General features: G+C 39.6%; 3 protein-coding genes and 1 non-coding gene across 4 annotated transcripts; 1 reads left to right on the top strand and 3 right to left on the bottom strand.

Moving 5' to 3' along the window:
• Positions 1 to 10,640: 10,640 nt before the first annotated feature.
• LOC134881763 (protein tyrosine phosphatase type IVA 2-like) lies at positions 10,641 to 18,200 on the bottom strand. The gene is made up of 8 exons (XM_063909304.1): positions 18,088 to 18,200; positions 16,892 to 17,027; positions 16,688 to 16,811; positions 15,204 to 15,776; positions 15,014 to 15,106; positions 13,518 to 13,648; positions 12,680 to 12,754; positions 10,641 to 12,574 (listed from the first exon to the last, which is right to left on the bottom strand). Exons 4-8 carry the CDS (start codon positions 15,297 to 15,299, stop codon positions 12,463 to 12,465), a joined length of 507 nt encoding a protein of 168 aa, XP_063765374.1. The 5' UTR covers positions 15,300 to 15,776; positions 16,688 to 16,811; positions 16,892 to 17,027; positions 18,088 to 18,200; the 3' UTR covers positions 10,641 to 12,462.
• A 6,610-nt stretch (positions 18,201 to 24,810) lies between these two features.
• gjb9a (gap junction protein beta 9a) lies at positions 24,811 to 31,436 on the top strand. Its single transcript, XM_063909323.1, has 4 exons — positions 24,811 to 25,064; positions 28,435 to 28,626; positions 29,649 to 29,950; positions 30,061 to 31,436. Exons 2-4 carry the CDS (start codon positions 28,456 to 28,458, stop codon positions 30,401 to 30,403), a joined length of 816 nt encoding a protein of 271 aa, XP_063765393.1. The 5' UTR covers positions 24,811 to 25,064; positions 28,435 to 28,455; the 3' UTR covers positions 30,404 to 31,436.
• Positions 31,437 to 32,293: 857 nt separating this feature from the next.
• trnas-gcu (transfer RNA serine (anticodon GCU)) lies at positions 32,294 to 32,375 on the bottom strand. The gene has a single exon. It is a non-coding gene; the product is annotated as a tRNA-Ser (tRNA).
• A 15,902-nt stretch (positions 32,376 to 48,277) lies between these two features.
• LOC134881668 (uncharacterized) lies at positions 48,278 to 61,331 on the bottom strand. Its single transcript, XM_063909179.1, has 4 exons — positions 57,914 to 61,331; positions 56,771 to 56,891; positions 54,363 to 55,256; positions 48,278 to 53,519 (listed from the first exon to the last, which is right to left on the bottom strand). The coding sequence occupies exons 1-4, from the start codon at positions 61,329 to 61,331 to the stop codon at positions 52,940 to 52,942; spliced, it is 5,013 nt and encodes a 1,670-aa protein (XP_063765249.1). The 3' UTR covers positions 48,278 to 52,939.
• Positions 61,332 to 62,976: the final 1,645 nt, after the last annotated feature.

The following is a 62,976-nucleotide window of genomic DNA, read 5'->3' as shown; positions in this document are numbered from 1 at the left end:
AACTGAAGCAGAACATTTAACTTCACTTTAATTGTATCATTTTACAATAGCTTAGGATATAGTTCTATAAAAGCAATAATAATGTGTCTTACTATTCGGACATTACACGCCATAACAATAATAACATAAACATTGCAACATTATATTATTCATCTTTTCTCCGTTTTGAAATAAATGTACTTTAATGCTTGATCCTCATTTACTAAAGACATAATAATGGTAATATCTTTCATTTCCATGATCAGTATTAATATTACGTTACCTAAAAATATATTGGTGTGGATTGAAGCTGTCCAGAAGCAGCAGTGAAGCTAGAGGGAGAGATTAGAGAGGCTACACTGATATACTGCAGCATGACTGCACACACACACACACACACACACACACACACACACACACACACACACACACACACACACACACACACACACACACACACACACACACACACACACAGAAAGGACACAGAAGGTTTATTGGCAGAAGAGCTGCCTCGCACACACAAACACACACGATCACATGATTGCTGCATGTGCTCTAAACAGACTATTCATCTATTGGAATTGACAAAAAGTCAGTGGACAGTGCAGAGGAAACAGGACGTACAGGAGAGGTGAGGCAGAAGACACACAGTATTATTACGATGAACAACCGTCTATCATTACATTAAAATGTCCTGTATACTTACAGATAAGTACCTTAACACACCACCAATAAAAACAAATGCATACCAGTTACAGATCACTTGTCCTGTGGATATAACTTATATTTATGTTCCACAATCGTTTGAAAACAGCTGACTTCAATCATATCACCACTCGATAATTAATGTCATTAGAAACTATAGGGTGGGTTCACAATTACCATTCAAACCATAACAGTTATTTGTATTATTTCAGAGAAACTGTGTTATGTTATAAAGGGTTGAGGTACACACTACTTGACTGCCAAATGTATTCTTACAGCACTCGGAGTACGAAGTACTGCCTTGTAAGAAAGAGTGTGTGACGGTGTGTGTGTGTGTGTGTGTGTGTGTGTGTGTGTGTGTGTGTGTGTGTGTGTGTGTGTGTGTGTGTGTGTGTGTGTGATGTCTGCATGAACTGAGATTGTTATAAAAAACATAATGTTCTTCCAAGTTCTTCAAAGGCACAGTACTGTACTTCCAGCCACTGCAGACAACACAACCACGTGTAACAGAGATAGAGATTCACGCACACACGCACGCACGCACGCACGCACGCACGCACGCACACACACACACACACACACACACACACACACACACCACACACACACACACACACACACACATTCATCAACTGCAACTGCAAAATCAGTCAAATCATAATAAGATTATATTGTTTCGCTGACCTTATTTGTACAGTGTGTGTCTTGCCAAGGCTGAGAGAGTTGAAAAGGTCACTTGGCATGAGACTTCGATCCTCAGCTGTCACCAGATGTCCACTGAAGGGACAACTGTATCAAGAGCTGTAGGATCTGGTCCAGAAGTAAAACAACCTCAATCCAAAGCCAATGTTGTACATGGGTACCAACGGTACATGAAACAGGGCAAATAACAAAAAAACCGCCTTGGAATCGAGGCTCTCAAAGGTAAGGTGTGCATTTAACTGAATATGTCTGGATAAGGATGGTGTTTTCTTTTTCAAGTAATTATCATTATTTTCTAATTCTGTTTCAAGCAACCTTTAACAAGCACCATTTTCCTTAAGTCACTGTTAAACAAGAGGGGAGTCAATAATATTAAACCTCCAGGAGATTGCTGTTAGGTTTAATTATGCTTTTATGATATTTGTATTTAGTGTCTCTACTCTGACATGTCTCCATGCTTTAATGTTCAGAAAGCTCTTTATTGTTCTCATACTGCCTGTGCTGCAGCACCTCTTTTCACCCTCTGTCTGAAACCAGAACCCAGTCTGCTCTGATTGGTTAGCTGGCCGGCTCTGTTGTGATGTCCCGCCACTTAGAGTATTACCTACAATGTGTTGGAGCGCTAGCCTATAGAAGTGTGAGTGTTGATTTCTTATGTTACGGAAGTTAACAAAGGAGTCAATGGAGGTGTCATAGAAAGTGTGTGAAAGAAATATTCTCAGGGATTTAAGTCTTTCCAGACCATTAACATGCACAAAAACCTAAAGAACACACCACAGGAAAGGTAAAACCCAAAAAAAGCAGAATAGAGACCCTTTAAGACTTAGCCAGGCTCCATGTTTTGCCAGCCACCTGCTGTAAAAACGACTCGGGGTCACGAGAGATGGTCCGATATTTTACATAATACAACTTTTAAAAAGCAATAATTGATAGGCCTAAGTATTGATTTTTGTGTAGCTCAATTTGTAACTGACTGAGATTTGTATGGGACTTTTGATAGGTTGTTCTCTAGATGAATATAGTAGAAACCGTAAAGGAACTGAAAGTCCCAGAGACATACAGTACACAGTAGGAGGTACTGCAGGTTGTTCCTTTCTCAATGAGCTTGAGCCTCGTGCTTCACCGGTCACATGCAAGTTCCTATAGAGACGGCCCTCATTGATCTCTGTTTATGGGTGAGTGTGTTTGGGTGTGTGGGTAGCAGTTGGAGCTAGGGTGTCTGAAACAAATCACCTTCAGCTGTTACTGTTCCACTGTGCCGGCACACACACACACACACACACACACACACACACACACACACACACACACACACACACACACACACACACACACACACACAGCAAGGGAAAGTTAGTGTTACTTTAGGATTTGTTTCTCTCGACTCATGCTTGCTGTCATTCATAAGATTTACTTATGGGCTTTAAACTTTATGTCCTAAAATATATCTACTTGTTTTGTCACAGACATTCTGTTGTCTCAGAGATATACCACAGTGTTCTCATTTTTTCCATAATTATAAGGATTTGATTTACTCCAGTATGTGATTAAATCTCAATCACAGGCCTGTTCGAAAAGGACCATGTAGCGCAGTAAAGACTAATCAGTCTGTCTTCAATGAGTGCTACTACATCCCTCACTCCATTTTTAGGCCTGTTAATCCCTACAGTTTATTAGCAGGTGTTACTCGAAGCTGCCTCACTGGTAAGGACAGAGCTATTTTCTCCGTAGCGTGTAATACTTTCCAAATTGTAGTTGATGCACTGGCTCAGAAAAGGATGTCTTCATGTGTGTTATTTAAAATGGCAACCGTTTCCCTTACTCCCACACTAACTGCTCTACCATCCCACGGTGCATCATTAACTAGTGAGCAAAACATGGTTCGAAATGTAATTGATTGAAGTTCTTAGAAATTAAATTAGGAATATGTGGGGGTCCACCAGTGGATCTAAATTAACATCCTGATTTAATTTGAGACTCAAAAAGGTTTGGTGTAGCCAAAGATCTTGAAAAAAGAATGTGTTTAAGGAGCTGCCTTCAAACACACAGGAAGAGGCAGGACAATGGACTGGACTTGGGAAGAGGCCGCAAAGCAGTCCTGAAAACAGTATGAAGGATGGATCAAACCAGGAGCACACGGGGGAGAAGAGCAAGTCAATAACCGTACACCCGCATGGTAAAAGGCCAAACTCTACAGCAAGAATAAACATGTTTGAAACGTGGCACACAAAAAAGGGTTCCATTGCTAATTTCCCACATAACTTTAGGTCGACCAGGTTATCTTAGATCGCACTTGGCCGCTGTTCCTGTTCAATTAACAGTTACTTCATTTTCAAGTACAGGAAAGAGGTACGTTTATTAAATAGTGAAAAGAAAATACATGTATAACTTTAATTTCTATAGTGTTGTGTTTACCAGAGCAACCGCCAACGCACCTGCCACTAAGGTCAAATAGCCAAGAGAGCGATTGATATAAGGGAGAAGTGTTCAGTGTACCATACTCAACTTCTGACCGTTCTGACAGCACTACCAGACCACTCATCGCATGAACTCAAAACAGCAAATTAAGACACAGCATTAAAGTAATGAATTAAAAGTGCTTAGACTCTTTGAGTGACAGGTGGGTGCCATCACAGGTCACTACCCACAAGCTGTCTGCATCACGTCGGCCCATCTCATCTCCATCCTTGGATAAAGGTTAGGCAGAATCGGCAGTAACAGTTTGGCAACCGCAGCCCACTATCAGCTTTACGACAGCTCTTGGAGACTATTTCAATATTTTGTACTGTGAAAATGTGGCATAGCAGGTATAAGTAACCATTTCTTGATGAACTTCTATATAAAATCTAACTGGAAAACAAGCATCAGTTGAGATATAATTCTGCCTGTACCAAAGTGATGGAAGAAGCCACAGGCAGACAGGTCAACATCCACAAAGCTGCTAGGATTTCTAATAAATAACATAAATATTTCAGCATGAAGTCATTTTTTTGGTTTTGGAGAAATAAAAGTAGTAGCAGCAACATTACCAACTCCCTACTCGGGGGAAATATGTGTGACCTTCTCAACAATTCAGAAGGGAACAACATCATGCAGTTTTTAATTGAATGTATCGATCATGTGTTTGCAGAAGGGAAGGCAAACGTGAAAAGAGAAGAGACGTATGAAAGATGCTATAATAGTCAGCCAATACAGTTTCCCAGGAGTCTGAATAATAAGTGAACTTTCTGATAGTAGCTTTAGGCAAATACTTTCACAGGGGGAAGTGAAAGTCGTAAAACTGTAAACACCATGGACAATGGTAGAACATGAAAGCCAGTACATTTTAGAAAAAAGGATAAAGTAAGGTCTGAACCAGGAAGAACATTGAGGCGGGGTTAATGGTCGAGGTAGACGTGTTCTCTGCCTGTCTCTCTCTACTTCCTCCAGTAAACACACCCTTATATCTTCAGTGCATTGTCTGAAGCTGACAGCAGCCACAAAGCAGTGTAGTGTTTTCACTGTGTATGTGGGAGCGATGAAGAGAGTGGAAGATTGAGAGAGGAAGGACAGGAAGGATGGAAACAGGAATACTGATTTTGCTGTTGGATTGTAGGTAGAAACTGTCTCACTGTCATGGGGATAAGATGACCTGTTTACAATAAAGTTTCTGTACTATCTTTGAACATTTTAAAAACTGCATGCTGATGCAATTTTTTAACATTATGCAATATTTTGGCTGAGAAGTGATGCATGAATTTATTGTTTCTATGCAATTGCATCCCTCTAAATTTAATTGGAAGCACTTTTCAACCAAATATAGATGAGCAACTAAACTAAATGCACATACACACACGCACACACACACACACAAGCATGCACAGACACTTTCAATAGTGTCAAAACTGCCAGAAAAAAGAGAACTTCTGATTCAAACTTTCAAAATAAAAGCGTCGATGATAAACTGCAAGATAATGAAAACAGTAGTTGTATTGAAAGTACGGGTGTGTACTGCATTGATTTACAATATGTCACAAAACAAAACATACTGGTCATATATACCAGACAACATCGCAGTATATCTAACACCAGTGTCAATGTTTAGGACATTGAACCTAAATCGTAACAATTTTTCGGATTGCAACCAATCAACCAGCCAGAATAATAGACCTTTGTCATTTCTAAAAAAAAAACATGAAGACATCTTTCTAAATTACAGGGGTGTTGATTTAAAATATTTTTAAAAAACAATATTTATCCCCCCTTTGGACTCTTCAAACCACAAACTGGGCTCCCTCCATTGCCCATTAAAGGATTATTCATGGAAAGCCCAAACCCATTGCAGTAGGGTTATGGTCAATGGTTACCATCTTCAAAGGAGGGCGTGGAACTTCCAGTTTTCACCCTATTTAAATTAAAGCTTCTAGGCCTGACTACCTTTTGTAATATAGAATAGTTTGAAAAGTTGCACACGCCCTGATATCTTGTCTGTTATTTTGGGAACTGTTGAAGAGTTTTAGCTATTAAAAAGGTACAAATATATACATATGTGTTCATAATTAATACTTTAGTAACAATGGAATCTTGTCATTTAGCTACATGTCCGAAAAACCTTCAACTGTAGGGCAGACTTAAGCAGTGGTGGGAAGTAACTAAGTACACTCAAGTACTGTACTTAAGTACTATTTTGTCATACTTGTACTTTAATTGAGTATTTCCAATTTATTCTACTTTATACTCTCTACTCCATTACATTTTGGAAGAACTTATTGTACTTTTTACTCCACTACATTTATTTAACAGTCATAGTTACCAGCTATTTTTCACATATAAAAACATTAGACAGTTTTATATGACATAATGCAGGACTGAACTACCAATATATATTTAAAACAATCTAAAATTGTCTTAACTTTAAAAAAATTGCAACATTTAGAGGCTCTTGCATGGATTTTTAAGCAATTTAAAGCATTAATAATGTAAAACAGCCATTGTGCATAATGGTATTATTACTTTTAAAACTTGAAGTACATTTAGCTGACAATACTTACTACTGTACTTCTACTAAAGTAATATTTTGAATCCTGGACTTTCACTTGTAATGGAGTATTGTCAAGCTAATGTATTTTTTTACTTTTACTTTAGTAAAGGGTCTAAGTACTTGTTCCACCTCTGGACTTGAGTCGTTAGCATGGATTATGTAGCGCATGTTATAACCATAAAGACACATTTAAAGATATCCAGTTTGATAAATCACATCAAAGAAAACTCACCGGTAACATTACTGCTGTTAGTCCTCCTGTCCCGTTAGAAAATGAACTCTATCCTCCTGGTTTCCCGCCTCCTGTCCTCCTTTCTTCTTCTAGTGAACTTTTCCTGTCTTCTTCTTTGGTTTCAGGTAATATTCCATACATCCAAAGTATTCTTCTTCGTTTCTTTTCCCCAGACAAATATCCAGATGCTCAGAATACTAACGCTCGAGCTCCTTTCCTCTTCCAATCCCTCCCTCTTCCTTCCTTTCTTTCTCACACACACACACACACACACATTTACACACACTGAGCCAGTTTAACTCCAGGACAGGAAGTCAGACTGTGTGTGAGAAAGTTGGAAACATCAGTAGTAGTTTCATTATCAGAATGGCAGAGGTTTCTCCGGACGGTGCTCAGCAGGCGGTGCTCCGGTGTTGATGTGCGGGGTGAACTGGGTCACCGTCCCGATCAGCCCTCCCATCTGCCCTCGGTCACCTCCTCTAACTCGCCATATATAGCCTCCAGGTTTAATTAAACAGGTATCAAAAAATAGTTGGTGGAATAATCACAACTATTTAAAATCAATAGTATTTTCCGGAGATTTTAATTGATGTTATTTTGAGTGACAGCGCCCTCTCTCGGAAGTGTGTGCAACAACAATCCTTTTCCACAATGATTGATCGAAGGTTTGAAGCTTTTATTGTCATATGCACAATAGCCACAGGGTAGTTGTTGGCCATAAAAATCATAAAACATATATCTGAGGATATAAAAATAAATAAGGACATAAAGGAGTGCAATACCAATGATTGCAAGTAATGCAATGGGGCAATTCAAATGCAAGAATAAGTAAACTACTAGTAAATTATGTATACAATTAAGTTATAAGATAAAACTGAATATTACATTTAAAACTGGGCAGTAGAATAAATACCGTATTCCAGACTGTAAAAATAAATTTCCTAAAAGCTTTGACATCAGAATACACCTAAGTACTTTTTGTGTGTAAAAGCTAATTTCCAAATCATACATATTAATGGTTTAAATAAATCACTTTATTTACTATTGCGGGTTATATTTACCGATATTTATGTCACTGTCTATTTATAAGTTGATTTATATTTTTGGATTAGCTATTATCCTGAATTTGTAAAGTAACTTCAGCTGTCAGAATGCTATGAAAAAGAAGTATAAAGTACAATAAAATGTTAATACTCAGGTAAAAATGTAAAAAGGTGTGTGTGTGTGTGTGTGTGTGTGTGTGTGTGTGTGTGTGTGTGTGTGTGTGTGTGTGTGTGTGTGTGTGTGTGTGTGTGTGTGTGTGTGTGTGTGTGATAAAGTGACTTGTTAAATCTTTGTACTGTAAGACTTTATCACTATTGTTGAAATATGTTCAACCTTGAGAACAGAAATGGGTTCACGACTCAACATCCCTGAGAATTTAAAGGATAGATAAAGTGTTCTTTTACATTTTACCCTAAATGCAAATGATAGTTTATGCAAATTGCTAAATTTTAAAGTTCTGGTCGTACTGCTATCTACTGTCCAGAGAGGTGAACAACACTCTGGAACATGCAGGCGTCTGAACGTCACCTCTACAAGAAGTCTCAGTGCTCAGGAGAGTGGATATTTATTTAATTTCTTCTCATAAAAATAATCAGGTACTCATATGAATTGTTGCTGTACATGAAGTGGTGTAAAACTAAAACCGATTGAACTAAAAGGCATTTTTTGAACTGTTGTTGGCCACTAAAATAATGCTTCATTACTTTTTCTACCTTGGGTGCATATGTGATTTCTATTTTATTAACAAGTGCTTGCCTCTTTATGTTATATGTTACTCTACTATTTAGGTTTTACCTTTTATCTGCACTATCCTCTTTGCTGTAACCATTTAAATGTACCTGCTGTGCGACAAATAAAGGATTTCTGTTGATGTGTGGCTATTAATTGTTTCCCATTTGCCTGATAGTGTGTTGAATCATTGTACCTTTAATCTCAATGTGTGTTTGATATGTCTATTCTATGCTATTTTAATTTTTTTTAAATCTATGTGTTTTACTGGTAACTGTATTCTATGTGATACAAATTGTGAAATGTCGACTGTGAAGCACTTTGAACTGCATTTATTGTATGAAAGGTGCTATACAAATAAAGACAATTATTATTGTTATTTATTATTTACTCATACAGTCAAATAAGCAATATGCACATGCAATAACTCTAAAAACCCTCATGTTTCTTTAAAAAACTAGCATTACTCTTATAATATATTTACCCTTTTTAATCTCTGTACAGGATTTAAATCGTAATACCTTTTCTTTAAATAATGACTAAATGATCCTATATCTTCTCACTTCACTGACCTAATGTCTGAACGACCTGCTCCAGGAGGCAGTGTGAAACCACTCAGCTGTCTCTTTGTGTGGAACATGAATGAAGGCCGTACTGAAAGCAACATTGTGGGGACATCTCGAGTCTCACACACTGAGCTGTGTTTACAGTTCTCCCTCACTGTGGAGCTTTTGTTGCAGGTTAGTTCATGTGCGTGATGTGGGGTCAGTCAATAAAACCAATCAACCTTGAATGGTGACTCTGACGTTCACATAGCATCACCAGAGCCAGAGGCCATCTTTCACTGTCACACACACACACCAAGACACACACACATTAGTGCACTGAGGTCAGTCCAGGCTCAGCATCATGTTGGGTGACTGCCATGATACAGCTCTATACACAGAAAAATCACTGTGACCTAAAAAAATGTTACAAGCAGCCTAGCAGTTTTTTTTATATTACCAAGTGATGTCACCGTTGTCCCTTCGGATCAGATAGATATGTAAAATGTATTTGTTCTTGTTTAGTTGGTAGTAAGGGTTTTTATTAATCACAAAGTTATGTATTTTGGTTCTGTGTGAAAATGGGCCACAGGTAATAAGCACAATGATTACATTTTTTTTAATAAAGGGCTCATCTTCTGCTCATTTTCAGTTTCCATATTAGTATTTTGTGCCTCTTCTATGAACTGTCTCCATGCTTTAATGTTCAAACAGCTCTTTATGTTTCTCATACTGCCTGTGCTGCAGCACCTCTTTTCACCCTCTGTCTGAAACCAGAGCCCGGTCTGCTCTGATTGGTTAGCTGGCCGGCTCTGTTGTGATAGGTCAACCACTTAAAGATGTGTCAGAGATGTCCTGCTCCTTAGCCGATCACGTACAGTGTGTTGGATCGTTAGCCAAAACAAGAGTGAGTGTTACATAGTGATGTCACTATGTAACAATAGAAAACAAAGGGTTGTGTGGGAAAGAAACTCCCCTAAGTTCAATTAAGGAGTTATCTGAATTTAAGGTTTATAAACAAAATATTGCAAAGTTAATTTGGGTTTTATGTATTACCACAAAGCATAACAACTTGGCACAACACAACATGACGCTGGACAAAATTAGCTTAAAATAAGAGCGGGATTACATGGAACGATAAATGTGTTCGGCATGTCATGTGTGTTTTTGGTTCCCGTATGTATCCAACTGGCTAACTAGTTATTTTAAATGTTTAAGTTCTACCATTATCTCTGTTTTGTCTTTTGTTATTTTAATTTGAAAGAAAATTAAATGATGTATCATGTGTGTGAGCTGGTGTTTTCATGGCATCAGATTTATGCCTTTTTGTGAATCTCTTAAATAACAAATATTTAAAATGTTTAAAGGTTGTGTTGGTTTGTCTTTGAACTGAGGGGTTAATAGTGTTTTATTTATTTATTTACATTTCTGAAGCACTATGTTACCTTTTGTGTGCATGAAAATGGCTGTATAAATAAAGTTTGATTCAATGACTGATAACCTTACCCATTATGTATTCAATTTGCAACCCAACAGTTCTATTCTAGTGAAGTGTGTCTTAATTCCTGAATACAATGCATAAGTGCTTGAATAAAAACAAATATCCTTGTTTTATAAACTAACAACACAGACAGACACATCGTACTACAATTAAAAAAATCGTTTCTGGGACAAGCAACACTTACATTACTAAACACTTTATTTTCCAACAAGCTACTAGATCTTTTCTAGCAGACAGACATTTCACAAAAAAACACTGTAAAATCAATCAATAAATAACAAGTACAAATAAGTAAAGGGTACAGAAAAAAAATCACAAAGACCCAACAGCAGCTTACAGACACAGCAGCCTAGCAGACAGCTACGAAGCTACAGAGCGGAGCGGCCATGTTGGCTCCACAGTTTGCTTCTATAGTGGTTGAAAAAGGAATTCAGAATGTGATCAAGAGATTGTCCTATTAGTACATTTAACTGGTGAGCTTTAAAACCCAGGGCACCAAAATAAAAATATATTTGTTGTTTTACCAAAACCTCAGTCTTACTTTGTTAAATGCTGGCTTATTTCTTTAAATAGAGTGGTGCAGGAATGAGTCTAAAGCTGCCGTGTTTTGGTTTAGAGGCCTAAAATAAGGTCTGCCGTTAACATGACTGAAGCTCCTATGCATCATAAAAACAACAGTTCCTAACAAGTGGATAATTTAGACTAAACGCCATCTCGCAGAACATTAGCTGCATTAAGCTTAGCGGTGACTTTCAATCATGTGGCCGAGATGTAGTTTGGTCATAACCCAACGTTAGCTTTTTACTTCTGGCGATTACATTTACGCTTTTAAAGTGTGGAGATTATCCTGCTGAACAAAACAGATAAGTATCATAAACATGTTAGCCACAGATCCCTCAATATAATCCATGTTAGCGACTCATAGCGCATCCTGTATGCTGCCACTCCATCAGAGTTTGTCTATAAACATTGTGTACGGTGCAGTGACAGAATAGATCCCTTTAGCCACTCAATAACTAATGGTATATTGATTATTTTAAAATGTTTTTCACCCTTTACAGCTAATAGGACCAGAAGTGCCACTTGTGAATATATTCACCTACTGAACTTTTAACATGTTCCTGCCTTTGTAATATTATAAAGGACAAATATTTACAACCAATGAGTTTGTTCTAAAGAAGTACCTAGGACTTTTAACAGTACATGGGAACTTTGCATTGTTGATTAATACAGCATATGCCACATCTTTTAATATTCTGATCTTCTTTTAGCATGTGTATTTAATGTTGTAGGCTTTCATACTTTAGAGTTCTTTATCATCTGCTGCTGAGAATCGATTTGGTCAGTGAGTAAATATTGGAATTAAAAAAAACATTGATGGGCAATAAACCAGCTACTCATTCTTTATTTGTTGTGTTGGAGCTTAGAAAAAATAGCAAGCTGCATATCAGTTTAACATCACAAAAACATTTCGACTAATGATACAGACATTTCTATAACGTTTGATCCCAGGTTTCAATCTAAATCAAAAATCAACAGAAATGTGAGAATAAACTTTGGAATATTTATTTGACTTTTACAGTCCCTTAAGCTTGATTTCACAGTTTAAATACATTTTGCTTGACTTTGGAGTTTCTTTTTAATGAGCTAAATATTTGTATATATTTGCTACATATTAAGGTTCACAGAACAAAAAGTAGAAATAAAAACCTTCTCTATTGAGGTCAATTTGTTACGTCAAAGATTTTTCAGAAATTTGACATGGAGGTGCTTTACATTTGGGAAAACACATGAAGTTCTTTTTATAGATTTCAAAAGCCTAAATGAGTCTGTAACTAATCGAGGAGTGAAATGTTGTGTCAATAATACATTTCGCTAAGAGTAAACAACAGTGTTCCCCTTTTCTCTTGTGCTACCCTAACCTGTCACTTTTCCGTTTAACATTAAGAGGTGAAAGTCTCCAGTGAAGCAGCAGTGAAGTGAGGAGTGGGTTAGTAGACTCCTACTGTATGGAGCAGCTCTGTCCATTGGCGTCTTTGAAGCGCAGACACAGTTTGGGTTTGTAGCTTTCCAGATACAGCAGCTGTTTGGAGTTGAACGCTCCGCGCCGCTTCCTGACATCAAACAGACATCATTAGTTGTGAATGACAGCATGTGTGAGCAGTTACAGGGGTGGGACATTTGGATTAAGGTCAGAAGAATCAGTGTTTTGTACTCACAGTCGGATGAAGTGCACGGCGTCTTCATATTCCATCCCACACTCGATTAGAGCCAGGGCCACCAACACAGGAGCTCTGAGCACACATTCAGAAAACTTAAGAGACTCTCAAAACATTAGTTTTTCGTCATTTTAAGAAGATGATATTGCAACACGTCAACAATTAGAAAGCACATTCACTTCATAAATGGTAATTGAAATATTATGTAAATATTGATAGATCAATTTCACAAAATATGGCGCACAAATACAAACCTCTGTAAATGGACGGGAGCCACAAAATCATCCAGCATGCAAACATTTTAGCAACACCTTTGCACAACCTTTAAGGGGTATGGGCATTGTGGGGTTTTTGTTTTTTTATCTTGAAATTTATTTTTGGGGAAGAAATTAAAGGATGTAAAGTATTAAAACAAAACAAAACAAAAAACGTGTTGATCTTCCTTTATTTTTAATAAAGTTAAAACCAATTTGAGCTAAAGATTGAAGAGGCATGGCAATGGCTTTTATTTTACCATTTAAAATCTAAAACCAGAGAGCTGTGCAAATGGATTACAATTGACAAGAAATGCCGGCTCTAAACAACAGGCTCATATTTGGAAAAACTGGTGGACATATATTTGTATAAGGCCTCAACACCTCAATATGTTACGTGTCACTTTTTAAAAATTGCTGCTTCTCATGGTTGTGTACTTATGTCTTTATTTTTATTCTATTACTAATGTACGCTTTTATTCTTTATATTTAATAAGTTAGATAACTCTTTATTATTGCATGTCTTTTTTTACCTGCTACTTCACTTTAGCTGTAACACTTTACATGTTACAATGCAGACTCACCGTCCGAGTCCAGCCACACAGTGCACAGCCACACAGCTGCCAGGCTCGTCCCTGAACTTTGTCTGAAGCAGGTTCAGCCAATCATCAACCAACTGGTCCGGGGGGGCGGAACCGTCATCAAATGGCCAATCCTGGAGGGGGGAACAAGCTGATATTTAGGATGCATTTACTTATCCAATCTGATGCTCTGCACTAAAATGAAAGTGTTGCTGTTCCAAGATGTGTGTTTTAATCCTACATTAAAGTAAATGAAAGAAAATCGTTACTACTGATGTGTAAAATACAATGTTGTACCTCTTGCTCTACAGTGAGGATTATAGTGTGAGAGATGGTTATGATGCAACGTAACAGTCTGTAGCAAAACGCCTGTGAAAATATATTTGTTACAGTGGGCTAAACCTAAAAAAGTAAGATAGTGAGCTAAAATGTACGTTTCCAAAATGTCCTGCACATCACCCTCTGTGAGTGAGCTGCTCTGATGGACCAAAGGGTTTTTTACCAGTCCAATTTGTGCATGGCGCTTGGAGTGATTATTTACAAGCTCACCATAGATCTCTTAAATTTCTTGCAACATGTTGTCAAATTTCCACTGTCAGGAGGATTCTGTATTAAAGTGGAATCACTTCCTGTAGTCCAGAATTATCCAGCGGCGTTCACTAGCGATCATTTTGATAACTAAAACCCTGACTAAAAATGTAACATCTAACAAACTCGTTTTATCTATATTTAAGATGAAAGAATGATGACATGGCAACAGTAGCACACAGAAAGGGATTTAATCACCATACGCTATGGTTGGCAAATTGGACGGAACTCAAATGTAGTTTAAAAACTAAATTTTCATTGAGCAAAATGAAGAAATGAAATATTATGGACTAGACTTTTTCAATGCAGCAGGTTTCCTGTTCTATACACACCCTATCAGGACTACAGCGTCAGCACACTGAAGGAGACTGGAAAAACATTCTTAAGTTCAAGTTAAAAATGGCAACAACAGGACTTAGAGAGAAACAAACAAGGCTAGATATTTTGTCTAAAAAGGATTTGGGCTCAATACAATCAGATTACTTAAACGATAACTATCATTTTATGATTAATAATTGAAGCAATTTAAACTATAATAAAATAGATCGCACACTTTTAGTCAAGTACATCTAAATAAGAAACAGCACGAGGTAAAACCTCCCTAGGACATTTAACAAATGACTAAATCTAAATGCAAAAGTAGCCGACAATAATTAACACACATTTTCTCTGGGTCATTGTTCGCTGATATGCGTGAAATGTCCTCCAATGGTAACCTAAAATACCAATCACACAATCGCCTACTGTCTTTCTAAGTCCTTCTTTTCATTGCAGAACATTCAAACTGCTTATAGAGGCAGAATATCAGTTTATAATTCAGTATTTTTATGACTGCTTAAGATTTCTTTATTGGATTAAGAATAAGCATTTTTTGAGGTGTGTTCATGAGTAGGTCTATATCCGTCACTCACCAGGACATGAATACCTTCTTGTTCCACCGGTGTCTTGTCGTATGTAGCAGCACAAACTCTCACCAGGGTGTTAACTCCATAATTCTTCAGATCCTGTACATCAAAACACAAAGCATGTCACTGTTGCTTCCTCTATGACTGAAATAAAATGAATCAAGGATATAGGTTCAGAATTAAAAATGTATGTTACCTCTATGAACCTTCCCAGTTGTGCGTTAGTGGGGTTGTGAGTTATTAGGAATCTCAGGCAGTCGTAAGAGATCTCCACGGGGGCCGGGCGGTTCATTTTTACACTCTCAAAAGTGTATTATTTTTTTAAATGTCTGTGCTTCAAATTAGGGAGTAGAAGACTAGAGTGTCCAGACGTTTAAAATTAAAAAAGCAAAAAAAATGTTTTCACTACAACAAAAAATGGATTCGGACAAAAAAATGCAAAACTACAAAAAACAAATGATTTATGGGCAAGATCTGTAAATATTATTTGCCTTAAATCGTCTAAAAGGTGGGATTAAAGACACCGATAGTCCAGAAAGAAAATGAAGACAGAAAAAAAAGATCTGTCCTTCCTTTCTTTCAAATCTCCTATCCCATTCAGAGGGCACGTCTAGGGATCTGAGTTGAAGAGGAAAGGAAGCTCAGGAAAGGAGACGAGCTGTGAAGAAACTCCTGGGATGAAGCCAAAGCTCCTCCGACTCCCCAGGACAGGCGACAGGCGGAAGGTTGGCTTGTCTTCATATGGGTTCAACAGGATGGCAGTAAGGACCTACGAGGACACGGAGACGGTTCTCTTAATATTGGTTTTTGCTTGTTACATTTTGACGTAAGTACATTTACTCAATCACTGTACTTTAGTTCCTTTTTAACTGAGTTTGACAGTATGTTATTATACATATGCAAGGGTTTTGTCTAAACTGTTTCACAGGTGCGCTGCGCCCTCTTACTGTTGCCGTGCGCCCTCATACCAGATTTTCCCCGTAAAATGTTAAAGTGATGCCAGAAAACAATATTCTGTTCGACAAAAGCTGTATAATAACTCCAAAAATATGAAAACTGTGTCAAATATCTGGTCAGACGACAGAGACAGCTTTGTTTTTATTGGGAATAAATAGGGGATGGATGTCCGGTGGGTCTGCTGGAGGACGAGTGGCAGGCAGCAGACGATTAATTAAATAATTGTATAAATTTAATAGCTTACAAAATTAACAGACTTTACTTGGTAATTGTTTGCTGCTTAGCATAACATTTCCTGGAATGGTTACGAAAGTAAAGATCAGCTGAGGTCATAAAGGGATCACCTCAAATGTATGTTTGGTTGTTATAATATATAGCGCAGCGGTGCAGTGGAATAAAGAACATTTTCTCAATTACTCAACTTCAATTTTGAGAAATTTTATTAGACATTTATGGACTTCAGAATTTATACTGGGGGACATTTAATTTCAAAGACAGTTGCTCTATTTTAGAATATAAAATATTAAGATTTAAAGAAATAGAATAAAATATTTAATATACTTTTTTTTAAAGTTAAATTGAAGGGTGCACATTGTACTATAATATAATAGTATTTATAGTACGATTTATACAGTGGTGTATAAGCTTTAACATGGTTCTTTGTACCCCTACTCTTCCTACTCAACCTGAATAAAGAGATCACAACAACCTTTATAAACACACCTGTGCACGTCAATGGCAGTGTTCGCGCCTAGCTGGCCCCCTGTTCACTTGTCCACAATAAGCAGCAGGTGCTGGGCTTGGCAGAACTCCCCTCCGAGCCTCGCAAAAGCCATACATGTGCAGCCTGGGGGAGGCAGAGTAATAATGACAGCAGGTGTGATGCATGCAGTAGAGCTAACAGATGGGACTGTGTAGAACACTCACTGTGATGAGAGCTGAGGAGATGGGTCATTGAGCGGACACAGCAAGATGTGACGGCTCCGGGATGTAAACACACCATTGATGATGATGCTGCTTTTCGGGGTCCTGGCTAACAACGGCCCGCTAGCTTGCTGCTAACCTGTAGACAAGACAAACATGACAATATTACACTTTCCTTTGCCGAACTTTAGCATTACGTTAACATTTCGTGTTAATGAGAGCAATTCGTCACACGAACTCCCTTTTAGGAAACATAAATAGCTAATGCCTTGCTAGCTTAGAACCACTTGGTTATATACTAGCTATCATAATTTAAGTAACAGAAATTAAAATGGGAAATCGGCTAGCTGGCGACAGTAACGTGTATACTGTAACGGACTGATTGAAGTGTGTGTATTCGTTTTATTTTATATTATATTTAAATAATGTCAGCTGTCACTGTTTTGACAGTTACAGTATAGTGGCTGTGAGTTGAGTGAGGGAGCGTAGTTCTGATTGGTTGGGAGTAGGGATGGAGGGAGGTTCCTGGAATGAGATAGGGAATATAACGAGAGCCAGCGGAGTGTGTGTGATAGTAACGAGTAACTGCATTCCTTGTTTTGGCGTGGTTACGGCCCACAGCAACATTGGCGGAGCAAATAGACAGTCTAATGGAGTTACTATAGCGACACACATCTACAATACCATACATCTACTTAACGGGGCTAGGTGAGAGTAGCTTAAAATATAGGTAACCTTACCACCAGCCAATACTGTAATGCTCATGATCAGACACAGATTATTAATGTTAAAGTTAGCTAGGGCAATATGTTAACGTTTAATGACAGCTAGCTAGCTAGCATAACGTCACTGGTTGCTGTTTTTCAAATATTGCACCCAACATTAATGTATACAACGTTATCATAAGGTATGACACAGTCAGTCATACTCAGACAAACCAATATAGAAACCTAACGTAAGACTTATTAGCTGCGCCATCTGTCATCCGCCGCCAGCCAGGTCATGTAAAACCAGGTCAACGACCATGTTCCCAGAATAAACAGAAAGCTAACACTTCTAGGCTAAAGCGTTCACCGGTTTACAATAACAGTCAAATGACAGCGGATACACCGGTGTCGTTCACACAGCTAATGTTAGTTACACAGCAGATATGCTACTTCGACATCAAACACACACGACTGGCATATTTAGCTACTTACCAAACGCAGTAGTTTAACGAAAAATCCAGACGCTTCTAATGACAGAGCAGAGTCTGCAGAGAAGACATGTTGAACAGAAATGTCGAGCTAGCAACAATGAACAACGCCACTTCCGGCCGCAAGCTTTCAATAATACAACTATTTTTTAAATGTATCCATATGACGGTTTTAATTTGTAAATCCACTTCCGGTACTGGTCAGTCTGCCTGTTGCTAGAAAAAAATGCTCAGCTGATGTCTTACTTCAAATTAATAACATGGAATTGTCCAAACCTGTTTTGTTTTTGAATAAGTATACATATAAAAAATATATATAGTAGTTATAGTCTTAAATAGTTTCAATAGTTATAGTTTCAGACGTTTGAAGATTAAGTAGGATAAATAGTCTAGACGGATTTCAGAAAAAAGGCCTTTTATAAGAAGTAAGGAGCATTTATGGGTACAAGTCGGGAACCGGCCTACCTTACATATTTCAAGGGTGCTGAGTCCAAAAAAACCGGTACCCGGGTGAAATTTTGAGGTTTTGACCTTCTAATTTGCATATTAAAATGGCCGCCAAATTGCCCATCTTGCACAGTTATTGGACCATTTCCTCCTAGTTTTTTTTGTAAGTAGGCAATCAAGATGAGGAAATTAAGTTTCTAGATCGATAGTCAAGGGTCAAACAAGGATATAGTGGAGGCTCAGTGCCTTTTTTATGTATATATATATGCAAAATACCAACTTTTAAGGTGAAATTAAGCATTATTTGTGTCATTTTTTAAGGCCGACATAAATATTCAGTCAATATCACTCTTAAATGTTCCCAGTGTATATATGATATGTGATGTATTCCATATTACATAATAACTAAGAAAAACACCATTGCAAGTTGTCTGAGAATTCAGCCATTATTCCACCAAACATGGTAGCAAATCGATTCATCCACTTCACTGCTGACAACATTGACATCCTTGATGAGTCCTTAGATGGAAAGAACACCTTTCATGCAACCCAAATGGCAGCCTGGCAACGGGGAAAAAAAGATATAGAACTTGACATGCTGAAGCCCTCCACTAGCCGTACACTGGTTGTGCCAGATGTCCTGGAGAACCTGCACCACGTCAATGTACATTCTGCCACAAGCAAGCCAGTATTCACATCACATGTTAACAAGACCTGGTTTACCAGACCTAAAGGAGACAGTGAGTGTGTGAAACAAGCACAAGCAACAGACATGGCTTTCTTCCTGCGACGTCAGGATTCTGAACCCAAACCTTCTTGGACCGTTTTCAATCAGTCAGTCTCGTCAAAGGAACCAGAGCAGACAGCAGTAGGATATTTGCCAATAGTCCTTGCTCCAGCTCATGAGTATGATACGCTCAATACAGTTGTGAAGAGGTGCATGGCAATATCATCACATTTTGGCCAGGAGCATACAGTCATAACAGTGGACCAAGCTCTTTACTGCAAGCTCATGGAACTGAAGTGGTGTGTTGAGGAATATCAGGGCAAGTTAATCCCTCGGCTTGGTGGACTTCATATTGCAATGAACTTCCTAAAGACTATCGGAGATCACATGGCTGGGTCTGGTCTAGCTGAAGTGTGGCTGGAGAGTGGATTGCTGGGGGAGGGTGCTGTCATGCTTGTCATGTCAGGGAAAGCATACAACAAGGGTATGAGAGCTCACAAACTGACCTTGCAGGCCCTATGGCAGCTTTTGTTGCCAACATTCCTCGCGTTTGCTGCAGAATCAAACAAGGAATGCCATGATGAGATCTCTGCTATGGCTGCTGATGAAAATCCTGAAATGATTCCTCAGTTGATAACATATCTGAAGCAGGAACAGTTTGACAGTCTCCTCAAAGATTTCATCGCAAGTAAATCTGAAGATGTCAACTTTGTCTTCTGGTGGAACTACATGGATATGGTCTCAACACTGTTGCAGTTTACACGAGCTCAGCGTGATGGACTCTGGGAGCTTCATCTTCACTCCTTCAGCTGGATGTTGCCGTACTTCATGCGATATGACCACCTGAACTATGCAAGATGGGGGCCAGTGTATATTGCTGAGATGCACCAACTCCCAGAACCTGTACTATCTGAGTTCCAAAGAGGCAACTTTGTTGTGAAGCGGTCCGATCAACGATTCAACCAGGTCGATCCAGACCAAGCAATGGAGTGGATCAACGGAACAGGGAAAAAAGGAGGGGGGATCATTGGCATTACTAAGACACCTTCAGCCCTTTCCAGATGGACACTCTCCTACAACATGAGGTCCCATGTAGCAGAAGAGACACATTTGATGTTCAGCAACACACCTGAGAAAACCTACGTCCACAATGAAGCTACCAAATCCCGTGAAAAGAGAGACAACAGAGACGAAATGGCATTGGTTTTAGTCTTCAAAGGGTTCAAGGTGTTTGATTCAGTCTCCTCAGGCTCATTGCAAAATCTCGCCACGAAAGACGTTGCCACAGAGGCTATCCAAAGCTCATTACTTTCTGCCAAAGACCTAGGACAAGAAAAAGTGAATTCATTCATTGAGAAAAGGATGATTGTTCCTGAGGACAAAGATAAACCAGAGGTCCCAATCCATGCAACCCTACATAAGAGCAAAGCTAAAACATTTGCATCTCTGTATGAAGTGGCCAAAAATCCTAAAATCAAAGACAACAGAACTGTCATAAAGGCTGACCGAAACATTCTCAAACGCCTTGTTACGGCCTATGAGGCAGGTCGTCCAGTTGACTTACCAGCTGTCCTAAAACACGAGCTTCTGCCAGTTCCCATATCCCTTGCTGAAATGAATGGGACACTTCGCACTGGAAACAAGTCTGTATTAGTAAATAAGTTAACTGAAGACATAGTCTGTCCTGAGGCTATTGAACTTCCCGACATGTCATCTTGTCTCATCATAGATGGACAGGCACTTGTGGTTGCCCTTGGAAAGCCAGACAAAGCAGTAACATTTGGGGATCTGGCCGACACATTTGTCAGAGCAGTGTTGAAAGCAGGATGTTACTATAAAAGGATAGACGTTGTGTTTGACAGATACAGAGAAGAGACCATCAAGGGTGCTACCAGGACACGACGCACAAAAGCAGCTCAACCAATCAGACGACTTGTTGAGGGTCGTGATGTGCCTCTTCCAAAAAACTGGACCAATTTCCTGTCCCTCCCTGACAACAAAGCTGATCTTGCCAATCTACTCTCTGAAGAACTATGTGCTCAGGCACCGGATGATAAAGAGATAGTAGTTGCTGGTGGGTTCAGAGACGAAGAGACGGAGGTTAGGTCATCAAAAGCAACAACCAACCTGACTCATCTGAGAGCCACACACGAAGAGGCAGATACCCGATTGGTATTACATGCAGTGCACTGCCAGTCAGACACAGTAGTCGTGTCATCTAGAGACACTGATGTACTTGTGATTCTCGTTTCCCATTTCCCACACGTAGCATGTAAAAAACTCTGGCTGTTGTCTGGTACCACAAGGAAGCCACAATATATACCAATTGATGCCGTTTTTAACAAACTGCCAAAGGATTCAGCACCAAGCCTTGTAGCATTTCATGCACTAACTGGTTGTGATACCACATCATACATTGCAAGTCACACCAAAAGTACATCATGGAAAGTCTGGAAAATGCACCATCAATTGCTCAGCAACCTCGGAATTGGTGATCTCACGGAGGAGACTCAAAGATCTTCAGAGGCTTTTGTCTGCAGAATATATGATGTGCATAAAACAGACTCTGTTGATGCAGCAAGGCATATACTTTTCTCCAGGACAGGTAAACCAGAAGCAATGCCGCCTACAAGCGATGCGCTCCACTTCCATCTGCTGAGAGTACACTACCAGGCAATGGTTTGGAGAAATGCTCACTATGCCACACCTGAGCTTCCTTCACCCTTGGACATGGGATGGAAAGATGGTGATTCAGGACTACAGCCCATTCTTATGTCACAGAACCCAATACCTGAAAGTTGCCTGGAAATGATCAGGTGTGCCTGTAAAAAACAATGCACAACACGCCAGTGCAAATGCCGAAAATCGGGGCTGTTATGCACTGCAATGTGTACATGTCAGAGTGATGACCAATGTCCTTGTTTGAATGTGGAGTTGTAGTCCTCAAGCATACCAAGGCAATGGGTAACCAAAGAACTTGGAAAAGGACTGCAGAAAGAAATACTAATCAAAATGAAATTCCAAAGACAAATGGCACACAAGCAAACTAGAAAGGTATAAAAACAATTTACCAAAACAAGTGACCTATGGAACTTACAGAAGACAGATGAAAGCAAAGCAATTCAGCTAGAAACATGAAAGAAAATATACAGAAACAAGATGTGATCTGTAGAACTGTTCAAGGGAAGTTTCATGTTTTTTTTTTCCCTATTCACTTGGGTTTTTCGATGTTTGAATTAAGAGCATTATGCTTTGTTTGCATAAAAAAATGAATTCTCAGACAACTTGCAATGGTGTTTTTCTTAGTTATTATGTAATATGGAATACATCACATATCATATATACACTGGGAACATTTAAGAGTGATATTGACTGAATATTTATGTCGGCCTTAAAAAATGACACAAATAATGCTTAATTTCACCTTAAAAGTTGGTATTTTGCATATATATATACATAAAAAAGGCACTGAGCCTCCACTATATCCTTGCTCTGACCCCAGACTATAGATCTAGACACTTAATTCATCATCTTTGATTGCCTACTTACAAAAAAACTTGGGGAAAATGGTCCAACGACTGAGCAAGATAGGGAGTTTGGCGGCCATTTTGATATGCAAATTAGAAGGTCAAAAACTCAAAATTTCGCTCGGGTACCGGTTTTTTTTGGATTCAGCACCCTTGAAATATGTAAAGTAGGCCGGTTCCCAACTTGTACCCATAAATGCTCCTTACATTCACTTTTTGGGTACATCCCGTCTAGTCTAAAATATCAGTATCTATGATTAAAGTATTTTAAATAACGATTTGTAACACAACATAATATTCCTTCATTTGCATTGACCTGATAGATTGAGTATTTCTTTTTTCAAGGAAATATGAATTTTAATATGATTTACCTTAAACTGTCTGTGTGAACCCTCAACAGATGAACTGCACATTTCTAAATGCTGTATATTGGAGAGTTACTTTTTGGTAGTCCCTCTAACCATTTGTTGAAATTGAAATGGAAAAAACATTTTATAATTATTTGCAGAAAATATGAAACAAGGTATTGTAGGTGCTCTCTATCAGGGGCGTCATGAGAACTGGTTTGTTTAACACTGAGTTATTAATTATAGTTTTATTTCAGCTCAACACGAAACATTTTAACCCCACCAGACCTTCTTAAGGTTAAAGTGCAGTAGTTCAGATAGCTATGAACATAATGTGCCAATAAAACAAATGTAAACCAAATTTGCACATTTCTCCTTTAACTTCTTATGTTTTGATAAGTATTTGTAGTTTTTTGTTTAATCTGACATTTTACTTATAAAAAGCTGTAAAAATATATGTTTTTATTCTATTCTGTTTTAACTATTTATTGCAAATTCTAATTCATATTCTTTTGTTTATATAAATATTTGTTTCATTTATCATTCTACCATTTATTGAACGTTCTTACTTTAACTACTCATTATGTTTGTTGTTTGTATTCATTTTTTATTTATCTTTTGTTTATTTAATTCCAAATTGAGAAACTTTCACGAAACCCAGTTTGAACCATGAAGAATTACATTTATTTAGGCTTAAATGACTGCAATGTTTTTGTTAAGTTATATTGAATGTCTTCTGAGCTGAGTAGGTGAGGATCAGTTTATTCGGGCAAGTAGCTTCACCTTTAATATATTAGTGGTGTTATTCTTTGTGCTCAAAATGGAGACATAAATGCAAATTCTAGCTTTCTGGCTATAATTTATTTAATATACTGTGTAATATTATAAGCTGCCATCTTCATTTTAAATGTCAGAATGATGTTCATGCCCGTGCTGCCATCTACTGTCGCCACACAACAAAGTCAATCCACAAAAATGTAAAAGGTCAACACAGATGTTTTTTGAAAGTGCTCAAAGTTGATCTTGAATTACAAAATGGTAACACAAAACCCCCAAACAGACTTCTATTTTTAATTGTTGTATGGGGTTTCTGAACCTTTGTCTAACTCAATTATTTAAATTGGATTGAATTCTGTTGCTGTGTTACCATGTGAAACCATCACAGAGTGGAAAAATACATTTGCATTCCTCCTTAACCTCCTCTTGGGTGTGGCATCTCTCTCCCTTTCCTACTCTCTTTTTCCTACACACTCTCTCTCTCACACACACACACACACACACACACACACACACACACACACACACACACACACACACACACACACACACACACACACACACACACACACACACACACATCGTGCTTGGCAAGGATGGAGGTTTTGTTCCCTTGTTCAAAAAAGCACACTTTAAGTCTTTTACTTTACCTATTTATAAGGAGGTGTTAGATTACATGCCTCAAAGGGTGTGGAGTCTTCCTGTATCCTGACAAGACAGAACATGTAGTTTGTGTGTGTGTGTGTGTGTGTGTGTGTGTGTGTGTGTGTGTGTGTGTGTGTGTGTGTGTGTGTGTGTGTGTGTGTGTGTGTGTGTGTGTGTGTGTGTGTGTGTGTGTGTGTGTGTGTGTGTGTGTGTGTGCATGTGTGTGTGTGTGTGTGTGTGTGTGTGTGTGTGTGTGTGTGTGTGTGTGTGTGTGTGTGTGTGTGTGTGTGTGTGTGTGTGTGTGTGATGACGTAGAAGCTGTTGGATCTGGTTTGGCAGGATTTCTGAGGGAAGGGCGACAAAGGAGACAGGCAGAGAGGAAAAGCAGCGGAATAGTTTGAACTGGAGTTTCCCTAAACTATTAGCTTTTTATCTTAACTCTTGTATATTATTCTTCTCCAGCTGGTGTCCACCTATTGGGGTTTGGATTGTATTCACATTTCAGCACTAGGTAAGGTTCTTTATGTTGGATTTTCATTAATTTTGTATCACATGTTACCGTAAACAAAAGAATAGCCAGCAGTGTTTAAGTTGACCACAGACTGAGTTACAGTTCCTTGTTTACCCTAAAATAACATGACACAAGTTGGTAATTCCAGTTTGAAAAGGCAATGGCAGGAATGTTTCGTTTTGCTATGACTCAAAGACACAAAGTGTAGCCAGATGTTGAGCAATCAGTAAAAAGAAAATGTCTTTTTTCATGTAAACTGTAGACCTAGCACCCAGGCAGAGGCGTTATGGAATGTAGCCCTCTTATATTTAAAGATTTCTGCACACACTGATGTACATGTTAGATTAGCTGTCTCCATTTCAGTAAAAAAAACATTCATTTTGTCTTTTAATGGTACATTGAATGCCCTTCTGAATTGAAACAGTTCCTCTGTTTACTATATAAGGAACATCCTAACTTGTTTTTTTATTTGAGCACAGTTTTTCATCAATATTGGATATTTTTGATCACTGACTCACTGTCTCTAGGTACATTAAAAAATAAGAATTAAACAACAGTGTATTATAAAATATTAAGTGGGAATGGCGTTAATCCAGATTTTAAAGTGTGAGCACGGAAAAGTCCTGAGTGATGAGCCACTCCTGTTTGGGGAAATCTAAATATTTTACTTGTTGTAAACAGAACACGATCCTGCACTGCTTCAGAAACTACGCAGGCCTAACCATGGTGTTACCGATCATATAGATATCATTTCTCTTCATGAGCAGTAATGTGATTGGACTTGAGTGTGGGAAAATACTGAAGTTGTATTTTTTCAAGTGGGCCTTACTTTGCTCATTTGCAGGTTCATATCAGTATTTGGTTCCTCTACTGGGACATGTCTCCATTCTTTAATGTTCAGAAAGCTCTTTATGTTTCTCATACTGCCTGTGCTGCAGCACCTCTTTTCACCCTCTGTCTGAAACCAGAGCCAAGTCTGCTCTGATTGGTTAGTTGGCCGGTTCAATTGTGATTGGTCCACCACTTAGAGATGTCCCATTCCTAAGCCTATCAGGTACAATGGGTTGGAGCACTAGCCAATAGAAGCATGAGTGTTACATAGTGATGTCACTATGGTCTGTACGTAAACAAAGGAGTCCAATGCAGGAGCACAAAAACAACAGGGATTTTAGCCTTTGCAGACCATTTACATGCAAAAAAACCTATATAACATCCTACAGGAAAGGGAAACCCCAAAAAGCAGAAAAGGGCTCCTTTAATATATTGTAAAGAAGAAGAATCTGTAACATGCAAGCCACATGTGCATTTGGAAACAATGGCATTTAATTGTCAAACAGAGCCCTGATTGAGTACATAGATTTTGTTTGCAGAGAAAAGTAGACATTCTTTAAACACACAAACACTCTCAGATCAGTATCTAAGTAACATAAGCTCTAGGAAAGACACGCACCACAGGGTTCATGATTGAAGTTATATTAATACGGACTAATGACCCTAAGCTGTTTTCTTTCATGAACCTCATTACATTAGCACACACGACATTGTTCCCAGTGTTAATTCAGCAGCAGCAGCGGTACTGACACAAAACACACACAGCTGAACTAACAAGTGCCCAGGATATAATACAAAATTACTCTTTGGTTTTAAATAAACAAAGTATACTGACGTGCAGCCACACTTGGCTTCAAATTACTGTGGAATTAAATTGTTAAGAAGATTTTAAATGAAGATTTAAAACTGCAGCTATAACAAAGGCTATTGAGTTTGCCACGTGAAACAATTATAAGGCCTTTTTCAATATCAATTACTAGCGGAAGTGTCGTTATCTTACGCAAATGACACCAAGATATAACAACTTTAGACATCATTTCGTATTATGTAACACTGGAAAAGAGCTTTAGCAATTTCATTTGTCACAGGTTCACTCTGACAATAATAGCATTTTCCTCAGCAGACATTTAAACATGTCTTGGTGTGAGAAATATCTGATTCATATTAACAATAACTTTAAAAGACTTATCACAACTTTTTTAGGCTCACAATCCCATATTCACACTGATTTGTCTGTTGGTCAAGTTAATAATTGGCAATTTTGCATGAGCAATATATAATCAAGCATTAAATGTAAAGCTACATGGGTGAGTTTGAGGGTGAGCAGTGGACTCCTTTTTTATAGGAAGGGTGTATGTGTTTCTTAAAAAATTGGGTCTTAAATCTTTATATACAGTCTAAGGTTTGCCAATAATTGGATGAGCAAATTGTAACGACTCTCATGTGAGGGTAAAAACATAGCAATTTGTGCCTTAGCAACATCTGATTTAGCATTAAAAGCAAAGCTACAAGGATTACGGCAGATGGGGAGCAATCTTTTTTTTTTTAAACAAAGGATGTTTGTTAGAAATTAGGTCGTCAATCTTTATATTGAGTCTATGACTAGCCGTAATTTAGATTTAGCAGATTTTAACGACTCCATCAGGGTAAAAGCGTAGCTTAAGCTAGCTGCCGGTTAGCTTATCTTAGCACAAAGACTTTAACAAGGCTGACAGCTACTTTAAACCAAAGTACAAACATTCAAATGTCAAGGTTTCAATCAGATGATAATACTTTAAGAGCAATTGACACGTACACAGTGGAGAATACAGGAAGTGTTCCAGGCCACAATAAAACCACATGACCATAACACAGGACTGAGCCAGGCTACCTGGTTCACTGTGCTTACAGTATTTGTGTTAAACTAAGCTAACTGGCTGCTGGCTCTAACAATAAGAGCACTTCAAAAAGTGTTCGGCCTACAAAATGTGCCTTTGGCGTAAATCAAAAAGTGCTTGGTTGTCAAGCTACAGGTAGCAACACTATCTTGCTGACATTGACATGTCGGTAATAACAGGTGGAACAAAAGAAACCAACAGATGGTCCATATTAATATATCCAAGAGACACTGAAACCCACTAACAAAGACATTTTTCCCCGTCCTGAGCATGTATGACTCTTTTTCTAGGGCTTATAGTATTAACAATTCTATAATCCAACTGTAGAATTATTGTTGAGGGCAATGTATTGTTGCAAAACCCTGCAGGCAGATAAAGATGTTTCTAATGTTACCTCCCTCTCCTTGCAGATGTGGGTAGCTTGTATGGTAGATAAACAAGTTTGTTCATGTTGTGAGTCAGACATGTCAGTTTTGGGTGCAGCTGCTGTATCTTCATGTAACCTGTTTGCATCTGTGAGCTTAGGGAAGATGTGTCCAAAGATAGCAAAACAATATTAGGTTTAGCAAGCATAATATGTAAGTTGATCACACATGGTATTCAGCTATGTTCTGTCTCTATTGGAAACATAACCCTCTTTTCATTCTCCCTCTGTGTTCCAGGTGCACTGTACAGCAGCAAGGATGAACTGGTCAGGGCTGGAGAGTATGTTGAGTGGAGTCAACAAATACTCCACTGCGTTTGGGCGGATCTGGCTGTCCATGGTGTTTGTGTTCCGTGTGATGGTGTTCGTGGTGGCAGCGCAGAGAGTTTGGGGCGATGAGAGCAAAGACTTTGTGTGTAATACTCGGCAGGTGAGATCAACACAGGAACAACACTTCTGTACCTTCAAATGATACTAATTTATTGGTGTAATGTGTTTTCAGCACGAGGTACCTCATTAATGATGTATAAAGATACGCCTTGTGAAGCTGTTGAGGTGTAATGTGGAATCAACATGAGCTCTCGTTTTCTTTTTTTAATTAAAACCTAAATTAACTTTGTACCGTTGTGGCTGTACCAAGTCTGCCTTTTGTTTATTCATTGTGACCATTTCGTAGTTTGTTCATAGCATAACGTAGCTTATCACATTAATAACTGGTAATAAGCTTGTAAAAGTGGTGCTAATATGTGAAGATTATCCTGCTGAAAGAAACCATCATAAATGTTTGTTTGCCACAGACCTTTTTGTGCAATTTTTCCAATGGAAAAATCCCATTGGCTTTTGGTTGAGGCAGCCATTTTGATACTAACTTCCAGATCGGCCTACAAAAATGACTCATCACTGCACCACTCTTAAAGGAAATGTTTGAGTTGTACCATGGGAACTGTAAGATCCATTGATGTTTGGAATACTACAGACTCTAATCTAAGGATATCATGTCTCGTCAATATATGAGGATCACAGGCTAAGGTCTTAGCATATACAACACCATGTAACTGGCAGACAATTAGCAGTATTTATTAAAGGTAAACCTTATAAATGTAACCTTATTTTCGTCTGTAATTCTTATTGAAATCTACGTCCAAATGCTTTATATTTATTTGTTGTCCTTTTTCTCCTTAAAACAGCTGCAGGTTTAAATGTATTGCAGCTTTTTACTGGTATAAAAGGTATTATCATTTTCTGTCAGTAACAGTGGTTTCAAATTCATTCTTTCATGACAGCTGCATTAGCAGTGGTATGATGTGTTACGCTTTTTGCACTTATTGTGAGTTGCTTTGGATAAGTGTCAGCCAAATGTAATGTAATGTATGAAATAAAAGCCCTATTATAGTGAAAACCAGCAAATGCAAAAAGGTTTAAAAAAACAATAATCTTTGATTTTCTTACTAGCCTGGCTGCACCAACATCTGCTATGACCACATCTTCCCCATCTCCCACATCCGTCTGTGGGCGCTGCAGCTGATTTTCGTCACCTGCCCGTCTCTGATGGTGATGGCTCACGTAAAGTACCGTGAAGGAAAGGACGCAAAATACGTTGCGCTGCACCACGGCTCTCACCTGTACGCCAACCCTGGAAAAAAGAGGGGGGGGCTGTGGTGGACCTACCTGCTGAGTCTGGTCTTCAAAGCAGGATTTGACATAGCATTCCTTTACATCCTTTATCGGATATACCATGGATACGACCTGCCCAAGTAATTATCATATCTTTACTTTCATCATTGCAGAAAAACATGAACAGAACAAACTGACACTCTATTGATTTCCTGTTTCGCCTTTAATCGTATCTACTCTTTTGTTTTAGGTTGTCCAAGTGTTCACTGGACCCGTGCCCCAACACCGTGGACTGCTTCATCAGTCGCCCAACAGAGAAAAAGATCTTCATGTTGTTCATGGTTGTCTCCAGCGCACTGTGCATCTTCATGTGTATCTGCGAGATGTTTTATCTCATCGGCAAGCGCATCTCCAAAATAGTAAAGATCCGCCAAGACAACGAGAGGCTCCTATTCGCTGAGCAGCACGAGCTCACCAACATGGCGCCACCCCGGTCCCAGTATCGTAAGACTGATCCAACTCTGTCCGACAGCCAGATGAGTTTAAACAGAAGGGAGAAGATCAGAGAAGGTGGGATTAGTACCACTCTCTAGGACTCGGGGGTCAATAAACTATTGGTTTGTTTTCAGGACCAAAAGTAACCTGAAAAAGACTGACTCAAGGGCAGATCCTGTGACCTGGCTGTACATGAAATATTCATGACTGTTATAAGGTTTCCAACACTGGCCGTTGTATGTTATAACACAAAGACTACTGGTAATACTATGTTTAGATATTTTATTTCATGTTTGTACCTGGACATGGTAAAAGGACTGCATTTACATGGCGCTTTCCCCGACTTTGCAACGCACAAGGGCTTTTACATATCTAAGTCAGCTTTCCACATTCACACACTTTGGTCCATGCCATCAGGAGCAACATGGGGATAAGTATCTTGCCTAAGGACACATCAACGTGTTGACTGCAGAGGTTGGGTATTTAACCACTAACCTTCCAGTTGGAGGACAACCATCTACCTCCTGCCACCACATGCCATCAACCTACGGCTGAATATAAGCGGACAGACGTCCAGGAGCTGGCTTTATAGCACAAATGGAATCTGGTGTTGTGTTTGAGGGCATTGTTGATCTATTTTTTTTTTATCTTGAACCAACAACGTTATATCAATGTCATTTTAATTGTATGGTGTAAATATTGTAAATGTACAGCACTTGGTACCTTAGCTTTATAAAATGTGTGAGCAAGAAGAAGATTGCCTCCCGTACTCTGTGAGATCATACTTTTTCTACAAAAAAAGGACCAAAAGGAACGGATGCCCCACATGAAGAGGGTAATTACCCATCAACATGTGTCTGTTTGCACCATGGGAGATGGTCTAAATCTAGATTTGGATATTGCTAAGAGGACATTTTTAACCACCTTGCTGGACACATATTGGCTGTAAGATGTCATGGGATAAGGTCATGTGTACTTTGGTTAAATCCCCAGGAACAGAACAGACTACTTCTGTTCTGAGAAGAGTCAACTGGAATTTCAAAATGCTAATTGTCAACAGATTTCGGGTTTTTTTTACCCATAAAATTCTATATTTAATAAAAATGCTGATTGATCTCAGTGTCAGACAAACCTTTGTTATTTCTATTATGTTTTCCTCATAGATATATAACGTTTTATTCTGCTCCTAATAATAGTAACACACACACACTAGAGAAGGGTAATGCTTGATAGAAATCCAGCAGCAGGTTCAAGTTGTATGTATTTGTGGCCTATCTATTTTAATACCCTAGAAATATGGCAAACACAGCAGGTATTTTGCATATCATAGCTATACCAAGTACTATAATTTACAATTATGGTGAGCAACCATGCGTAACGCGTAGCATACTGTGCACATAAACGCAGTTATTTTGTTGAGGTCATCAATCAAAAATTGGATCGAAGCAGTGTCGTTATGTTCTGTTACCACTAGATGGCAGCATTGGAGCGCAATCTCCAAGTTAAACAAACCACTGTGTCTATAGACATTTCCGGGGTTTTTTATCAAACGTTTACATTTTATTGATTTTCAAGGGACGAACGGTAAAAGAAGCAGGCACTGTCAACACCTATTAATCAGTTATCAAGGTAAGAAATTGCACAAACAGCAGCCGTGCTACATAAATTCACGTGCTGTTAATGTGCATTTGTACAGCTGTTCACGTGGACGGAGCATGTAACAAGCCCGCAAAACCCACTCTGCTGACTTCCAAGTAGTTCTTGAATTCCTATTTCATTTAGGCACTTTCTGCATTTTTGACCAATTTGCCAGTACATATTACCTTAAATGGATTGTGTTGCTTACTACACAAAGTAAGTGGCTCTTAAGACATATAAAACACTCTGTTAATAAGTTTAAAGTGTGTTAAGTGAAATGTCCTTCTTAACCTTAATATTTACAGTACAAATTAATATTGGCAGATCTGTATCTGGAAATAAAAACTATCCGACGAGGATGGGATTCGAACCCACGCGTGCAGAGCACAATGGATTAGCAGTCCATCGCCTTAACCACTCGGCCACCTCGTCTGCGCATGTACACTCTATATGAGACAACAAAAGTCACGTGTTTAAAAAAAAAACGAATACACGAAAATAATAATATTAGAGTTCTACAGACACATTTAAAGCTTTGTTCTTTTCCGACACTATTGATAGTTGGTCTAAGTTACTCACCTTGATTCTTTCTTTCTATCATGAGATCGCCATCAAAATGTATAAAAGTGTTTTTCTTTCTCTCCTGAAGCCTCAAAGTTAACAACAACTGATTCTAAAATGTATATACCGAGAGGTTCATTATTCTAAACGATATTGAAAAAAACACTTAAATGATTGGTAGTGGAGATCATAAAGTTCATTATACATTTTCACAATAAATGCAGTAAATTTACTCTGCCTTGCCCAAAACCTAAAACAAGAAAGCAAATTAAGGCAACCAACTCAGTAAATAAGTCATCAGTAGCAGGTCAACATCAAATTATATGTCCAAGCTTTCACTTAGACCATGATGACAGGCTTGGGAGATTATTATATTATTATTATTTTTGGTTAAATTCCCTTTCTCGTTTTAATGTTGTATTTAAACATAGTAGTGTGTAAGGTAGACCACCAGAGGGCGATGTACATCACAAAGAGACAGCCTGCAATCCACCTGGCTTCACCTACCGGGTGTTTCATAAAGCAGGATTGGAGAGCTGATGTGACATAATGGTGGAGCATTTATTTCAAATCAAGCAACAGGAATGTGAATATCAAGAACAGGAATGTGTTTCAGCCTGAAAAGTGTGCCTTTTTCACCATTGTGAAAAAAGGATGGTGACAACTGCTTTATGTCAAGGTGACCCCGACACCTCTGCTGACAGAGGGGAGGACATCATGAGGTGTGTCGTATCAGCTGAAGTGTGTGAGAACTGAGCACACTAAGAGAGATTGTTTTTCACTTTGGCTGTAAAGCACACAATGTTATAAATGAGATTAAGCAGTTAATCCAAACCTTTTTTCAACATTTGATTTATTGTGATGTATGAGAGTCATTTCTCAGATTTCATTCAATTGATAAAATCAGTAGGCTCTGTATGAAAGAGCCCACACAAATAAATGATCATTTTAATTAAATGAAATAAATAAGCAAAGGGAAAAATATAAAGTTACTGATGAAATTGGCATTGATTAAATACAAATACACTACAGACACCTTTTGTTCCAGATAGTTGGTTTATAGGTTATGATGTACTGACAGCTACCCTGTGGGCTTAGCACTTGAAACTTCATGTGATTAAAGAAATGACCCAAAATATGTTATTAATATGATATTGCCAATGGCAAACTAGCACGGCCTCAACGGCCTTCTTTGTTAACGAAAAGGCAATTGTTAGTGGTTGCATGGTTCAATGATCATCATAAATGAACAGTTTTTTTAGTCAATAAGGTGGATGGTAGATCGTGAACAGGGGATTTTCTTTGTACACAAAATTACAAGGAGTTTAAAACAAGTCTCTATATTATTAAAATGATAATCATAAATCAGCTGTTCAATTTTCTCACATGATTCATGCAATCACAATATTTAATATCTCCCCTTTTCTCACAACAGGAACAATCAATTGGTATCTAACATAAGAAATAAGAAAAACAATTGCTTATCTTTCAAAATGAACATAAATAGCATTCGTAAAAAAGTCCATTCGTAAACTCACATTGGTTTTCTTTGTTTGGCTGGCAGTCTTTGGAGGGAAAGAAGGGCGTTGCGGGCCTGGAAGGGCAGAGTATTATACTGTTGGGTGGAGGAGAGGTCTTTACTTGATTAACAGTCTAGGTGGTGAAGAAGGTAGAGAGGTCATTTTTATTGACAGAAGCAGAAAAGAAAAGATTGCAAGGACAAAAAGCATTAAATATACCATAGATCATAGAATATCATCATAGAATAACCATAGAATCATAGATATACAGCCGCAGGAAAAAAACAAGACACCACTTCAGCATTATCATTCTCTCTTGTTTGATTATTTATAGACATGTCTTTGAGTTAAAGGATTCTTTTTTTAAAATTATTATTGTATTCTCTAAACTACTGAGAACGTTTCTCTGTGTTGGAATGCAACAGACACTGGAATGGCTGCCAGACATGTAGAGAGAAAGATTTAAGAAATATTTGGAGTGGTCACTTCATTTTTTCCGGAGCTGTATATAAACCCCCCTCCCCATTTTTTGACGTCACCTTGGCTGAAAAATACCGATCCCATTGACCTACATTAGGAAAGAGGAGTTTGTAAATCAGCAGATCATTTTTACGGAAATCAACTTGTCAGAACTCGAGTAGCCCACATTAAGTGTAAATGCGCTAAAAGCTGAATCTAGCATTTCCCTCTCTGTTCATTTGACTGAGCCACGATCTATGGCTCGGAACTACACATAGCACCTGTAAGATGTAGACTCATGTGTCTGTTTGTTAAGCTTACTGCAATTTATCTTGGGTTCTGTGTGTATATGCAAATTGGGATGAGCCTACCTCCATTTGAGATGGTGGATGGCATCTGTAGCAGGTAAAAAAAAAGCAGGAAAATGATCTCTAACAGTTAAGTTTCAACAAAAGCAGTTTAGCCAGTTAGCAGCCAAGCATAGCTACTGACACGGTCTCTAATGCTTCATGGTTGCTATTTACACATGGCCCCCAATCCAAATATAAATGGGGTCTCAAATCAAAAACACTTTCTCTAGTGGCTTGTAACGTTTATTTTGTGATACTCTTACTTAGTTTAATGTTTTTTGTAGTGCTTCTTAGGGGCCTCAAAATGAATGCAGCATGATATCTTATAAAAAGGTCACATATTGGGTTAAAGTGAAAATAAATAAACAATACAAAATATATTTTGAGCACATTTTAAATCACAGAAAGATGCTTATCAATCTAGAATACATAGCAGCAACTGAGTTGGTTCAGTCTGACATATCCTTCAGAGGGGATTTCTTTTTAATCATTTGTTTCACCCAAGGCATGAGTAACTATAAACCTGGGTTATTCAGATTGTTCTGCAAAATCCTGAAACAACTGTCAAGATTTTTTTTTGGTGTGGTTTAACCAGGGAATAAATTTGGAGGTGCTTCACTGTAAAAAATAAATAATCCCCTGTCGGCATTATGTAATATGTCTTCGAAGTCCCAGTCCGCTATCAGCTAGGTTTCTGTAGGGAGGGGAACACACGCCTGACACACACTCATACACAAGCAGTTTCCTGTGATGGCCAAAATATCAGCCCACACTGCTGCTTTCTCTGAGCTCACGGTTTAAAATAGCTCCTGCTTCCTCTCAGGTCTTTACCATGATATTTGTGATGGTCTTATATAATCGGCACCTCCTGATCTTTTCTTCCTCTTCATCTTAGCGCTTGAATTCCATTCTGCCAGCCTATATACATGTCTTTTTACTCTCCCTTCGGTGGCTTTGACAGAGAAAACAGGAGAAAAAGAGACTGTTTTCATGGCAAGCCAGACTGACAAACATTAAAATCCACCTCTTCTGTCTTTGGTTGCTGCTTCTGTGGTGTGGTAATCGAGGAATGAAATGTAAAAGATGTCAATTGGAAGAATTGTCCCTGGATTTAATTTATCTTTTATTGTTTATTTTGTGACAACTTCATCACTTGCAATCTCCCACAAGCAGCTCACCAATATCTTGCATGCTGCAGGGCTCTCTTATTACAGTCTGAAGACGCTTTTCCTTTATTTCATTTCGAATACAGGAAGTGAGTGTTTGGTTTATATAAGCTGCTCTAAACACTTTGCTGAGGAAATACACCTTTCTAACCGGCTTTTGTCTGAAAACCTGAACTGACAAGCTTGTAACATTGAAGCCGAGCACCGATTATTCATTCTTCCAAAAATAATTATCTTAGTTTTATCTTCGTTTAATTGAATGCGTTATCATTGATTTGTTATAGCACCTACTCATGGCTTGAATTGGACAAAAATACCCAGCGGAAATTGTGATGTTTTTCCTCAATTTTAGCCATTAGGACCATGTACATATTAAAAAGAAGAGGACCCAGAATGGAGCCTTATGGAGCATCATTTGTGTTTGCTCAGAGTAAATACGTACCTGTAGCAACAAAATTGTCCCTGTCTTTTAAGAAGAGTTAAAAACAATTAAAAAATGTCCTAAAAAGTCCCACTCAGTTTTCAGGGATTCAGCTCGGGACTGTATATGGGGGACGATAGGTTGGAACGTGTCAGGTGGGCGGGACGTTGCCAGGAGTTCAATGTAAAGCCAGACGATATTTCGGTTATGACGTCAAGACCGACGCAAATCTAGATCAGTTTGTTTGTACCCCCGTATTTAGAGATGTGGGTAAGGAGGAAAAGAGAGAGGTTGTATTTTCTGACACTTTGAGTCTCCTTACACACCGGGGACACATGTTTATGTATAGAAGACATCAAAAAGTGCATTTTGCATAATAGGGGACCTTTAAGTAATATTTTGTTAATGATGTCAACTGCACCACTAATATCTAATTACAGATGCAGCAGAAAGCATGTAATGTTAGTCATTAAAAACGATTGCTACTCTATGGATGGATGTTATCAGTCCTATTGGAATTCATTTTGAATAATATTCACTAGTTGGCTACAAAGAAAAACTTCAAGTGAATGCTTAGGTCGGTCCAATTGTTGTGTTTTCTTCGACTTAAAACTTGTATTTATTTATACAAATTTTAAATCAGAAAAACATGATCAACTGGCCAGGCCCGGCGCCAAGGGCGGGCAGTCAAGGGCATGCAGTCTTTTGTTAACTGTAACCCAGTAACCCAGTTAACAAAAGGGTTAAACACACAAAAAGTTCCAAGCCAATCGTTTCAGAGTTTCCAACACAGAAGTGCGTTAGCCAATCAGTATGCAGATCCTGCAGTACTGGAGGTGGGCTTTACTGCACTTGCTAGTCAGATGTGAGGTGACAGTGAAGGTAGAGACCTGCTGCTGAACAGCAAAAAGGAAAGTTATGAGGCCATGAATGTAAAAACAGAACGTGTAGGGCCGAATATATTTAAATTTCAGCTGTTATGAAGCAAAGAAACGTAATGTGTGTGAATGTGGTGCCTATAATTAATCAGTAAATCAATATGCCGATGTGCCCCTGCCACTTATTATTCTTAAATTGGGCCCGCCATGGTCAATCAAATGCCCGCCCACAGATTTATATCTGCCAGCGGGTCTGCAACTAGCTAACATCCAACCAGCTAGCATGTAGCATCTATGTACTTCAAGCTAATATCCGTAGTGGCCAAATGTAATACAAATTTGGGTCAGTTTGTGTAGTCACTGAGCCTAAAAAGACTTATTCCCATGGACTTACATTGAGAAAGAGATGTCTATAAATCAGCATCACAGAACAAACACTTTAATAGCCCTTGTGATAAAATCATTAGGTCCTAACAGTTGTCCAATGTGCTTGAAGCTGAATACAGTTATTTTATTTAGGAGGCGGTGCTTGAGGAAAGTGCACATAGTCATTTGACCCAGTCCGACTACTTTTTGTAAATACAGTCAGGCTATTTGTGGTTTATGTGTCAATGAGCACAGTTAAAAGAACAGGGACTGCTTTCAACGCTGTGTCCAGTTCTCTCATACATCCATGAGGAAAGACTTGAAAAAACATCACTTTCCCTTTTCATCCTGGAAACTACAAGCCAATCTATTACTGTTGACTATATATGTTCAACAAAAGAAATTGACAATTTTAGGTCACAAGTAGGTGCAGGAAAATACTAAAGATGATGATGATGGAGTGCTGTTGTTGCCATTGGTAAGGAATCCCAGATAATAAGCTTCCATTTTCTGTTTTCTTATTACCGTGCAGCCTGAGATACAACCTTGAATCCTGATGCCTTCCACTTTATATTCTTGAATGCGTGTCTTTGTGTGCGTGTGCGATATATTCTGGTGAGATTCAGCAGCTCCTTTCGTCCTTCTCTCTTCACACATGCAGTGCATACAAACAGCTAGCACCCACACACAGACCGACACACACAGACACACACATAGACAACAACCAAAAAACAGCAGCCACCCACACACACACCCCCACAAAGTCAAATACACAACAATAAGAAGAATAGATGCCTAACAGAGAGAACGGCAGATAAAGACAATGATGGGCAGAGCACTTGGATCTTCTGCACTTCTGTTACATTAATACTGTAATAATCACTAAAGGATGAAGACCTAAGGCCACAGATAAACTTCATTGTTTGCCTGCATGCAGAATGTGAGCTTAAAAATGGATATTGTGTAAATGGTCAGCGAAGATACAGAAAGGAATCAACATCTTGTCAGTGGGAGGATAAAGAAGGTTGTTTTTATCACACTACATGGTGTTGCCGTGGCATTTCATTTTGCACAGCTTTTATTCTTATCTTTTCCCATTCGACACTGTGATAAATTACCATGAATAGGACGTTACATCCTGACTTACATTTAATCTACCTGAGGATTTTACCAAAGTGACTTAACGGAAGTGCATTCAAGCACGAGGGTAACCAGCAGCAAGAATCCTTAGCTTCACCAAAGCCAAACCATTTTATTGACCAAGGTGCAGTGGAAACAGCTGGGTTTTCTCTCTGCGATGTGTAGACTTTATGCCCTTCTAAAAATCAATGGGGAGCTCGTGCCAACATTTAAGAGCTGAAACAAAAACAAATGCTTGCTACAGTACGGCAGCACATATAACCAAAAGGAGCGGAGGATGGTGCAAAAACAAATATGTAGGAGCCGATTAGCGCTCATGATATTTAAGTGGAAACCAATGTTTGTTATCCTCAGCTTCCACCTGAAGGGTAAAACGTTTTTGACTATGCAGACATGGGCATACACATGCAGAAACTGAGTTGAGCTGAGTTATTGTGTTTCAGTGTCATCCTTTGTATGCCGATGGAAAGCAGATTTGAGTTTCTTGGACAACAGTAATTGAAAAACAAATAGACAGAGTCTTCAATAGGAAACTTGCGTATCTTACCTTTAGTCAACAGACAAGGTATTTTACCTGTACAAAGCAAAGCAACACCTCAGGGGCATTAAATGGTGGCTTGGCCTCTACAAACAAACGTAGCTCCAAAATAGCCTGATGGCTGAAATCATCAACAAAAATAACACGTTTAAATAGTCCACAATTTCTGGAGGTCCTCGGCCCTCCTCTCAGGACCCAGTCTAATGTAAGAGGCCAAAAACAGGTTAACGGGAGGCTTTTATTGCCTGACTGATCACCTGTGTAGCTCCCGTCCCATGTAACTTACCATGTATAAAAGAACTCCTCTTCATGTATAGAACTATGGGTATTATTTAGTCCTCTGGCTCATTACCTGCATAAACTGCTTAAACCTTGTGACTTTTTATACTTTATTTGATAAATGAGTCAAACTTACTTGGGGTGCCTCCATTTAACTCAAAGAATAGTCAGGTATCAGCCTCCTAGTATGTATATAAATCGCTGTGACTTTTTAAACTGTTTATCTATCTGTTTTTCTAATCAAATATGACTCAACAATCATTTTTTGAATGCAAAGCAACTAAACCCGGTTATTTATTACTCCAAATAAACAAAAGTTGTACTACTAAAATTAAAATATTCAGTTTCCAAAAATAACTTCGAATGTTTTCTAATTAACTTACATAACACAAATGCATACCATTAGATACCTCTATTCCTAAACATATACTGTGCTTTCACACTCCACACACACTCACTCTACACAATAAAGAAGTCAGTGACGTGCGGTGAGGGGAGGCAGGTGAGGCACCATGAAAAGTAAAATGAAGAAATAAATGTAATGATCATATTTATCCAGTTGTTTGTATTATAAAGCTATTTTCCTTTTAATTTCACCAGTTTTACATTATGTTGATCCAAAATCACTGAATTTTCATATTCACGTTCAAACACTGAGAACCGCTGCTCGGTGAGGCACCAACCTGCTGACATGCTATACAGTGAGACTGTAACTGCTGTCTGTCTGTATGTCGCTATTAAAATGTTCAAACACTCTGGCTATATTAACTAATTTCCATACTTTAGCTGGTGTATATAATATACAGTGTTTTTTGTCAACTGTATGTCTGTAACGTGTCTCTTGTGCTGAGCAAAACCGCTGCGAAGAGAGACTAGGTGAGGCACGCAGTTCTCCTGCCTCATGGCAGTGGGTGCTAGTGAGTCCAGTGATTCTTCGTGCGCTGCAGAATAAGTGACAGCGAGCTAAAATTTACAGTTAAGTCAAGTGCAGTCGTTTGCTTTTTTTTTCGTCTCGCCTGACCCTACTTTTAGAATGGAGGATTGCATATCCAAACTAAAACAATTTTCATAAGATGAACATTTAATAAGATGCTCTAAGGCAGTGTGCGAACTACGGGGGGACTCGGGGGATCCGAGACCCCCTGAAACTGACACGAGATCCCCCGAAAACATGATTTGGGAAATGTTGGGGGGTCTCTAAAATATTGGCAAAATGTGTTTTATTGATATTGAAATCGTGTGTAACGGGAACTATTTGCATATCAGAAGTGTTGTGTTTACATCAAAGATAAAATAAACAGATATGACAACGACTGCAGTCTATCCCCATAATTTCTCACGAATTCTAGGCCTGTTTGTGTGTGGTTGTGCCTCTTTCCCATGCGCATTTTGATACAATGTATGTTGTGGGTGTGGCCGAAGTTTGAGAAAGTGTTTTTTTAATAATTCCGTCTTCAGTCAGATCGTGTAAGTGCAAGTGGTCAGCGTTAGCAATGGCTAAACGACAGCAAGGCACTCTTTCCCATTTTGGATTTTTTTAAAAAAGCAAAAGTTCTGAGGAACAAGATGTTGTTCAGTCAGCAGATGACAGTGGACAAGCGTCCGCAACCACGTGCATTACTGGAAACGCTGGACCCACGGTCAGCGTGCAGCAGGACCAACGGTCAGCATGCAGCATGCAGCAGGATCGAGCAGGCAGCATGGAGCTATCTGCCGGTGAGTCCACGTCCGTGGCCCTCTCTCACCCGAGCATCTGGACGAGCCAGCAGTGGACAGAGTGGAAGTCTCGAAACCCCTGGCTGTATACAAAGGATGGCAAGTTGGGATGCTCTGTCTGCCGGGACACAAAAACCCTTTTATCGGAAATGGGAAGTGGCACACACCTGTCTGAGGAATGGATACACGGGGATGTAAGTAGCCAGACACAATTCGGGTTACGTAAAAAAATATACAAACATAGGGATAGCAACGCGCACAGAAGGGCAGTCGAGATAACAGAAACCAAGCAAAAGGACATTCTACCCAACAGAGTTACTGCGATTAATGCCAAAGCGACAGAAGAAACGGCACTGTCCTTTAGATCGGCCTATATGGAGGCCAAGGAAAGGCTAGCCTATCAGAAGCTACCTGCTATAATGAAATTGCAAGAGCTGAATGGGGCAAAAGTGGGTCCTGTGCACAAATCAGACAAATCATGTGCTGAAATGATTGGTCATATTGCGCAGGAAATGAGAAGAAAGTTAGTTTCAAACATAAAAGAAATGAATTCAAGAATCAGCCTAACCATTGATGAGAGCACAGTGCACGGACGTGCCTATCTCATTATTTATGTAAGATGTGACGTGAGTGGGAAAGGAGACGTGGACAATGTATTTTTGGACATTGCAGAGCTGACACAGGGCACAAATGCAGAATCCATTTTCAATAGTTTGAGACAGAGTTTGCGCCAAGCTGGGTTAGATGACGAGTTTTTGGGCCGGAACCTCATTAGCATCGCCACAGATGGTGCTGCAGTCCTCACCGGTAAAACCACTGGGCTGATTGCGAGGCTGAAACGCGATTTCCCCAACATACAGTCAATCCACTGTCTCGCCCACCGCCTTGAATTGGCTGTCCATGACTCACTCAAGGAGGTTGCTGGATGTAACCACTTTGAGATTTTCATCTCCAAGCTCTATGCTCTGTACCACCAGTCCGCAAAGAATGCACGCTTGCTTGAGGAGGCGGCTGCTGACCTCAATATGCAGGTTTTGAGAATCGGACAAATATTCACTATACGATGGGTGGCTAGTAGCTTTACACGCGATGCGTGTGTGGAGGTGTGGAGCCTGTGTGCGTAATTGCCGTAAAGCTGTGCTGTCCGCGTATGATTCTGTATGTAGGATTGTGTTTTCGAGATCCGCGCTCTGAGTCAAGCGCAAGAGCAAGCGCCCCCCCCCCCCCCCCCCCCCCCGAGAGAAAAATGGGACCCCCCGAAAATCTCGGCATAGTTCGAACACTGCTCTAAGGTTCAAATCTGTTTGTGATGACGTCAGTGCCTCACCAGCCATGAACTTCACCGCACGTCACTGAAAGAAGTGCAGGACTGAGTCATAGCTTGGAAGCGTTTAGACCAAAATCATTTTTCAGCATAATATAAAAAGCACGTGCAATGTCAGATTAGTCAGTGTACTCACGAAGCCGGGGAATATGAGGAAGGAGCTGGGTAATGGCCGTCCGGAAGGGTGCGGCGGAAACAGCAGCGACAGTCCACGGCAGCAGCAGACGGATAGGCGGGGAACAGATCTCCAGTGTTCCACAGGAGTTATCCTCGCTGTCAGTCACAATGTGTGTGTCCTATAGCACATAAATCAACTAAGCCACAAGTCCATATGCTTTCTCATGACGACCCAACAGTAACTTGTCCTAACTTATTCATAGGCGCCGATACCGTGGGTGCTTCGGGGCCCGAGCACCCACGGAGATTGCCGAGCACCCACGGAGATTTAACCGCACACACGGAGATTGCCGAGCACCCACGAAGATTTAAACCGTTTAACCGCCAATGGCACCCACCGGCAGAAACATAAATCGGCGCCTATGAACTTATTCACTGCCAAAGCTAACCGTATGCAATCTAACGGCTTCTTGGCTAGCTAGCCTATAGCTAGAGATGTTATTATCAAACATTATAACTACTTAGTTACAGTACAAAACCATACTCAAACTCAAATTCACCTCTCGTAGATCACAAACGTGCAAAACATTGGATTACTGGTCGTCAACCACGAAGTTATGAATTTACCTGCTCTCTTTTACTCTCTAATGCTTACTCAAATGTAACACCCATGTCTCTGCGCGACTCTCAGAGCCGAGGCCTGGAAACGCGGGACTAAGACCCGCCCCTTTACCTCAGAATGAAATCGTATTGGCTGACCATTTTAGTACATTCCAATTAAAATACAGAAAAGCAAAGACTGATAGGTATAAAGCAGGTTCGGCTGTGAACTACACGTGCTTTCCATAGTATAGAGACAGTAAACAAATTATTCTCATGAAACTAACCTTTTTAACCTTTGAACTTTTAACTCAGTTATGCATTTAATGTATGTTAATATTTTTAAACCATATTTATGTATTTGAAACTTATCTAAAGAAATATTAAGTTATTTACATCCTGTTGTCTAAATTAATTTAGCCAGGGCTACACTTGATTCTGATCAGCTGTCTCAGAGCTATATAGATACTAGAGTTGCTACTGCCGCCAGGGCAGTCATGTGGTTCATGTGAGCCCCGATAGTTCCAAACAAACGCTGCGCTGTCATGTTATTCTATGGGACAGACAGCAGCGATTGCGTTATTGAATGGTAAATTTAACTGCCATAAATATTATTTATGTCATTTTTTGGTACGTTGTTTACATATTTATTTTTCATCAATATTGATTGTTATATTAACACTACGCAGGAACTATGTGTTTACATCCCATGTTGTTCGGGGACACCTTTAGTTGTTGCAACCACCTCCAAGAAGCAGCATGATAAGTGTATACTCTGCTATAAGTTTAACGTTTAAGAAGTTTAAGGTGATGACAATATACGTTTGAAGATGTGTGGACTCATTCTCTTTCAGTTGTGTGCAGCCAGCGAGTTCGACGGTGGATTTGATGACGGTGATGTTGGAGCGCAATTAAGAGGAATAAATCCATCTGTAACAAAGAGCTATGGTGTCGTGTATTAACTGGAGGGAGTGATAGTAAATATTAAAGAAAACACACACCTAAGCACCTTTTCAGCTGTTATTGCATATTTGTTAATGTCAGTTTTGCATTTGGAGAGGCAGGGTGACCACGGAAAGCTGTGTATTACTTACATTAGTTTTACATTTTTGGGGGGGAAAGCTTAGTGTTCATGTTAGCATGGGTCCACTACTGGCTTTAGTAGTTCTAACTTAACTTTTCCTTTCCATCATTCATCTGATGATAGACGTCTCATGATTTTCATTTTAACGTAACTGGGCTGTTTAATTGATTCGTGATTTTGCTTATAAGTTCCGATTCAACCATTAGCCTACCATCGTGGTAGCGCTAACAGGTTTGCCGTGGTCCGTCCGGGGTCCAACGCCCAAATGCCAACGTGTGGAACTGTCTCGATGTCCATACCCCGGAAGTAGGCGCCGCCATTTTTTTACAACGGAGGTCTATGGGAGTGTCGCAACTCAGTATCTATTTAGCTCTGAGCTGTCTGGTCTCCAGTTGAGCCAATGACTACAAAGTCCAAGGCTAGCACACCGCATCAATGGGAGCAAAGGATTTCTTAATGCTGTTAATGTTTTTCATATATTCGCTTTTTCTTTGTTTATTCTCTTTGCTTTTTAATTACTGTTTTTAAATGCCATTCTGCACTATTTCTTAATGCTCCCAATGCGTTGATAATGGAAAAGCACTTTGAATTGCCTTGTGTTGAAAGGTGGTATATACAGTAAATAAAATTGCCTTGCCTCTCCACCGGAAGCAGGTCGACCTAACAACACCCCACGGCCACATTAATTTAGAAAAATCATTATATGCATTAAAGCATTCCTGATTTGAAATTTATGAACATCTGGGCATTTGTTCCACATATAAGAAGTGTAAAAACTGAACGCTGATTATCCATGTTTAGTTTTGACTGTGAGGACAGAAAACAAAACTGACTTTGACGCCATTGTCAATACCTAAAAAACTAAAATAATGTGTTCCACTTTGATTGTCTTTGTTAGGACTCGAGCAGCACCATTCTGAATCAGCAGGTGTCCGTTAGATTTTCAGAGAAGGCAAGGCACTGCTTCAATAGTACCAGTAACATAAGAGGAGCATGTGCACGTTTTTCTAAATCCTGCTGAGACATACGTCCTTAAATCCTTAAATTAAGATACATTGTTGAGGTGATAATAGGCTGACTGCAAATGTCTTTATAGGACCAACAATATTCAGGTCAGAGTCCATGACTACTCCTAGATTTCTGGTCTTTTCCATGTTTAGTAACATTGCTGATTGAAGATGAGCACTGACTTTTAGTCATTTCTCCCCAAACAATTTTCCTTCATTTAATCTTTGAACGTTAGTCGCCTCATGAAATATTATTTGAACTTGTGTGTCTTCTGCATAGTTATGGCAAAATATGTTGTTGTTTTCCATAATCTGAGCCAGTAAAAACACATAGATGAATAAGTCCCAGGATGGAGTCTTGAGGAACTCACATGTCATGTTTGTGTTATGGTTGATTACCAGTAGGAACACGTGTTTTTCTCTCTTTAGTAATGTGTCATAAAGTATTTTTGGGTCGGACAAAGAGTCCTGCATCTCTTTGTAGTCTTGATGAAATGAATGTCAACATGGAAATTCAGATCCATTCATCCTCCTGGGCTTCCATTAAAGGGATAGTTTGTAGTATTTGATGGCAACGACAGGGGAGGTTGCATATTGCAACAAACTGAACAATAGTTTGTTGCAATATGCAATTTCTCAAGCTTGGGAGGTTAAAATGGAACATAGAGAAATTATTCAATTGGATAAACCTGAATTTGAAATTATATTTAAAGAAAATGTAACAATGAAAAAAAACGTATAACTCAGTTTTGAGAGCCAATGTACTCAGGCTTGGTCCCAAATACGGCCTGGGATAAATATATCAAAAAGGCCTGTTCACATTTCCCATAGGGATGTTGGAGTATGGACATATTGTTATGGTATACAATACAGCTTGAATGATTTATGGCACACACAATGACAAAAACAATGAGATCAAGCTTCTTCGCAGCAGACATATTTTTGTGACTGTACTAATCATGAAAAGTTTGTTAAAATTAGTTCAAGAATTTCAGTAAATCTGGATGCATATTTTTACAAACAAACAGAGTGTGTCATCTGGCCCAATAAATCACCACAATCCCTGTGGTGGCAGTGGAAGTGGCACATAGATTAACTATTCATACTGGCATTGTGTCTCTCCCTCTCTTCCTCCCTCTCTGGCCTTATTCAGATGCTCTAATTAATCAGCCTTAAATAGATGGACAGACCTACATTACTGACACAACTACTCATGCACCATGTACTATTTAATACGCAGATGGCACTGAAAGGCTGTGTGAACTGATATGTGTCTTTGTGTCTTATAAAAGACTGGAATTATAATTAAAGAATCATTATGTTGAGTTTTTGAAATCACAGTCCCTTTCAAAAAAGAAATTCTATATTTGTTTGGCAGTAAATCTTTAAATTGGAGTTTAACTTAGCAGGATTTTGGATTCATTGGAAAACATTTCCCAGTGTGGGATGAATAAGTATTTCTGATCCTGATTCATTTATCTAGGATCAAATTAATGACAACTTTGGGTTTACACTCTGTTTTGCCATCATTTATAAAGCTTTTTATAACATACTAACCTAAGCCATTCCTGACACCTGGGAAAATATGACGTAGCTACAAGAAGTCAAAGAGGAAAGAATTACAAGCATGATATAAACAGGACCCAAGGGAGTCGGCCGTTGAACCCAAGTTTGCGTATAGTGGCCAAATGGAGGTTCTACAACTGCTGTGTCAGTCATGCGCTGCAATCGGACCCATAATGACAGGGTCATTTTGGCTTCGTGGCTTTCCCATTGACTTACATTGGGATAGAGCGTCTGTAAATCAGCAGAATTTTTGGGGGTAAATCAACAAGAGCTATTTTACCTCTCCAATCATATGATTGAGCAGAAACAGGAGCTGACGCTATTGTGACAAAACGGATTGGAGTTTGTACTTCAGTAAAACTCAAATGCCTACGCTCCATTGGCCCCGAGGATGTGGAAGATTGCAGAAGATCTGTGGTAGATTGGTTAAGTTAGTACTTGATATTCACACTACTTTGCTCATAAATGGGGAGGGAAACGTGGGCTAGGCTCCAACGCTGTATCCAGTTCTCTTCATACAGCCAGGGTCAGCACACCTAAATGTTGACATTGAAACAAAGAAAATGTGCAACAAGCTTTGTGTTATTTTTTGCGAACTTACCAGGTCTAAGCAATTCACTTGCTAAGTAAAAAGTTATTATAACCAATAGAATTAAGGGACCTTTACTTGTCAAATCAAATGTATTGGTATACAGAAAAATCCAAGTTGCATTATTTACTTTTGATGACCATTTGAACGTAGCAGAACAACAGCAAAGACAACATTGACATCCTTGAAGTTTTGTCCACTTGACTAATTTTAGCTCTGGTTTGGTCTCCCCCAACTCCTGAAAAAATTCTCTGTCTCTTAAGCTGCTCATTGCTCCACTATGTTCACCTGCTGTTGCTAACTTGTTTCTGGACAATGTAAGGTGAGTTTGATACAGGTTTTTACATGAAGACAAAAAGTAAAGTTTGGACTGTAAAGCAAATAATCAATAAAACACACTAAAACATGGGGGCGGATAAAGTGTTTGTGATTCCTTTCTATGGATTACTAAGCACTTAAAAAACCCTTTCACATTTCAGTAAACACCTTCATTTAATCCATTGTTCATATAAATAGTAACTAATGCAGATTAAAGCATTTCCCTTTATATACTCTTCAGTTCTTTGAGATTTGTTTATATTATAGTAGGATGGCCTATAGCAGTGAAGTGGAGGTACAACAGGGTTAAGACAGATGACACAGGCCAAAGTGAGTCACATTCCACCATCAAGTTTAATCTTTATTTGTACATTAATGCATTTCAACAAGGCTTGGCAATATGGCAAACGATAAGATTTCACATAAATCAACCTCATCCCCTTAAAAGTCCTCTCAAGTCTTCAGTTATTCATCACCACTAAGCTTTAACAGTGATCAGCGTTTACATGAACAGCAAAGTATTACACGTATGGCCTGATTATACTGAATTTTACGAAAGTCAGTGATGGTACTTTACCCTTAATATATCACAGTGAAACTAGATGCCTTGCCACAGTTTAATGCTAGCGAAAACCAAAGATTATGTTATTGAATTGTATACATCTATCTGGCTCCTCCTCTCATTTGGTCCAATGTGTGAGCTTTAAAGTTGAGTTACTAGGACAAACATTTCTTCCATCAGACATGTAAAGCAGCAGGGTTAGAAAATGCAGTTTTTCTAATAGAAACCAGGGTGTGCTACACAGCATAGAGTCAGCGTAATAGAGAACACAGGTTACATTTAATATAAACAGCCTTTTCAGAATGAATTTTCAGCCAGACGCTAGAAGCAGTGTGGATTATCTAACCTGTACAGGTAGTTTTTTATAAATGCCCTGCCCCATTTCTTCATCAAATAAACAGCGCAGATCCCCATACAAGACTGCATCAAGATGCCGGGGCTGGCAGAGAACCACCAAGAAACTGCCTGGGGCCCAACTGAAGGGCCTGCAGGGGAATACTGGTACTGCTAAACTTGATTTACAGCCATATTCCGATGCAAACTTTCATATAGAATGAAAATACAAGAAATTAGATTCTTGTTCTGGCTCGTTTTTACAAGATACACTCTTTGATTTTAATATTGCAATACAGATATTACATTGCAAGGCTGGATTAGAAAAAAAGTGACATAACCTCAGGCCCCAAAAGTTCCACATTCAATGTATGTCAAAAGTCTTTGGTAATTTGATTAATTAATGATTTGTTGGCACCACAAAAGAAGAACATTGAATCAGGCAGATCCTGCTTCATCAACTTATTTTGTGATCCACCATCATTTTTAACATTTATTCTGTACCATAAGCACTGACAATTTGCTAATTTACACATTTCTGCATACATGTTCTTAATCAAATTACCACAAACTGGCACACATGAAATTAATAAATAAAGAAAAAGCAAAAGGAGCACTGCTTTGTTTCTCCTGAATTAGGAGCTTACTGTATTGGGGGCCCATTAGCAAATATTTGCCCCCAGGCCCTCTAACAAGGTAATCCGGCCATGCCAAAAGGCTGACTTTCCGCAGGGATTCGAGGTGTGCTTAGATGTTGTAATAATATCTACACATGTAAATTAAATGCTTTTTAAAATAGTTAATCATAGGCTGTGGTCATTTTAAACCTTCGTCAGTCATTAGAACTGGTTAACATTCACTTCTTAAGACATCCTGTCAATCTTGCAACTTTAAAAATACGATGCATGCTAATAAAAGCATGTTGTTCATCCATGGATGTGCTTGTCAATCTATGCTCAAAAGCACCAGATGATATAAAATAATAAATATGATGAATCCATCACTAAACCAGACGGATGCATTTAGGGCTCCACCAAATCTGGTTGGTTTGCAGAGCATCACCATCAAGAATAAGGACTGGCGGAGCATTTCAAAGTTCATAATGGCAGTTTGAGCTGCACAAGGCAACAGTTCTTACTTTGCGTCAACAAATAAGACAAAAAAACCCACCCCCGTCCATCAATCACAATCAAGAAATATGGCTGCAGTATCCCCAGAATACATTCACTCTCAACACAAACACACATTAAGACACATTTACTCCACCCGGAACCTCCACTGAGCAATTTGAAATTCATGAGCATGTCTAAATGGCACGACCATTCCTGCTTAGGAATCCATCTGTGCCAGCTCAAAACTTCCCACACAGTTTTTCATAACCATATAACAATGTAACAACAACTATTATTGATGACAGTTTGTCTACCTACCACATTCCCTTAGTGGCATTTATAATATGATGATACATCTGATAGCACTGTGCTGTTTCAAAGGTGTACACGTGTCATTTTTAAGGGTAACTTGTGTATTTTTCATCAAAAAACAAGTCTAAGTTTAGTCAGTTAAGTATTGGGCATTAGTGCTGCAGTCAGTAGCTGTGAAACAGGTTTTTATGCAATTACGCACCACCATATACAATCAATGTATGTCACATAAAAGTGCTTGTTTTTGTCCCCAACAAGTATCCAACAACATCGGAGAAACACAGAGAAAAGGATCTTACAGAAAAATACAATGTTTTTCTCGGGACTGTTTTTGTGTTTGACCAAGTCTCGCTCAAGAAGAAGTCTCGTTCTGAATCTTGCAAGTGCATGTTGCCTCATCCACATTGTCAAAATCAGCTACATATTAAGCTATGACATTGACAGTCTTTGATACAACTAAACTAGCCCCTCTGCCGGGCGATATATCGATATAAAGCAGATATGTTGAAATAAGAATACATATCGTCTTCGATTTTTTGCATATCGTAAAGTCTTTTCCTGGTTTTGACGTAGCTATATTATTGTTTGACTTTTTTCACCATGAACACCAAAGATTCTTATTCTAAAACTTTGCATGAATAAGCTTCACCGCTCAGTCTGACAGACGTAGAGCAAGGAAACAATCGGCATAAGGCAATAAAAGAAAACACTCACTGGCAGCAACAGTGTTAGTGTTCGCCAGCCATTCTATGTAGACGTAAACGTAGGCCATTGGCCTGTTAAAACCACATTGGAGATGATCACTTCATGTTACATATTTTTTGAAAGCACCAATTGTCAACTCTACAATGTATCGTCCAGCCCTGACTCCTCCCAGCTCTCCTCTCTATGACTCATTTCTACTGTTTTCTACAAGAAAAAAGACACCTCTGTCGTAAGATTTCAGAAGGACACTTCCTCTTGAATAAGACCATGTTAGACACAGTAACAAACAGACCTTTTCAGGGCGAAAGGTAAAAAGAACGTTATAATGGAGCGTAATTACCCCAAGCAATTACATTACAGCGCTCTCGCTCGATGATGGAATCATTTCAAAATGTGTTGGTCCCCATTAGTCACCGAGAGACAAAAACAAGGGGAATAGGGTTAGGGTTGAAACGTAATAACCTTCAACATAAGCAAATGAGTACCACTTTCATTTTGAGACTTTATAAACTTACTCAATCACAAAATCACTGCTTGGATGATTGGCAGCGTAATCAGTATCCACACCGCAGTTTTAGTTGTGTGATTGCACCACCGATTTGTGGGGAAATCTTCTGGATTGCTTCCATTTCAGCACAAGCACAGACAAATGATTGATGGCAATGAAAGGGGAAAAATTATGTTTATCCAATTTAGTATAGCCAAAGATGCCTTGGAGGTGTGGGGAGAAGCAAAGAGGAATATGGGGGATAAATTCACTTGTAATAAAAATATCACCGGTCAATATCAATCATCTCTTCCATGGTGTCATTGTTTATGGAAATTATACCAAGACACTTGATGTTAAATTGATGTTTGAGAATGTTCCACATAGAACCTCTACTTAAGTGTAAGACTGCATTTTTAATAAGTAGTTGGCGGTATAAATTAAATCAAACTCAGCCATTTTTATGTACATCACTCAGGCAACACTTTCCACATATGAAATATATAATATAGCATGAATCTATAAGCATATTGCTCAAATATTACATTGACAACTTTAAATCTAATTGATAAATAAAACATTTAAATTAAATGTTATCACTAAATCCTTCCATTATTTGATTCACATTCATCATATATATGTATATTTGATCACTCTATAATTTTTCTTTCAAAATATATTATTAACACACTGTTAAATACACTGTTGTTAAAGTTGGATGCGGTTATAAAATACATACCTTTGACAGTTTTTAAAAGTCTGTTTTTTAAAATATGAAGTAGAAGTGAGTGAGGCATTACATAGGGAAGAATAAATCATTTGATGTAAGGCCTGAGAGACATTTGCATTGTCAGATCTTTGAAAAAAAGATAACACAATGGTGTAGTCTGGCAGAAAGTATTTCTCCCGCTGTCAGCGTTTGTGTTATTGCGACCAAGCAACATCATTGGGAATGCCTCATATGTGAATTGTGTTTTTTCGTAGTTGTGTATACTGTATATACAATACATTCAGCAGAATAAACCCCCACAGAACTATATATATTTCTTATTTAGATTGAGAATAATGTGTACATGTAACTACTAAACCAACCGTTTTTTAAATGAGATGTTTGATCCATTAGAATTCACACTGTGCGTAAGTTACATCAGGGTTCTATCAGTGGCCACTTTTCCTCATTATCTCAACCTGAAGTTCAGAATCCCACATCACTTTAAACTTAAACAGATAATAATGATATTGTGAAGGATTGTCAACATAAGAAAATGCAACAATTAACTAGTCTTTTAAGCAGCCTTTAGTAAGTCCTTAGAAGGCAATGGCAGCAGCTAGAAGCGAAATAAAAAAAAAATACAGGCAAAGAAATCTAAACAGAAATTCTGTCATCTGTCTGAATAAATTAAAGATCTTTTCTACCTTTTTGCAAAACACTGAGCAAAAAAAAGCTCCTCCCAAGTGGTGGTAAAAAATCAATTTCCTTTACAAATCAACCAGAAGACGATGACGATGGTGACGATGATGAAGACGAAGAAGAAGAAGGGGAGCCTCGATGGGTCTCGCCTCCTCTCAGTTCCGTGAACCTTACTGATGACGATGACGTCATTTCCTTCTCTTTCTCCTTTCTACTTCCTGTGCAAACTGACCTCTGGGCAGGTCTAAACTGCCATGTCACCTTCGTTGATGCCTGCTCCATTGTTGTCGACCGCTTCACTGGCGAGTTGACACGCTGAGTTGCCATGGGAATGGTTGGTGTATCTTCCAGGCTGCTGGTTACCCCGGTTACCTTCCTTGCTTTGCCATTGTTGTTTTTATCCTGTTCCATGAAAAGCTCACTCAGCACTTCAGGTTCTGTGGTATCTCCGAATAAGTCCCAGCCTGGTTCAGCATGCAGCTGCTTTGATCGTGACGCGCCGGCAGCTTTGTTACCAGTAGAAGAGATCCTGGAGGAGCGACTGGGATCGGAGTCGGACAGGTCTGAATCCCAGTCACTGTCCCCTGCCACGGAGCCACAACCCAGAACTGACATGTCACCAGGGCCAGATCCTGAACTCTCCGAGTCGGACTCCCTGCAGAAAACAGGCACAATCTGAGTAAAATCATATAGAATTCTAGTAACCATAGTAGTAATGGCATCTACAGCCTATCACCAATTGGTGAACTTTGTCTTTGTTTATCGTTATTTTAAAAAGAAAGCTTCATTATTTGAGCTCTTTGTTAAACACATGCTGGAAGACATGGCTATTGTTAAAGACGCCTGGGCTAACTTACCTAGTCAACTGTCACAACGAATAAAGCCCTCAACGGTTGTTGAAGCACATTTTCCTAGAGGCCAAATAGTGGTACTATGACTACCGTTTCGGTCACGAGATGCCATCAGGCCTTAAAAGTCCTATTCCCATTGACTTGCATTGGGAAAGAACCTTCTGTAAATCGGCGTATGATTTTTTGAGGGTACGAACTCTCAAGTAGTCCTTATTTAAATCATTAGGTCCTTAACGTTGTAAAATGCACCAAAATCGGACTCCAGAGGTATTTTCCTTCTCGATTACTTTGATTGAGCGGATACCAGAAGTGACGAAGGGAATTGGAGGCGGGACTTAAGGAAAACTGCTAATCCATGGACCCAATGGGTGCGGAGGATTGCCCTCAGATTCAGGAGAAGATCTGGTTACTTTGGTACTCGATATGCCGGCAATTTTGACTTCAAGGGCAACTTTCATAGGAATGAACATGGCCTCGCCTCCCATTCTGTATCCAGTACTCTTTTTAAATCTATGTTCCATTACGAACCGGACCAGATAAAGTGGACAGAACCGGGATAAATGTATCAGTTATGTACTTAATTGTTGGTTCCCACTGAACTATGAACGATGGAATGCAGGGATACAATGAACAAAAAATACACATACCTGCCACTGTAGGGCGCAGTTCCTGTAGGGCCCAGTAGGTGGCAGGCCGGAGCAGCCAGGTACACAAAGCTGTCAGTGCACAGAAAGTCTCCTTCCTCTGGTTTTTGTGGACCAAGATAAGTTGGCTTGGCCCGCCATTCTGTATTTGACTGGTCAAAGTGTGTCTTCACGCTGTTTGACCGTTTCTGTACACTGCCTTGTTTTATACCATGGGTGGGAACTTCTGTCGTTGTGGTGACTTCCCCCTGGGAGGCGGGTTTTGCAGACACAGCGAGGTAAACAAAGCTGTCCGATTGAACAAAGGGATCTATGTCACCACAGTCCAGTCCTGAGCTTCTTATTGGCTTCTGATTTGGATCTAGAAAGGTTTTGATTGGTTGTCTTGAGGGAGACAGAGGAAGAGGAATGTCACCTCCCATGAGGCTCACTCTTTTCCTGGGCGGTATTTCTTCACATTGTGGGGTAGTAAAAGTCGTGGAGCCCTCGTTGTCTGTATAGTTGAGGGGGGTCTTCATGATTGAAACCGTGCCTATCTTACCAACCCTTCTTATATTGTCATCTTTCCCTCCCCTTTCATATGTCCCTATCTTTCCATGCCCCGCTTCCTCTTGGTCCCTATCTCCATCTATGTCTTCTTGCAAGGATGTATTGAGAAGTGTAGGGTAGCACCACTGTAGCTCTGCACTCTCTTCCCTCCCCCATTCCTTCGACCCTCCGTCCTCCCCGTCCTTTTCCAGTGACGTGCTGCTGCTGCCTAGGTCAGAGCCACTGATTGGCTGGTCGCTGTCAGAGCCGGCCTCCTCCTGGCTCTGATTGGATAAGGAGAGGAATACGCCGCTGGAGTCGGACTCCAGCGTCAGGTTGGAGTCTGGAGAGCTGTCCTCCTTAGTAGAGCTGGAAAAAAGACAATGTACTCAAAAACTGCTACTTCCTGTTGTCTCTCCTGTGACTACTAAATCTCTTTCTCGACCATTGGTTACCACTAATCCATCAACTTTTTCGGATCAAGACCATTAATATTTTTTTGCCCAACAGAGCACTTTAGTTGTATATGACAAGTTAATTATTGCAATGATCTGCTAAAGACAGATTCAGAAAGAACACCTAAGATATTAAATCTACTTCATTGATTGCAAATGATGTGCACTGGATGGCTTTATTATCTTTATTTGAAAACTACCTCTACACACACTGTTCAAAGACAATGAGATAATTATAGGGGTCGGCCCCTGCAGCAGTCAACATGTTGAAGTGGCCTTGGGCAAGATACTGATCCCAAAATTGCCTCCTAGTCAAACCCCCCACTTTTTACTACTTTTTATGCATTGTTATACCCCACGGCTCACCTGACAATCTGTACCATACAGTGTAACACACCACAAACCTGCACTTTAGCTTATCAAGACTATTCCATTTGGAGCGTCCTCTTGCTTTTCACAGTTTTTACCTTTCCATCCTCTAATCTTTTCCCTCTACGTCTGTGTATTGCTGAATAAGATGATGACCAAATCTAGAGGCACTAAAGTGAAAGCTTGTTCCTTTTCTCAAAATGCCAACTTGTGAAGGTGCTCATCTGGAATGATCCATTACTATGAGCTGTGATTCTGTCTGCACTATGAAAGACACTCTGACTTGTGTCTGGGACCAAAATCTGTAATGATAATGTATCAGAAACCATAGTTAGCGAATTACCAGGTTCCAGTCAGAGGGGGAGAACAAGTTTTCATAATGTCCAGCCCCGTATACCGAGCTGCCATGGAAGAAGGGCTGCTGCGTCTGAGATTGAGGAATCTATCTTGTTCTTCAGCACTGACTTATTGTTTACCATCTTTGCTGTCTGATTCATTAACTGTGACTGTTATGATCTACTGTTTATGTGGGATGTACCTTAAGGCGCTGGTGTTGGGCCACTACAATTTAGTATATTTATATCATCCTCGCCTTTCAGACATTTAGTGCATTTCATTTTCATTCACCTTAATAAAATCCAACAAGACTATTAGCACTGCACAGTACACAGCTGCAGGTCAAAGTTGGATGCAGAAGTATTACATTGCTCAGTACATTGCTTAAATAAACAGTTTAAATGAGATTTAAAATGATCAGAACAAGTGATACATGTGCTATCCTGACTCAAACAAGCCAATAAATAGCATTGTATAGTGCACAATGATGGCCTAAGTTTGTCTTGTTATCTTATCTTTGAATTGAACTGAAGATCCAATGGTCAAGTGCATTTATAAACACATCGAAGAGACTTTATTCTGATCGTTAGTTTATCTTGACTAAATTCAGACCTGGATTTTCCTTTGTCCATGTGCAATGAACCTTCAAATGTGCAGAATATATGTAATCATCTGGTAGAAAACGTTTTTCAATGCTGACAATTAAAATGTTTGTGGAATTACCTTGGACCAGCAGTGGAAGTCCCAGTAGTTTTAGTTGACCAGTCAGAAGGTCTTTCTGTGTCTGTAGCTGGTGAGGCCATAGCAGTGAGCTCCAAACTGACATGGGCTCTGCTCCCAGTGCCTGGAAAGTGGAAGAAGGAAGGTGGAAGAAAAGCAAGATACTGTATGTCACAAAATGAAACTGTTCATTCCCCAATCATTAGTCCAAACACTGCATTTTTGATCATAGCCAGTTGATCAGCGTTTGCCTTGATCTTATTATCAGATAAGAAAGTCCCGGAAACCAGTTTGTGAAAATTCTGCCAGTGACAGTACCTGGGCCAACAAATCTTAAATTAGGAAATATAGTGAAGACTGGCTTGAGCTAAGCTAAGAAAAAACTAAAGGCAACAACGGAAAGATCCAGAGAGAACGGAGACACATGACATTGAGGGAAATAAGCCGAAATCCAAATTATTACACTGTCTTTTATTTTTCTTGCTCAAAATTCCCACTTCAGGTTAATGCAAGGCAAATTATAATTTATGTTATTGCTTTATATTTAGCTAATTTTTCCACATTTCCAGTTTTTCAACCAATTTCTGTTTGATTAAATAAAGTTCAAACTAATTTAAACATAGGAACAGTTAGGGTTAATGGAGGATATTAGTGGTTAATGGAACTGTTATGTATGAAGTCTTTACTTTAACTCTGTAAAGATAAAGAGTATGGAGATTGGGTCATGTGTTATGCAGGGTTCGATGGGGCCTAACAACCATGGGAGCCCTATAACCTTTTTTTGATAACCCTAATGACATCACTATGACATAATCAGGGTCTGGTTTCCCAACATGAAAAAGATCTTACAAAGTCTCCATGACAAATGAAAAACTAGATAGAAAAATAAGACAAAAGGGACCTGCTCTATCAAAATCAGTCACATCAATCCCAAAACACATTTTTAGTTGTAAACACAGTTGGAAAGAGGACATTTTTAGCTTTCCAATGATATCCTATTGAGTTTGTTCTCCAAATGTTCAGCAACATATTTCGAATAACAACGTGACACGATTTAGATAAATGGCTACTAATTTGTTGAAATATTTTAGCCATAGTTATTGCTTAATATTTACAATAAAACACATAAATCCTAGTGATACGTACCTGGGAAGACAGAAGCTTTATCTCTCTGCGGCCCTGGGTGTGTTTGGTACATGTCAGCTCGTTCCCTCTGTGCCTCCAGCAGTGGTTGGTATAAATCCTGGGTGTCCCTGTGTGGTTGGGACAGGTCTAAGTGCTCTAAGTCAGAGTCCAGCTCCCTGGCTCTGCGCTCCAACTCCGTCAGGCTGAGCTCTGAGGCTGCAGAGGAGGGGGGGTGGGAGCCCCCAAAGCCAATCGGGGGTCGAAGAAGAGGCCAACGTGGAAGGGAGCCAGAAAAGGAATCTGTATCATCACCTCCACCTGCTCCTCCTTTCTCCCAGCCATCCTCCCACAAAGTGTTGACCATATCCAGCACAGTGTCCCAACCTTCTTCCTCTCCTAAAGGGCCTCCTTCTTCTCCTCCCTTCAACTCACTTTCTTCTTTCTTTGATTTTGTCCCAACTTGTTCTTTTACATGCCGCCCTTGTGTTCCATCTTTAGTCTTCATTCCTTTATCCTCCTTCTTTTCACAAATTATTTCTATATCTCTTTCATTTTTCACACGTTCCTTTATGTTCCCATCTTCTGGCGCTTTCTCTTCCACCCTTCTCTCTGACTTTTCTCGTTTGGTTTCCTCTACTAGCCCAACACTGACAGTAACCCTCTCTTTCTCCTTAGCCACTTTCTCCTTCTTTCTGTCTTTCTCTTCCCCCTTCTCATTGTCTCTCTTCTCTTCTTTTACCTTCTTCTCCTCTATATCAGTTTTACCCTTCTCCTTGCTTCTGGATCTCTTAGGTTCCTCTTGCTCTCTGCAGACCCTCCATTGCTCCAAGTTCTGCTCTTTCAGGGAAGCTCTGCCCACCAAACTGGCACTCTGTCCTGGATCTTGGTGGGATGGCTCTTTAAGTGAGCATCGTCCCACGATACTTGTAGCATTCATGAGTGTTGTTAGTGGGTTCTCCGAAAAGTGGCCTGGACGAGGGAGGAGGTGAACATGAGGATGCCTTTTCTCCAGTGCTGAGAGGACAGAGGGGAGTGGGGGGAGAATAGGGAGGTTGTGGAGTGCCCCGCCCTGCCGAACAGTCCTCTTTCTGACAATAATTCGGCGTGGCCAAGTTGACTCAATGCCCTCAGCAGGGCTTGTTGGCTCAAGGTCTGGAAACCCTCTGCTTAGGCAAGGGCTGACCACGCCTGGACGGATCCCTATTGCCGTGCCAGGTCGAGTCCTAGACGTGGACTTGGATGATTTGGACTTGCGGGACCTGGAACCTTTCTCTACATGGGTTGATTCAATTTTATCAATGTCCAAGGGCTTTTTCTCAACTTGCTCTACAGGAGCAGCCTCAGATTTATCCCCAGTCACAACACTTATCTGGTCTTTATCTGTATTCTTGTTGCTCTGGGTTTGACATGCAACCCCAGTCTCTGAGTTACTTTTACTTCCTGTTTCCTTAATAACCCCAGTCTGTAGTACATCCTCAGGCTCAGATGGCGCACTCTTTACTTGTGGTATAACGTCAGCTTCTACTCTGGGCCCTGCTGGTGAAATAACCTCATTATTAACTGTTTCTACACCCCCAGCTACAGTACCAGTCGGGTTGTCCACCTTCCTTGGAAAATCTCTAGCCTCAACCTCTGCCTCGATCTCTGGCTTCATCCCTGTACCTGGTTCAGCTACAAGCTCAAAATTATTTTGAGGCTCAATCCTGTTATCAATGTCAGTTACATAAGGTGTAGACTCAGCAATAGGTTCCGGTTTAGCCCCAACCCTTCCATTTCTTTCTCCACTCCTTGTCCCTCCCTTGTGTCCCTCCTTGTTCACAGTTGGACCCATATTTTCTGTCCCTACCCCAGACTGTACTTTTCCTTCCAGATCCCGTCCCCCTGGTCTTGTTTTCACCTGGGAGCCCATTCTTTTTTCAGACCCATTTTTAACACTAGACCTGGATCCGTGGTCATGCTGGTTCCAACTTTCAGCTCTATGGTGTTCTTTTATTGCAGCCCTTATTTCCGCCTCCGACATGTTCCCAACTTCATTTACTAACCTCGGCCCATACCCAGATTTGCTGTCAATCAACACCAAACCCACACTCCCATTGTCATACTTTGAAACCATACCCCCACCTATACTTTCAGATCCAACCTTGGACCCAGCTCTATTCCTGCCCACAGCACCAGTCCCCATTCTGGGGGCATTGGGGGAAGGTGAAGGTGAAGGTGAAGGCTGGGGAACCAACAGGGGTGTTGTGTCTAAAACCTGCTCAGGCTCTAAAAACACAGAGTCTCTGTCAGAACGCAAAGGTACAGGTCGACCATAACCGAAGGTCCCAAAGGACGAAGTTTCCCTCCTCTCCCTTTCTCTTGCCCTCTCCCTCTCCAGTCTCCCCCTTTCCCTCTCTCGTTCCCACTCTCTTTGGGCCCACCCTCGCTCCATCTCCCTTTCTCTCTCCCGCTCCCAGTCCCTTTCTCGGTCATTCCGGCCCCACCCTCCTCCTCGATCCCTCATGTCCTGCTCGAGGTCATGAGCAGATAGTTGGACCAGTGGAGCGCGGTAGGGGGATCGTCTCAGCTCGAGTGGTGGCGACATTCTGAGGCTCTGAGTTTGCGAGTAATGCCTCGGCTGGATGACATGGGGAGGGGAACATCGCAAACTTTGAGACTGACTGGGTCGAGGTTTGGCAGGGGAGAAGAAAACCGGAGTATGGTAACCTGAGGAGAGAGGGGACCCAGAAAAGGGGGAAATTAGGGGGGACGTAAGAGAAGAGGACTGGCCCCCAGGGGGAGGGTATTGCCCTGGGTTTAGATACCCCCCTCCTCTGTCAATCATCTCAGTTGTAGTATACTCCATACACTCTATGTGTGTTGGAGGTGTCAAGACTTTCCAGGAATGTCGGCCATCTCTACTCTTTGTACTGTCTCCATGTTGATGGTGGGGGTGATGGTGGTGTTTTTTGGATGAGGAAGAGGACACTCCGGGTGCTGAAAAAGATGACATGGAGGGAGAAACTGATCGGTTGAAACATCCTGGCGAATGGCAGCCGCCACCATCGACATCCTGACCCCCGAGCTTCAATGAATCATAGATGGCTCTTTCATCCAGTCGCCGAACAAACGAGGGGTTGGGAGTTAGAGAGCGGGGCTGGGAATCGAACATGTCAGCTGGAGACCTGCTCACCCTCAGGGAGCCACTTGCAGAATAGCTAAAATTCCCTTCATTTCCACCGTCTCGCCTTATGGATCCTCCAGAGTGATGGTGATGGCTGTCAATCTGCTGATTGATGCACATGGTATCGTAGATGGATCTTTGGGGTACGTAGCCATCTCCATATCCCCCATCCACTGTCACAGCCCGCCCTCCCACTACCCCATCCCCAGCTCCATGTTTTTCCAGGCAACAGGAGCTCTTCCTGAAACACCCAGGACGGCTCAGAGGCTTTCCCATGATTGGCCGGATTGCTGATGGTGGGAGGGGTTGGTGGGAGGCACGGTAGAAGTTTGAAGGGTGAATTGTGAATTTGTCAGATTTACTAATTCTATAAAAAATTGCTTAAAAAACATCGGACTGTGCAGGAAGCAGTGTATCTAGCTTTGAGTGGAACATGGCAAAAACAAATTGAATTGCTTTTCATTTAATGTAAAATACTGAAGCATAATCCTTCTGTTCAACAAAATCAGCTTGTCAAAAATGCCATGTGATAAAAACAATGTAAAGAAGATAACTGCTAATTGAAATATCCCAACCAGATTTTGAAGAAAAAAAGTACTGAAAAAATATGTCCAGTTTTTATGTCCACAGGGTTACTGTTCTTAGCTCATTTTCTCCCCCACTGTTTTCCCAGCATTTCTACATTTGTATTTATTCTGGTTGTTTATTGTTCTGGATGTCAGTTTAGATCCAATTAAGTCTTTATCCAGTGGAGCGTTATTCTGTCAGACACAAAGCGACAGAAAGGCCAAGCACAGTGGAAGAAATGATGAATCCAGTCAGAGCTTCGTCTTTCATTCCGACTGTATGTGTTGATTACCATTGTCTGTCTGGAAAACAAAGAAAAGAAGAAAAGATTTGAAAGCAGCTTGAAAAGTCTCTCCATAAATGTCAAGTGAGTGGATATTAACATATTCAGTTTTAAGACATAAGTATCAATCACTGATATTCTTGCCTGCCCAATTAAAGAAGCATTCCAATTTTAAACACCTAGCGCGATTTCCTTATCACAAGAAATAGTGCTCTACCTGTTAAAACAGTAGTTTAATGTCTTTGAATTGAGTTTTCTCAAATTATAGAAATGCCATCAGTTCATCAGTTATTTAAAAATGGTCGTTCCATTATAGAATATTAGAACCCCTATTGTTAAATGATTCGCTAAGGTCAACCAGCACCAACCCAAGGACCATGGAGGCCCACCATTGAGTTACCAATAATGCTGAGAAGAGAAGCACTTTGCTTGGGAAGGGGGTTAGCCAGTTGAACGCTTTTCTTTTTTCTGAAAAGGCATTTAGTGTTGCGCTAAACCATAACTTCAAAAAAAATTCAGTTTAATTTTTTTCTTGAAATCTTTTGTTATTTTATTCCACGGACAGGCTGAATGCTGAGTTAGGAACTGTAGCTTTAGTTGGTAAACACCATCCCAACAGTCTTCATAACCTTAAGAGTGGTCAACTCAAAGGCAAGAAAATAAAAGATAAAAAACCTTAAATTTGGTTTCCCCCAAAAGATGGGCAGAACATTTAGCATTTGTCCTAAGTTCTACTGTGATAATGCCTTTGCTCCATTTTGGAAGTTATACAGTAGGACACAAAATAGGTAGCAAAAATATGTCCACAGCTCAGAAAACAAGGGGTAGGACTGTATGTTTTTCTCCAAAGTACAGGCTAAACGCTAAACGCTAATCTAATTGCTTAGGTCAGTTTTGTGGAATAGCTCCTTACAGCAAAACTACACAAGCTAAAAGCTTCCAATAAAATGACTTTCTCTTTTTATACCAAGGAAATACCAAACACTGAAAATGAGTAATGAAGCCCTAATTAGCCAATCACCGTGGTCCATTTAAGATGTATCATTAAAAAACACATACAGTTTTCAAACC

The sequence above is a fragment of the Eleginops maclovinus genome, chromosome 19 (genome assembly GCF_036324505.1).
Source record: "Eleginops maclovinus isolate JMC-PN-2008 ecotype Puerto Natales chromosome 19, JC_Emac_rtc_rv5, whole genome shotgun sequence".
Classification (NCBI taxonomy): domain Eukaryota; kingdom Metazoa; phylum Chordata; class Actinopteri; order Perciformes; family Eleginopidae; genus Eleginops; species Eleginops maclovinus.
The sequence above is the reverse complement of the archived record's forward strand: the minus strand, read 5'-3'. Positions and strand labels throughout refer to the sequence as shown.

What these genes read in the sequence shown, in the direction of transcription:
- gjb9a (XM_063909323.1), top strand. Translation starts at nt 28,456, where the DNA reads ATGAACTGGTCAGGGCTGGAGAGTATGTTGAGTGGAGTCAACAAATAC. An exon ending in TTGTGTGTAATACTCGGCAG is followed by an intron (nt 28,627 to 29,648) that starts GTGAGATCAACA and finishes TTTTCTTACTAG; the next exon opens with CCTGGCTGCACCAACATCTG. An exon ending in CATGGATACGACCTGCCCAA is followed by an intron (nt 29,951 to 30,060) that starts GTAATTATCATA and finishes CTTTTGTTTTAG; the next exon opens with GTTGTCCAAGTGTTCACTGG.
- LOC134881668 (XM_063909179.1), bottom strand. Translation starts at nt 61,331, where the DNA reads ATGGGAAAGCCTCTGAGCCGTCCTGGGTGTTTCAGGAAGAGCTCCTGT. An exon ending in TAAAGCTTCTGTCTTCCCAG is followed by an intron (nt 56,892 to 57,913) that starts GTACGTATCACT and finishes TCCACTTTCCAG; the next exon opens with GCACTGGGAGCAGAGCCCAT. An exon ending in ACTGCGCCCTACAGTGGCAG is followed by an intron (nt 53,520 to 54,362) that starts GTATGTGTATTT and finishes TGTTTTCTGCAG; the next exon opens with GGAGTCCGACTCGGAGAGTT.
- LOC134881763 (XM_063909304.1), bottom strand. Translation starts at nt 15,299, where the DNA reads ATGAACCGCCCGGCCCCCGTGGAGATCTCTTACGACTGCCTGAGATTC. An exon ending in TGTGTGGCTGGACTCGGACG is followed by an intron (nt 12,755 to 13,517) that starts GTGAGTCTGCAT and finishes ATGTGTGCTCAG; the next exon opens with AGCTCCTGTGTTGGTGGCCC. An exon ending in GCCGTGCACTTCATCCGACT is followed by an intron (nt 12,575 to 12,679) that starts GTGAGTACAAAA and finishes GTTTGATGTCAG; the next exon opens with GAAGCGGCGCGGAGCGTTCA.